This window comes from Cherax quadricarinatus, chromosome 39, assembly GCF_038502225.1.
Source record: "Cherax quadricarinatus isolate ZL_2023a chromosome 39, ASM3850222v1, whole genome shotgun sequence".
NCBI classification, from domain to species: domain Eukaryota; kingdom Metazoa; phylum Arthropoda; class Malacostraca; order Decapoda; family Parastacidae; genus Cherax; species Cherax quadricarinatus.
In genome coordinates this window covers 28,772,943-28,845,031 of record NC_091330.1, presented here as the reverse complement: position 1 = coordinate 28,845,031, position 72,089 = coordinate 28,772,943, and positions in this window count along the sequence as shown.

Sequence of the window (72,089 nt, the reverse complement as noted above, 5' to 3'; positions counted from 1 at the left end):
TTCATGAATTTGCATTTGGCGGGGTTAAATTCGAGAAGCCAGTTGCTGGACCAGGTGTCCAGTCTGTCCAGGTCTCTTTGAAATCCTGCCTGATCCTCATCTGATTTAATTCTCCTCATTAACTTCACATCATATGCAAACAGGGACACTTCTGAGTCTAACCCTTCCATCATGTCGTTCACATATATCAAAAATAGCACTGGTCCTAGGACCGACCCCTGTGGGACCCTGCTCGTCACAGGTGCCCACTGTGATACCTCATCACGTACCATGACTCGTTGTTGCCTACCTGTCAGGTATTCTCTGATCCATTGCAGTGCCCTTCCTGTTATATGCGCCTGATCCTCTACCTTCTGCACTAATCTCTTGTGAGGAACTGTGTCAAAGGCCTTCTTGCAGTCCAAGAAGATGCAATCAACCCACCCCTCTCTCTCGTGTCTTACTTCTGTTACTTTATCATAAAACTCCAGAAGGTTTGTGACACATGATTTGCCTTCCATGAATCCATGCTGGTTGACGTTCATACTCTTGTTCCGTTCTAGGTGCTCCACCACTCTCCTCCTGATAATCTTCTCCATAACTTTGCATACTATACACGTCAGTGACACAGGTCTATAGTTTAGTGCCTCCTTTCTGTCTCCTTTTTAAAAATGGAAACTACATTCGCAGTCTTCCATACCTCAGGTAGTTGCCCAGTTTCCAGGGATGTGTTGAAGATTGTGGTAAGTGGCACACACAACATATCCGCTCCCTCTCTAAGGGCCCACGGGGAGATGTCCAGTCCCATTGCCTTTGAGGTATTGATGTCCCTTAGCAACTTCTTCACCTCCTCTTCATTTGTATGTATGTCATCCAACACTTGTTGGTATATTCCTTGCTGGTGTCCCCCTCAGTTCTGTCCTCCCAGAGGCCTTCCTGTCTCCACTGTAAATACTTCCTTAAATCTCATGTTGAACTCCTCACATACCTCTTGATCGTTTCTTGCGAGTTCCTTACCTTCTTTCCTCAGCCTGATCACCTGGTCTTTAACTGTTGTCTTCTTCCTAATGTGGCTGTACAGCAGTTTCGGGTCAGAATTGACTTTCGATGTGTCGTTTTCGTACTGTCGCTGGGTCTCCCTCCTTATCTGTGCATACTCGTTTCTGACTCTTCGACTAATCTTATTTTCCTGGGTCCTTTGCCTCCTGCACATTTTCCATTCTCTGGTCCACTTAGTTTTTGCCTCCCTACACCTCCGGGTAAACCAAGGACTCGCTTTCGTCTTCCTATTTCTATTGCCCTTGGGAACAAACCTTTCCTCTACCTCCTTGCACTTTGTTGTTACATATCCCATCATCTCGTTTACTGATTTTAATACCAGTTCTCTGTCCCACTGAACCTCCTGCAGAAAGTTCCTCATGCCTGTGTAGTCCCCCCTTTTATAGTCTGGCTTTTCCCATTCAATTCCTGTTACCCTCTCCACTTGTAACTCTACTATATAATCAAAACTCAGAGCCACGTGATCGCTGGCTCCAAGGGGCCTATCGTGTCTGAACTGCTCAGGGTGAACACAAGATCCAGTCTTGCTGGCTCATCCTCCCCTCTCTCTCTGGTAGCGTCCCTGACATGTTGATGCATGAGGTGTGTGTTTACTCACCTAATTGTGGTTGCAGGGGTCGAGACTCAGCTCGTGTCCCCGCCTCTTCACCGACTGCTACTAGGTCCTCTCTCCCCTGCTCCATGAGCTTTATCATACCTCGTCTTAAAACTATGTATAGTTCCTGCCTCCACTACATCGCTTGCCAGACTATTCCACTTCCTAACTACTCTATGACTGAAGAAATACTTCCTAACATCCCTTTGACTCATCTGAGTCTTCAGCTTCCAATTGTAACCCCTTGTTTCTGTGTCCCATCTCTGGAACATCCACGCAGTATTTTGTATGTCGTTATCATGTCTCCCCTGACCCTCCTGTCCTCCAGTGTTGTCAGACCGATTTCCCTTAACCTTTCTTCATAGGACATTTTCCTTAGCTCTGGAACTAGCCTTGTTGCAAACCTTTGCACTTTCTCTAATTTCTTGACGTGTTTGACCAGGTGTGGGTTCCAAACTAGTGCTGCGTACTCCAGTATGGGCCTGACGTACACAGTGTATAAAGTCTTGAACGATTCCTTACTGAGATACCGGAACGCTATTCTCAGGTTTGCCAAGCGCCCATATGCTGCAGCAGTTATCTGGTTAATGTGTGCTTCTGGCGATGTACTCGGTATTATACTCACTCCTAGGTCTTTCTCCTTGAGTGAGGTTTGCAGCCTTTGGCCTCCTAGCCTATACTCTGTCTGCTGTCTTCTTTGCCCTCCTCCGATCTTCATGACTTTGCATTTGGCGGGGTTAAATTCTAGGAGTCAGTTTCTGGACCACACATCCAGCCTGTCCAGGTCTCTTTGTAGACCTGTCTGGTCCGCGTCTGATTTAATTCTCATTAACTTCACGTCATCTGCAAACAGAGACACTTCTGAGTCTATCCCTTCCGTCATGTCGTTCACATATACCAAGAATAGCACTGGTCCCAGGACTGACCCCTTTGGGACCCCGCTCGTCACTGGCGCCCACTGTGATACCTCACCATGGACCATGACTCGCTGTTGCCTCCCTGTTATGTATTCTGTGATCCATTGCAGTGCCCTTCCTGTTATACGTACCTGTTCCTCTAGCTTCTGTACTAATCTCTTGTGAGGAACTGTGTCAAAGGCCTTCTTGCAGTCCAAGAAAATGCAATCAACCCACCCCTCCCTCTCATTTCTTACTTCAGTTACCTTGTCGTAAAACTCTAGTAGGTTTGTGACACAGGATTTGTCTTCCATGAATCCGTGCTGACTGTCGTTTATAATCTTGTTCTGCTCCAGGTGCTCCACCACTCTCCTCCTGATAATCTGGTGGCCTGGTGGTTAACGCTCTCGCTTCACACGGCGAGGGCCTGGGTTCGATTCCCAGCCAGAGTAGAAACATTGGGCGTGTTTCTTTCCACCTGTTGTCTATGTTCACCCATCAGTAAAATGGGTACCTGGATGTTAGTCGACTGGTGTGGGTCGCATCCTGGGACACTGACCTAATTTGCCCGAGATGCTCAGCATAACAAGTGGCTTTCTATGTAGTAGTATGTCATTGTTGTCAGGTAGGACTGTATACCATGTACATGTACTTGTAGTAAATAAAGATTATTATTATTATTATTATTATTATTATTATTATTATTATTATTAAAAGACTTTGCATACTATACATGTCAGTGACACAGGTCTATAATTTAGTGCTTCATTTCTGTCTCCCTTCTTAAAGATGGGGACTACATTTGCCTTCTTCCATACTTCAGGTAGTTACCCAGTTTCAAGGGAAGTGTTGAAGATTTTGGTTAGTGGCACACGTAGTGTCCCTGCTCCCTCTCTAAGGACCCACGGAGAGATGTCCAGTCCCACCGCCTTTGAGGTATCAAGGTCACTTAGGAGCTTCTCCACCTCCTCCTCAGTTGTGTGTAATTCATCCAACACTTGTTGGTATATCACTTGTTGCTGTACCCCACTGTTTTGTCTTCCCATTGTCCCTTCAGCCTCCACTGTAAATACTTTCTGAAATCTCATGTTGAGCTCCTCACATACCTCCTGGTCGTTTCTTGTGAGCTCCCCACCTTCTTTCCTCAGCCTGATTACCTGGTCCTTGTCTGTTGTCTTCCTTCTGATGTGGCTGAAGAGTAGTTTCGGGTCAGACTTGACTTTCGATGCTATGTCATTTTCATACTGCCGCTGCGCCTCCCTTATCTGTGCATACTCGTTTCTGGCTCGTTGACTAATCACTTTATTCTCCTGAGTCCTTTGCCTTCTGTACTTTTTCCATTCTCTAGAGCACTTAGTTTTTGTCTCCCTGCACCTTCGGGTAAACCAAGGGCTCGTTCTGTCCTTCCCATTATTTCTGTTACCCTTGGGAACAAACCTTTCCTCTGCCTCCTTGCATTTTGTTGTTACAAAGTCCATCACTTCGTTTACTGATTTTCCTACCAACTCCTGTTCCCACTGAACCTCCTGCAGGAAGGTCCTCATTCCTGTGTAGTCCCCCCTTTTATAGTTTAGCTTTTCCCTTTCTACTCCTGATACCCTCTCCACTTTTAGCTCCACGATGTATTCAAAGCTCATAACTACGTGGTCACTAGCTCCAAGGAGCCTTTCATATGTGATGTGCTCAATGTCTGAGCTACTCAGGGTGAACACGAGGTCCAGTCTTGCTGGTTCATCCTCCCCTCTCTCTTTGGTAGTATCCCTAACATTTTGGTGCATGAGATTTGAAAGCACCACATCCATCATCTTGGCTCTCCATGTTTCGGGACCCCCATGTGGCTCCAGGTTTTCCCAATCAATCTCCCTGTGATTGAAGTCGCCCATGACCAGTAACTTCGCTCTACTTGAATGGGCCCTTCTTGCCACCTCAGCTAGAGTGTCCACCATTGCTCTGTTGCATTCATCATATTCCTCTCTTGGCCTCCTGCAGTTCTGTGGTGGGTTATACATCACTGCAATGACTACCTTGCGTTCCCCTGACTGAACTGTACCTACTATGTAATCCCTTTCTCCAATCTCGTCCATACCTTCCACTTCTTGATAACCCCACCGGTTTTTCATTAATGCAACCCCTCGTCCCCCCCTGCTCCTTCTATCCTTCCTCAGGATCTGATATCCGGGTGGGAAGATTGCATCTGCTATTATCCCAGTGAGTTTCGTGTGTGTGTGTGTGTGTGTGTGTGTGTGTGTGTGTGTGTGTGTGTGTGTGTGTGCGTGCGTGCGTGCATACTCACCTATTTGTGGCTGCAGGGAGTCGAGTCACAGGTCCTGGCCCCGCCTCTTCCCTGGTCGCTACTAAGTCCACTCTTTCCCTGCTCCATAAGTGGGGAGTGTGTGTGTGTGTGTGTGAGAGAGAGAGAGAGAGAGAGAGAGAGAGAGAGAGAGAGAGGAGAGAGAGAGAGAGAGAGAGAGAGAGAGAGAGAGAGAGAGAGAGAGAGAGAGAGGGAGAGATGGCAGTCAGCTACTGCTACTGAGATGGACAAGATTCCTAGGCAGCATTCTTATCCACTCAGCCACAAATGCCACATAGACTGGGCAGCCTGGTTCACAAGAAAAGTTTCTTTCCCAGCCCGGGCACGTCAGTCAGCCTCAAGCATGGATTCAAGCTATTTCAGTATCCTCCTGTATGACCTGACCTCACAAGCGATTTTCACTTCAACGCACCACGCAGAAACAAGCGGGTATACACACACACACACACACACACACACACACACACACACACACACACACACACATACACACACATACACACACACACATACACACATACATAATATATAAATATATATTATGTATGTGTACAGCTGTGTCAGCGTATCAGCGTGCCTCGTTGTGCTCCTAGGTTTTCTCGTGTTTACACGGTCGCTCTTACGTGCTAGAACTTTAATTTGTGCCATCAATCCTATACGATACATCCCTCTAGCGCCTGGAACCAATCTTGGGCGGAAAACATTATATACTGAGTCAAAAAAGGAGAACTAGTGTGCACTACCTAGCAGAGTTTACTGCCAGAGGGGAATCATAAGCCTGTGTTCCGTGTGCAAAATAATAATAATAGAACTTTTCTTTGTCAGAGGAAAGAAAGTCTCCCTGATAACATTGTGTATACATAGTGTATAGTGTATACTACAGTGGCTCCCTAGTATATAGATGATAAAGGCTAAAGTGTCATTTGAAAACAGGTGAATTTGTAAATGAAGTGATAAGCCTATAGAGTCAGGTGCCAGAAGTCGCCAGAAACTTACCACAGTGGTCAGCCTGCTGGCCTGCTAGTGTACTCGCATATAATCTAGTGATACCAGTGAATAGCAGAATACAGTGTTGTAGTAGCAACTAACCAGTATTTTAATGGTACTTAGTGGAGTGGAGTGACTTTCATTAGTTTCTTTTTCCTTGAAATACCAGACGTATACTGTGAATTTCATGTAACCTGTTGTTACCAGCGGTCGCAATATACATAACGAGAAGCAATTATTACTACAGAAAAAGCGTCCTTCCTCCAAAATTTCCACCAGTCAACTATAGTGATAATATAGCATTTATTGTGGTGGAGACGAAAAAAAACTAGAAAAGCTAGATACAGCGATTGATAAACAAGGGTTGAGGCTCGACCGTTCGTCATTGTAGGAGCTGCCAGAAATCACCGGTTCTTCAACACGCAAGTTATACTTTTGTATCAATCAAATCACATATTACTCGGGTAGATAATTTCAAGTAGATCCTTCATGTGTTAGCCCAAATCACCGACCAGTATGTTTTAAATAAGTGACCCACTGATCAGATCAGACTGATCCGAACCCTCGACTGGTCCGAACCCTTGATGGTCCGAACCCTCGACTGGTCCGAACCCTTGACTGGTCCGAACCCTTGACTGGTCCGAACCCTTGACTGGTCCGAACCCTTGACTGGTTACAAACAGATTCGTTGGACAATAAAGCAGACTGTAAACGGATGGGGTTGTAGGCGCCCTTATCAAACACAAACAATAAATATAAATCAGGAACGTACACGGTAAGCTGTCCAATATACAAGTACAGTTAGAAATAGAAATACAAATAGCTAGAGCTTCATTTAAGGAGGTTATTAATAGAGTATTTAAGAGGTTGCTAGTAGAATTACAGTAAATCAACCATTCAAATCATTATGAAGCTCTGTGTAGTCTGCAGTCAATCAAACAAACGGGCTTCCACATGGATAAATTGTCATTTTTGTGGAAATTGGTGTCACGCCCCTTATGCAGATATCCAAGAACTAGCTACAAGCAGTATTAAAACAGGGAGATAAATCTGTGGACTATAATCACAAGGGTATTAAAAGAGGATAACATCAAAGCTGCTTTCATAGAAAACCTGGAAGCTTTCTACAACAGATGGGAACATAAAAAGTCTGGGCTGAATGGTACTGCCCTTGATACTGGCCATGTAGTCAGAAACTGTAAGGCTACTAGAAATACCGCAGGAAATAGCAAACAAGAGGACTCCACTAGCAATAGTGAGGATATATTACCAAAAACAACTGGTGGGAGCTCCATTGTTGGTGCTAGGGAGGATAGAAGTAAGACAGGGAAACATGCACCAACAGGGAATACAGTCACAGAAACCCAAGGCAAACGGAAACCAAGCCTGTGCACATACTATGCACTCGGTATCTGCTGGCATGGGAAATCTGGAAAAACAGATGGGACGTGCAACTATGACCACCCTAGAAAATGCCATGCCCATATGACAACAGGAAAATGCAAACTCCCTTCCTGTAAGCTTTTTCACCCTGAACTGTGTACCTCTTCAGTACAGGAAAGACTGTGCTATAACTTAAATTGCCAGGCATACCATTTAAAGGGGACAAAAAGATACAAAACATCCAGGCCATGGGAAAACCTGGGTAGCCACAGCCACTCAAGAGGGAGAGGTTTTTTAGTGCCAGGAAGGAAAAAAAACTGGCAGGAAATGGCAGAAATCGTACACCAAATCCAGTCATTCCTGGAGTGGAACCACAGTCGATGGCCTCCACTACAAACCAACAGATACAGATACTAATGCCGAAAAAAAAATCCCCCCCCAGTACCAACAATACCACCAGTCCGATAACATTCTTCTTTGCAAATATACAGGGTCTAAAGGCAGCAACAAACAACAAAATACCTTTCATCCGTGGACTGCTTGCAGAGGCAAAGGCAATGTTCGCGGCTTTCACTGAGACCCACATAAAGGATCACTTGGACAACGAAATATGGATCCCAGGTTACAACCTATACAGATGTGACAGAGTGAACAGGCAAAAGGGGGGGGTTGGCCTGTACATTGCAGAGTCACTTGTTTGCACAGAACTGCTAAATGCCTCAAATGATGTAGTGGAAGTTTTAGCAGTAAAGGTCGAGAACCAAAACCTAGTCATTGTGGTAGTCTACAAGCCTCCGGATGCAACATCCCAGCAATTCCAGGAACAGCTGTTAAAAATTGACCAATGTCTGGAAAATCTTCCAGCTCCTGCACCCAACATCTTGCTCCTGGGGGATTTCAACTTAAGGCACCTAAAATGGAGGAATATAGCAAATAATATTGTTGCAGTAATAACACCAGGAGGCAGCTCTGATGAAAACTCACACTCACGCGAGCTTTCAAATCTCTGCACAAAATTCAATTTAAACCAGCAAATAATACAGCCTACTAGACTGGAGAATACACTAGACCTCATCTTCACGAACAATGATGATCTGATAAGAAATGTCACCATATCAAAAACAATATACTCAGATCACAACATAATTGAGGTTCAGACATGTATGCGTGGAGCCCCAGACCGACAAAACGAGATTAGTCACGAGGGAGCATTCACCAAATTCAACTTCAATAACAAAAACATAAAGTGGGACCAAGTAAACCAAGTCCTAACCGATATAAGCTGGGAAGATATACTAAGCAACACAGACCCCAACTTATGCCTAGAACAGATTAACTCGGTGGCACTCGATGTATGCACAAGGCTTATTCCTCTAAGAAAAAGGAGGAGTAGATGTAAAATAGAAAGAGACAGGCGCTCCCTTTACAGGCGACGGAAAAGAATAACAGAGCGGCTAAAAGAGGTCAATATATCTGAAATGCGTAGGGAGACACTGGTCAGAGAAATAGCAAGCATCGAACTTAAGCTAAAAGAATCCTTTAGGAGTCAGGAATCGCGGGAAAAACTAAAAGCCATAAATGAAATCGAAAGAAACCCAAAGTATTTCTTCTCCTATGCCAAATCAAAATCGAGAACAACGTCCAGTATTGGGCCCCTACTTAAACAAGATGGGTCCTACACAGATGACAGCAAGGAAATGAGTGAGCTACTCAAGTCCCAATATGACTCAGTTTTTAGCAAGCCGCTGACCAGACTGAGAGTCGAAGATCAAAATGAATTTTTTATGAGAGAGCCACAAAATTTGATTAACACAAGCCTATCCGATGTTATCCTGACGCCAAATGACTTCGAACAGGCGACAAATGACATGCCCATGCACTCTGTCCCAGGACCAGACTCATGGAACTCTGTGTTCATCAAGAACTGCAAGAAGCCCCTATCACGAGCCTTTTCCATCCAATGGAGAGGGAGCATGGACACGGGGGTCATCCCACAGTTACTAAAAACAACAGACATAGCCCCACTCCACAAAGAGGGCAGTAAAGCAACAGCAAAGAACTACAGACCAATAGCACTAACATCCCATATCATAAAAATCTTTGAAAGGGTCCTAAGAAGCAAGATCACCACCCATCTAGAAACCCATCAGTTACACAACCCAGGGCAACATGGGTTTAGAACAGGTCGTTCCTGTCTGTCTCAACTATTGGATCACTACGACAAGGTCCTAAATGCACCAGAAGACAAAAAGAATGCAGATGTAATATATACAGACTTTGCAAAAGCCTTCGACAAGTGTGACCATGGCGTAATAGCGCACAAAATGCGTGCTAAAGGAATAACAGGAAAAGTCGGTCGATGGATCTATAATTTCCTCACTAACAGAACACAGAGAGTAGTCGTCAACAGAGTAAAGTCCGAGGCAGCTACGGTGAAAAGCTCTGTTCCACAAGGCACAGTACTCGCTCCCATCTTGTTCCTCATCCTCATATCCGACATAGACAAGGATGTCAGCCACAGCACCGTGTCTTCCTTTGCAGATGACACCCGAATCTGCATGACAGTGTCTTCCATTCCAGACACTGCAAAGCTCCAGGCGGACATCAACCAAATCTTTCAGTGGGCTGCAGAAAACAATATGAAGTTCAACGATGAGAAATTTCAATTACTCAGATATGGTAAACATGAGGAAATTAAATCTTCATCAGAGTACAAAACAAATTCTGGCCACAAAATAGAGTGAAACACCAACGTCAAAGACCTGGGAGTGATCATGTCGGAGGATCTCACCTTCAAGGACCATAACATTGTATCAATCGCATCTGCTAGAAAAATGACAGGATGGATAATGAGAACCTTCAAAACTAGGGAGGCCAAGCCCATGATGACACTCTTCAGGTCACTTGTTCTATCTAGGCTGGAATATTGCTGCACACTAACAGCACCTTTCAAGGCAGGTGAAATTGCCGACCTAGAAAATGTACAGAGAACTTTCACGGCGCGCATAACGGAGATAAAACACCTCAATTACTGGGAGTGCTTGAGGTTCCTAAACCTGTATTCCCTGGAATGCAGGAGGGAGAGATACATGATTATATACACCTGGAAAATCCTAGAGGGACTAGTACCGAACTTGCACACGAAAATCACTCACTACGAAAGCAAAAGACTTGGCAGACGATGCACCATCCCCCCAATGAAAAGCAGGGGTGTCACTAGAACGTTAAGAGACCATACAATAAGTGTCAGGGGCCCGAGACTGTTCAACTGCCTCCCAGCACACATAAGGGGGATTGCCAACAGACCCCTGGCAGTCTTCAAGCTGGCACTGGACAAGCACCTAAAGTCAGTTCCTGATCAGCCGGGCTGTGGCTCGTACGTTGGTTTGCATGCAGCCAGCAGCAACAGCCTGGTTGATCAGACTCTGATCCACCAGGAGGCCTGGTCACAGACCGGGCCGCGGGGGCGTTGACCCCCGGAACTCTCTCCAGGTAATCTCCAGGTAAAGCATCTACTCGATAGTAGAGGTTTCAAGATTCTATACGATGCACATGTACGCTCATACCCTGAGTATGCTCCACTTTCTTGTTCTGCCAGCCCTCCATCTCATCTGCTACTTCTTGACAGAGTAAAGAACAGTGCAAAACAACTCATCTCTCGCTTGGGCCAGATAGATTTCGAAAAAACCATTGACAACATGCCCATGCACTCAGCCCCGGGCCCAGACTCATGGAACTCTGTTTTCATTAAGAACTGCAAGAAACCCCTCTCGTGTGCCCTAAGTACACTATGGAGGAGCAGCTTGGACATGGGTGAAATTCCACAGTCACTTAAAACAACGGATATAGCCCCACTCCATAAAGGTGGCAGCAAAGCATTAGCTAAGAACTATAAACCAATAGCTCTGATGTACCACATCATAAAAATCTTTGAAAGAGTGCTAAGAAGCAGGATTGCAAATCACCTGGATTCCCAAAATCTGCACAATCCAGGGCAACATGGGTTCAGGGCAGGTCGCTCCTGCCTCTCACAACTACTGGATCACTATGACATAGCCTTGGATGCACTGGAAGAAAATCAGAATGCAGATGTAATATACACAGACTTTGCAAATGCGATCATGGTGTAATAGCCCATAAAATACGTGCTAAATGAATAACTGGGAAAGTGGGGAGATGGATCTTCAACTTCCTAACAAATCGAACACAAAGAGTAGTGGTCAGCAGAGTTAAATCGGAGGCTGCCATATTGAAGAGCTCTGTTCCATAAGGCACAGTACTCGCCCCCATCTTATTCCTTATCCTCATATCAGACATAAACAGAGATATACATCACAGCACCGTATCATCCTTTGCGGATGATACTAGGATCTGCATGAGGCTGTCATCTGCTGAGGACGCGGTTAACCTCCAAGAAGATATAAACAAAGTTTTCCAGTGGGCAACGGTAAACAAAATGATGTTCAATGAGGACAAATTCCAACTACTCCGTTATGGAAAAGTGGAGGAGATAATAACTAGAGCAGAGTATACTACAGACTCTGGCCATACAATAGAGCAGAAAAATAATGTAAGGGACCTGGGAGTAGTAATGTCTGAGGATCTCACTTTCAAGGATCGCACGTGCAAAGAAAATGATAGGATGGATAATGAGAACGTTCAAAACGAGAGATGCCAAGCCAATGATGATCCTTTTCAAATCACTTGTTCTCTCTAGGCTGGAATACTGCTGTACATTAACATCTCCATTCAAAGCAGGTGAAATCGTAGATCTAGAGAGTGTACAGAGATCCTTTACTGCACGTGTAAGTTCTGTCAATCACCTTAACTACTGGGAACGCTTGGAAGCACTTGACTTGTACTCGTTGGAACGCAGGAGGGAGAGATATATCATAATTTACACTTGGAAAATCCTGGAAGGAATGGTCCCAAATCTGCACACAGAAATCACTCCCTACGAAAGTAAAAGACTGGGCAGGCGATGCAAAATGCCCCAATGAAAAGTAGGGGCGCCATTGGTACACTAAGGGAAAACACCATAAGTGTCCGGGGCCCAAGACTGTTCAACAGCCTCCCATCAAGCATTAGGGGAATTGCCAATAAACCCCTGGCTGCCTTCAAGAGAGAGCTGGACAGATACCTAAAGTCAGTGCTGGATCAGCCAGGCAGTGGCTCGTACGTTGGACTGCGTGCGGCCAGCAGTAACAGCCTAGTTGATCAGGCCCTGATCCATCGAGAGGCCTGGTCATGGACCGGGCCGCGGGGGCGTTGATCCCCGGAATAACCTCCAGGTAGCCTTGATAGATCTGTCATTTCAGCAAAGCCTTCAACGCCGGAAGGATATGAGTGGCCTTACTGTCCTGTACAAGGCCAATTCTGTCAAAGTACCACTCCAAGGACAGCGAGAAGTGAGCTTCTTCACAAGACACACAGCAAGCAGCAACATCACTCTAACTGTACCCTTCTCTAGAGCATCACTTCATCTGAGATCATTTATTCCTAGGATGACTCGAGTTTGGAACATGTTCGTACAGGATAATGATATCAACGAAATTAGGTCAGTTGATCAAATGAAATTGCTGGCCCACAGATGGCTCCAACTTCATCCTGTTCCATATTTGTATGAGCTGATGTAGGTATCAGCTCTTAGCTTGCAAATAGAGTTAGGAATCCTTAACCTAACCTTATAAAACCCTGTGTAAGAGAGAGAGAGATAGAGAGAGAGAGAGAGAACGGAAGGGTGGTAAAAGTCACAGCATTTTTAACCAGTTTCCTTACATTACATAGTCACTCTTCGATTTGCTTCCAGTGGTTCTTGATCTAAGTAATTAGAGCTACCCTTCCTTCCTTGGATCAAACTTAAGTGTCCCTTATTCCTCAGGTTCTGTATGGCCCTACGTGACTAGCACTTTCCCTTGTAGATACCTTTAATAAACGTACGTAACTATCGTTTCCAACGAATTATTGCACGAGAGTGAGCATCGTATGTGTTTATCTCGTCAGGTTTGCCCTCTTTGTTTATGTAACGTAATTATGGCATAGGAGCATTGGGTGTCAACATGGATGTCGGTTACATTACCTGGATGTCGACTAAGTTACTTGAATGTCCACTAAACCACGGAACGAGTGAGGTTTAAACCCATGGCGAGTTAGTCGTTAAACTCCAGGCCATAGCGTAAACCACTGGGCCAGCTAGCTTCAATAAGACTCATCCAACTAGGTATATTTATACACCATAGGGAGGTTAGCATGGGCCACCGCTGTGACCACAAATGCAAGTTTTTACAGATGAATTTCTCGCCAAGCTGGCGGTTAAACATATCTCCAGGCTGAGGGACTGACCACCTCATACTACTACTTCAAGGCTGATGGACTGATCCCATCATGTTTAACTCTACTGCTTCTGCTGTCTCCATATTCGCCACTGCGCTCACCTTAGTAACAGCCTAGTTGATTAGGCCCTGATCCACCGGGAGACTGATCGTGGACCGGGCCACGGGGGTGTTGATCCCCGGAATACCCTCCAGGTAGGTAGACCTCACCTAGCTATGGTTACAGGTGCCGATTCTCAATTCCTGGCCCCGCCTACTGCTGGCCGCTAGTTGCCTCACTCCAGGCTGCGTGAGACCTTTAATACCTATTCTTGAAGTTACCTGGATACCTGGAGGTTACCTGGAGGCTATTCCGGGGATCAACGCCCCCGCGGCCCGGTCCATGACCAGGCCTCCCGATGGATCAGGGCCTGATCAACTAGGCTGTTACTGCTGGCCGCACGCAGTCCGACGTACGAGCCACAGCCCGGCTGATCCGGCACTGACTTTAGGTATCTGTCCAGCTCTCTCTTGAAGGCAGCCAGGGGTTTATTGGCAATTCCCCTAATGCTTGATGGGAGGCTGTTGAACAGTTTTGGGCCCCGGACACTTATGGTGTTTTCTCTTAGTGTACCAATGGCGCCCCTACTTTTTATTGGCGGCATTTTGCATCGCCTGCCCAGTCTTTTACTTTCGTAGGGAGTGATTTCTGTGTGCAGATTTGGGACCATTCCTTCCAAGATTTTCCAAGTGTAGATTATGATATATCTCTCCCTCCTGCGTTCCAACGAGTACAAGTCAAGTGCTTCCAAGCGTTCCCAGTAGTTAAGGTGCTTGACAGAACTTATACGTGCAGTAAAGGATCTCTGTACACTCTCTAGATCTGCGATTTCACCTGCTTTGTATGGAGATGTTAATGTACAGCAGTATTCCAGCCTAGAGAGAACAAGTGATTTGAAAAGGATCATCATGGGCTTGGCATCTCTCGTTTTGAAAGTTCTCATTATCCATCCTATCATTTTCTTTGCACGTGCGATCGTGGCACTGTTGTGATCCTTGAAAGTGAGATCCTCAGACATTACTACTCCCAGGTCCCTTACATTATTTTTCCACTCTATTGTATGGCCGGAGTCAGTAGTATACTCTGTTCTAGTTATTATCTCCTCCAGTTTTCCATAAAGGAGTAGTTGGAATTTGTCCTCATTGAACATCATATTGTTTACCGTTGCCCACTGGAAAACTTTGTTTATATCTTCTTGGAGGTTAACCGCGTCCTCAGCAGATGACAGCCTCATGAAGATCCTAGTATCATCCGCAAAGGATGATATGGTGCTGTGGTGTATATCTCTGTTTATGTCTGATATGAGGATAAGGAATAAGATGGGGGCGAGTACTGTGCCTTGTGGAACAGAGCTCTTCACTATGGCAGCCTCCGATTTAACTCTGTTGACCACTACTCTTTGTGTTCGATTTGTTAGGAAGTTGAAGATCCATCTCCCCACTTTCCCAGTTATTCCTTTAGCACGTATTTTATGGGCTATTACGCCATGATCGCATTTGTCAAATGCTTTTGCAAAGTCTGTGTATATTACATCTGCATTCTGATTTTCTTCCAGTGCATCCAAGGCTATGTCATAGTGATCCAGTAGTTGTGAGAGGCAGGAGCGACCTGCCCTGAACCCATGTTGCCCTGGATTGTGCAGATTTTGGGAATCCAGGTGATTTGCAATCCTGCTTCTTAGCACTCTTTCAAAGATTTTTATGATGTGGGATGTCAGAGCTATTGGTCTATAGTTCTTAGCTAATGCTTTGCTGCCACCTTTATGGAGTGGGGCTATATCCGTTGTTTTAAGTGACTGTGGAATTTCACCCATGTCCAAGCTCCTCCTCCATAGTGTACTTAGGGCACACGAGAGGGGTTTCTTGCAGTTCTTAATGAAAACAGAGTTCCACGAGTCTGGGCCCGGGGCTGAGTGCATAGGCATGTTGTCAATGGCTTTTTCGAAATCTATCGGAGTTAGGGTAATGTCGGAAATCTGGCATACATTTATGGAGTTTTGAGGCTCATTCATGAAGAAATCATTTGGGTCGTCGATCCTCAGACCGATTAGTGGTTCACTAAACACAGAGTCGTACTGGGATTTCAATATTTCACTCATTTCCTTGTTGTCGTCTGTGTAAGTCCCATCCTGTCTGAGTAAGGGCCCGATACTAGTTGTGGTATTTGCCTTGTTTTTGGCATATGAAAAGAAATATTTTGTATTTCTTTCAATTTCACTAATAGCTTTAAGCTCCTCCTGCCTCTCCTGGTTCCTGTAAGAGTCATTTAGCTTAAGTTCGATAGTTTCCACTTCCCTGGTCAGCGCCTCCTTTCGTGTATCAGATATTCTAGCACTCCTGAGGAGCTCAGTGACTCTTCGTCGTCTTCTGTAGAGGGAGCGTCTTTTTCTCTCCAGTTTACTCCTGCTCTTCTTCTTTCTTAGGGGAATATGCCTAGAACATGCATGGAACATTTATGGATTCTTCTTGTACTTTTCGTTATTTATCTCTTTCCACTTCTTGACCGCTCTAAGACTAAAGAAGTATTTCCTAACATCACTTTAACTCATTCAGCTGTGCCCTCGTGTACCTGAGTCCTGCCTCTCAAACAAACTCTCCCTGTCCATCTTGACAGTATCTCTGTAACTTCTGTGCTTTCCATGTAATTCCTGCCTGCTCCTCTAGCTTTTGTGCCAATCTGTCTCTTGTGGGGTACAGAATTAAACGCCTTCTTGCAATCCAAAAACAGTCCACCCATCCCTCTCTCTCCTGACTAACTTTCGTTACCTTATCATAAATTTACAATCTCGAAAACCATTCTGGTTGTTGTTTATGAATCGACCCATTTCCAGGTGCCCCATTATTCCTCTCCATAACCTTACATAATATGCATGTTAGCGACAGCCTATAGTTCAATGGCACCTATCTGTTCCACTTTCTTAAATATTGGGTATTACATTCACAATTTTAATGACATCTGGCAGCTGCCCTGTTTTAATCGACTTGCTGAAGATCGTTGTTAATGGTTCACACAGTTTCTCTGCCTCTTCTCTCAGAACCCACATGGAGAAATATTGGCTGGTCCCATCACCTTCAGGGTATCTAGTTCGTTCAGCATTTTCTTCACCTCTCTTTTCGTTGTTTGTATTGTGCTCAGTACTCGATGGTGCATTCTCTCTTTGACTCTCTGACAATGTTCCAAATTCCACTGAACGTACCTCCTTAAATCTGTTGTTCAGTCTCTCAGAAACTTCCTGATCATTTCTAGTGAGTTTCCCTTCTTCCTTCTTCAGCCTTATTACCTTTTGTGTGAATCTCTGTGAAGGCCGCAAAGATCACTTTGAACTCCACGAGGAATCCACTGAGTTCTTGTGGCCTGGTGGCTATAGCTCTCGCTTCACACCGTGAGGGCCTGGGTTCGATTCCCAGCCAGGGGAGAAACATTGGGCGTTTTTCTTTACACCTGGTGTCGATGTTCCCCATCAGTAAAATGGGTACCTGGTTGTTAGTCGACTGGTGTGGGTCGCATCCTGGGTACACAATTGACCTAATTTGCCCTAAATGCTCTGCATAACAAGCGGCTTTATATATAGTAGTATGTCACTGATGTCAGCTAGGACTGTATACCTTGTACATGTACTTGTAGTAAATAAAGATATTATTATTATTATTATTATTATTATTATTATTATTATTATTATGAAATGTATTTTGTTGTTGGTAGATGGCTTGTTATTGTTTGTTGGGGGATTTTGTTGTCGGCATCAGTAGTTGTGGTCCTGGAGTGGGTCAACTGGCTGCCCTCGAGTCCAACAAGGCTCCGAGGTGGTAGAATATTTTTGTCATTTCTTTCTATTTTTTTCCGTTTCCTGGCGCTAAAAAATTTCTTGCTGTGGAAAGGTTGTAACTATTATGGTTAGGCTTGTGGGGTGTGTACCTCCTGGACCTTCTCACGTGGACTAATGCATGATACGTTTCGGGGTGGAAGAGTTTACAAGAGGCACAACGACGCATTCCTTTAGACAGGAGGTCGTGTCATTTTTTTGAGTGCTCCAAGTTGCAGGTCTCAATCGTTTTCTCAGATATTCCATGTCCCTAGATACCACAAACAGAATTTACACCGTTTTGCTTTCACCTGGCTAGAATTTGTGGGGGTGTGGCTGAGTTCTCAATTAGTGCAGTTTCTAGAACAGTCTTCAATGACGCACCTATTTTCTTGGGTAATCCTGGGTGGCTAACCCTCCAAAATCACCAGAATCACCACCAACAACTATTTCTAGAAGTGGACCAACACTGTCACCAGAAGCAGAATCTTGCTCTACTAAATCTGTAATGGTGGCCGAGTCTGTAATACAATCTGTATTAGGGTTTGTAGCTGGATCAGCACTAAGACTGGAGTGCTTGTTAGCAGGTGAAGTCATCACCACCTGAATGGACACCTGTCGTGTCCCTTTCCTCTCCCTTGACCTTGGCTTCTGCTATTTTTTTCTCATGAATTCCTTTTTAAAATCCCCACGGAACACTGTGGCATTTCCGCTAATCATTAGATAAAAAGGATTATATATTCATTATACGGATGACTCGCGCATCATACATAAATGCCTTAAAATGTGTGTTTCTGTTGCTGTAGTCCTTTATAGCTTGTCACACAATTGCTGTCTCGTCGTCCTTCCGATTAAGTTGCCACCGAGTCAGCCTGGGAGTTTTGGACAGCGAGTCAGTGTTGCTCCAACCGACAAGGAGGGAGGTTGTGTGTTTATGAGCTCTGCAGTTGCCACATGTGAACTTTTTATAAAGATCGCGCTTATGTCAGAACCCCGATTACAGTTGCTTTCATTTGAAATATCTAATAATTTTTACCCAAAGAGTGATACGTACAGTGCGGACATTCAAAATATTTTCTTTTTTCCAATAAAGTGACGTGTGTAATATTTTTTTTTTTAAGTGAAAAGATATGATCTTTGAGATTTCGACTGTACAACCCTTGTGGGTTTAGCGCTTAGCTTTGATCGTAATATTAATTGAGATTTCGAGAGAAGAGGTTGGCGAAGTGGGCAAGAACCCAGCTGGGACCTGTAGTGGGCAAGAACCTGGCTGGGACCTGTAGTGGGCAAGAACCTTGCTGCGACGTGTAGTGGGCAAGAACCTTGCTGGGACGTGTAGTGGGCAAGAACCTTGCTGGGACGTGTAGTGGGCAAGAACCTTGCTGGGATGTGTAGTGGGCAAGAACCTTGCTGGGACGTGTAGTGGGCAAGAACCTTGCTGGGACGTGTAGTGGGCAAGAACCTGGCTGGGACGTGTAGTGGGCAAGAACCTTGCTGCGACGTGTAGTGGGCAAGAACCTTGCTGGGACGTGTAGTGGGCAAGAACCTTGCTGGGACGTGTAGTGGGCAAGAACCTGGCTGGGACGTGTAGTGGGCAAGAACCTGGCTGGGACGTGTAGTGGGCAAGAACCTTGCTGGGACGTGTAGTGGGCAAGAAGCATGGGCAACAAGGCCTTCTCTCCCAGCCATGACAAGGCCTCCAAGACGAGAGGTGAGTACTAATGATTGTGTAACCAAAGCCTGTTGTTGGGTAGGGACTGAGGGCATGGGCAGGGCTCTGAGGACATGGATAGAGCTCTGAGGACATGGACAGAGCTGAAGACGGGGCACACGACCTCAGTGCTCATGCACTGAGGGCATGAGCCCTGGGTTCGAGCTGAGTTCTGAAAACCGTGTTCATACCGAGGGTATGGACACGGAACCCTAGACAGATTGTGGTTTTACTTAATTCGCGTGTAGACAATAGACGTTAACGCTAATGGAATAGTGATCTTAGCTATTAGCCAAAGTGACCTGGGTTGGATTTCCAGGCAGTGCCAGACATATGGGCGGATCTCAGCCCCGCTGATTCTGTACAGCTAGCAGTAAATGGGTACCTGGGTGAGACGTGGACGCAAATACAATTATAAGGAAGCCTTACTGGCGACATTTCGCCCAAATTGTGGTTATAGCTAGTCAAAACTTGATATAGCCTAGTGTAAAACATTATAGATAAAAGCCTCCTCGTAACCGTATTCTTTTATTTCTCTCACAATTACCTGACCAGGTACCTGGGTGCTAGTCAACTGCTCTGGGTCGCATTCTGGGAAAGAACATAAACATAAGAATGGAGGAACACTGCAGATGGCCTACTGGCGCATACAAGGCATGTCCTTGTCAAAACCACATCTTCCCAAAACAAAACTACCCAAAAATTTACTTTTGTACCCACGACACCAATCAAACCCAGCCCCTCCCACTCGTATATTTGTCCAGTCTCTTTTTAAGCTTCCCAGTGTCGTATGCTTTCGTTGAGCTCAGTTTTGGTCTCCATATTACAAAATGGATATAAATTCCTTAGAAAACATTCAGCGAAGAATGACGAAATTAATACGTAACATTAGAAATCTTCCGTATGAAGAAAGATTGAAGTCCCTTAGATTACATTGACTTGTAAGACGAAGAATGAGGAGAGACATGACTGAAGTGTATACGTGGAAGATGGGTATTAACAAGGGGATATAAATAAGGCCTTGAAGATATCTCTCAAGGTAGGTAGGTAAGAAAGAACAAGCAATAATGGATTCAAATTAGATAAGTTTAGATTTAGAAAGGATATAGGTAAGAACTGATTTAGAAATAGGGTAGTTGTTAGGTAAGACACATATGCAACAGTTAGATAGCTTTATTTCGAAACGTTTCGCCTACACAGTAGGCTTCTTCAGTCGAGTACAGAAAAGCTGATAGAAGTAGAAGAGACGTGAAGACGATGCACTGGAAGAAAATCAGAATGCAGATGTAATATACACAGACTTTGCAAAAGCATTTGACAAATGCGATCATGGCGTAATAGCCCATAAAATACGTGCTAAAGGAATAACTGGGAAAGTGGGGAGATGGATCTTCAACTTCTTAACAAATCGAACACAGAGTAGTGGTCAACAGAGTTAAATCGGAGGCTGCCATAGTGAAGAGCTCTGTTCCACAAGGCACAGTACTCGCCCCCATCTTATTCCTCATCCTCATATCAGACAGACAGAGATATACACCACAGCACCGTATCATCCTTTGCGGATAATACCAGGATCTGCATGAGGCTGTCATCTGCTGAGGACGCGGTTAACCTCCAAGAAGATATAAACAAAGTTTTCCAGTGGGCAACGGTAAACAAAATGATGTTCAATGAGGACAAATTCCAACTACTCCGTTATGGAAAACTGGAGGAGATAATAACTAGAACAGAGTATACTACAGACTCTGGCCATACAACAGAGCGGAAAAATAATGTAAGGGACTTGGGAGTAGTAATGTCTGAGGATCTCACTTTCAAGGATCACAACAGTGCCACGATTGCACGTGCAAAGAAAATGATAAGATGGATAATGAGAACGTTCAAAACGAGAGATGCCAAGCCAATGATGATCCTTTTCAAATCACTTGTTCTCTCTATACTGCTGTACATTAACATCTCCATTCAAAGCAGGTGAAATTGCACGTATAAGTTCTGTCAAGCACTTTAACTACTGGGAACGCTTGGAAGCACTTGACTTGTACTCGTTGGAACGCAGGAGGGAGAGATATATCATAATTTACACTTGGAAAATCCTGGAAGGAATGGTCCCAAATCTGCACACAGAAATCACTCCCTACGAAAGTAAAAGACTGGGCACGCGATGCAAAATGCCCCCAATAAAAAGTAGGGGTGCCATTGGTACACTAAGGGAAAACACCATAAGTGTCCGGGGCCCAAGACTGTTCAACAGCCTCCCATCAAGCATTAGGGGAATTGCCAATAAACCCCTGGCTGCCTTCAAAAGAGAGCTGGACAGATACCTAAAGTCAGTGCCGGATCAGCCGGGCTGTGGCTCGTACGTTGGACTGCGTGCGGCCAGCAGTAACAGCCTGGTTGATCAGGCCCTGATCCATCGGGAGGCCTGGTCATGGACCGGGCCGCGGGGGCGTTGATCCCCGGAATAACCTCCAGGTAACCCTTGAAGTTTTGAGGTCAGTCCCTCAGTCTGGAGAAGAGTATTGTTCCATAATCTGAAACAATATGGAGTTGAAGTGACAGGATAGAGCCTTATATACCGCCAGGAGGTGAGATGTAGGCCACTAGTAGAGGTAAGAATGTAGTCGTTGGGAGGTCACTTCGCTCTCAAGCAAGGAGGAGGCGGGATCACAGTGGAATCATTCACTAGTGTTAGTAGGTCTTCGTCCAAAGGTTGGACAAGTTGAAGAATGGGATCTTGATACAAAGAATTCTTCAACTCTTGTCCAACCTTTGGACGAAGACCTACTTACACTAGTGGATGGTTCCACTGTCACCCCTCCTCCTCCTGCTTCCACTCACCTGACTACAGTATATAAGCCACTTCTACGGCCCTATGCTGTACTTCTTACAAGAGTAATGAACTGAACACAACGATTCCAGGCTGAGGGACCGATTGCCTTAAATTCCTCCTCTCTTTATGCCTTCCTGCTTTGTACTGGACTGATGAAGCCACTGTGTGTCGAAACGTTTCTTCAATAAAGATTCCCATATGTTAAATATGGGAACAAATTAATGTTAAAACAACTGTTTTAACAATGTAAAACAGCTCTTAGTGTAAACCAGTAAGAGCTGTTTTTTACAAAGTAATGCTGTTGTTGTAAAAACAACAGCATTTACTATGTAAAAACAAACAGCTCTTGGAGTGTGCAAAAAATGCACACGGCTTTTGTGTAAAACAAAAACAAAATAGCCTGAGAATACTGAGTTGGTCCCTCTGAACCGCCATAACGTTGTGTCATACAGAACCAACTTCGGTCTCTTCCAGTCGTTAATTACTGGACGCTCGTGTAGGCAGAAATTTCTAAACGAAACGTTTAAATGCAAATTCGGTTGAGCACAGACGAGAGGGAAGTCTGGAACGTCAATTTAGAGCTCGCCTCGTTTAATGTTACCTGCTTAGAGCCCACCTCGTATAATGTTACGTGCTTAGAGCCCCCCTCGTTTAATGTTACTTGCTTAGAGCCCACCTCCTATTATGTTACCTGCTTAGAGCCCACCTCCTATAATGTTACCTGCTTAGAGCCCCCCTCGTTTAATGTTACTTGCTTAGAGCCCACCTCCTATTATGTTACCTGCTTAGAGCCCACCTCCTATAATGTTACGTGCTTAGAGCCCCCCTCGTTTAATGTTACTTGCTTAGAGCCCACCTCCTATAATGTTACGTGCTTAGAGCCCCCCTCGTTTAATGTTACTTGCTTAGAGCCCACCTCCTATAATGTTACCTGCTTAGAGCCCACCTCCTATAATGTTACCTGCTTAGAGCCCACCTCCTATAATGTTACCTGCTTAGAGCCCACCTCCTATAATGTTACCTGCTTAGAGCCCACCTCCTATAATGTTACCTGCTTAGAGCCCACCTCCTATAATGTTACCTGCTTAGAGCCCACCTCCTATAATGTTACCTGCTTAGAGCCCGCCTATAGTGTTACATGCTTAGAACCCACCTCATATAATGGATGTTACTTGCCTAGAGCCCTTCTCTTGTACTTAAGATATTATTTCTTTATATCTCACCTTTCACAATGTTAAGAGCTCATCTCTCACAACGTTAAGAGCTCATCTCTCACAACGTTAAGAGCTCATCTCTCACAATGTTTAGAGCTCATCTCTCACAATGTTTAGAGCTCATCTCTCACAATGTTAAGAGCTCATCTCTCACAATGTTAAGAGCTCATCTCTCACAATGTTAAGAGCTCATCTCTCACAATGTTAAGAGCTCATCTCTCACAATGTTAAGAGTTCATCTCTCACAATGTTAAGAGCTCATCTCTCACAATGTTAAGAGCTCATCTCTCACAATGTTAAGAGCTCATCTCTCACAATGTTAAGAGCTCATCTCTCACAATGTTAAGAGCTCATCTCTCACAATGTTAAGAGCTCATCTCTCACAATGTTAAGAGCTCATCTCTCACAATGTTAAGAGCTCATCTCTCACAATGTTAAGAGCTCATCTCTCACAATGTTAAGAGCTCATCTCTCACAATGTTAAGAGCTCATCTCTCACAATGTTAAGAGCTCATCTCTCACAATGTTAAGAGCTCATCTCTCACAATGTTAGGAGCTCATCTCTCACAATGTTTAGAGCTCATCTCTCACAATGTTTAGAGCTCATCTCTCACAATGTTTAGAGCTCACCTCTCACAATGTTTAGAGCTCATCTCTCACAATGTTTAGAGCTCATCTCTCACAATGTTAAGAGCTCATCTCTCACAGTGTTAAGAGCTCATCTCTCACAATGTTAAGAGCTCATCTTTTATACTAATGTTACTTGTCGAAGATATTTTGGTGCAGTGGGTAGTTGTAGTATCAAGGTTTCGCAATCACGGGCGAAACGTTGCTAATGTTTACATATAATGCCGGGTCCTGTTGTGTGTTCACAAGGCTGGTCTCCAGTGCGTTGTGCTTTTGTTTTTAACGTAAGTGTAAGTTAGGTACAGGTATGCTAAGTATAAGTTAGGTATAGGTATACATAAGTATAAGTTAGGTGCAGGTATAAGAGACTCCACGGGGCATTTGATGAACTGGAATGAGGCACAACTCGTTCTCACCGAACCAGACCTCAGACGCCGACGGTGCCTAGAAGCCTCACTAATCACCGTCACCGACACTATAGAACGCAACACTGGAAACTACAAAATTTCAAAAACATTGGCATACATGATACTTAAGCAGCACCAACCCAACAACACAGGAGTCACGTGATTTCATCGTCTACCCTCGCCTCGCATGGGCCAGTAGGCCTTCTACAGTGTTCCTCCATTCTTATGTTCTTATGACATTCCTCAGGTCACGTGCGTCACATCTCACTCTCCGCCTATATATATAATGTCTTTCTACCTCTGTATGTTAGAAGTGATCAAGGTTCCAGGACCGAAACGTTTTCTAATAAATATGTTATAGTGTTTGCTTACGTGTCTTTCTAAACCAAGTACAATTACCATACATATTAACATGTATGTAAATTGGGGTGAATAACATGTATGTAAATTACCCAGGATACAAATAACCCGCACATAGAAGAGAGGAGCTTACGACTACGTTTCGGTCCGACTTGGACCATTTACAAAGTGTGACTTTGTAAATGGTCCAAGTCGGACCGAAACGTCGTCGTAGGCTCCTCTCTTCCATGTGCGGGTTATTTGTGTATAGTTCCAGTCACGGTATTGTGCTGTTTTTTTTGTTACCCACGATACTTCAAACAAAAGTCAAAGTGTCTATTTTTTTTATCTATTTTGAGTGGATTGTGTATTTTTGTTATAGTTTTGGCAGGCGAGTGTAGTGTGTGTGTACATTTAACGTTTTTATTGTCAGAAACTCTTGATTGGTTCTGTAGGTTAAATTGCTTTTTGTTTCCTTCTGTTTGTCTTTTTTTCCTTTGATTTATTATTTTCTTTCTTTTCAGTTTTCTTTTGTTGATTCTTTTCTTGTTTTCGTTAACTTTTTCCTTTTCCTCATTTGTCTTCTTTCCTCATCATCTTTCCTTTCATTTTTCTTCCTTTCATTTTCATTTCCCTCCCTCCTTTCTGTCTTCCTTTCTCACTCCTCGTTTTTCATTCATTCATTCCTTGTTTCCATCCTTCAGTCTTCATGGTGAGTTATCTTGTTATCGGGGCATGAAGGTGTCATCATATAGTGTTATCTTGTTATCTGGGCATGAAGGTGTCATCATATAGTGTTATCTTGTTATCTGGGCATGAAGGTGTCATCATATAGTGTTATCTTGTTATCTGGGCATGAAGGTGTCATCATATAGTGTGTTATCTTGTTATCTGGGCATGAAGGTGTCATCATATAGTGTGTTATCTTGTTATCTGGGCATGAAGGTGTCATCATATAGTGTGTTATCTTGTTATCTGGGCATGAAGGTGTCATCATATAGTGTGTTATCTTGTTATCTGGGCATGAAGGTGTCATATAGTGTGTTATCTTGTTATCTGGGCATGAAGGTGTCATATAGTGTGTTATCTTGTTATCTGGGCATGAAGGTGTCATCATATAGTGTGTTATCTTGTTATCTGGGCATGAAGGTGTCATATAGTGTGTTATCTTGTTATCTGGGCATGAAGGTGTCATCATACAGTGTGTTATCTTGTTATCTGGGCATGAAGGTGTCATCATATAGTGTGTTATCTTGTTATCTGGGCATGAAGGTGTCATATAGTGTGTTATCTTGTTATCTGGGCATGAAGGTGTCATATAGTGTGTTATCTTGTTATCTGGGCATGAAGGTGTCATCATATAGTGTGTTAATGATCAGTAAGGTTACCTGGAGGTTATTCCGGAGATCAACGCCCCCGCGGCCCGGTCCATGACCAGGCCTCCCGATGGATCAGGGCCTGATCAACTAGGCTGTTACTGCTGGCCGCACGCAGTCCAACGTACGAGCCACAGCCCGGCTGATCCGGCACTGACTTTAGGTGTCTGTCCAGCTCTCTCTTGAAGGCAGCCAGGGGATTATTGGTAATTCCCCTAATGCTTGATGGGAGGCTGTTGAACAGTTTTGGGCCCCGGACACTTATGGTGTTTTCCCTTAGTGTACCAATGGCGCCCCTACTTTTTATTGGGGGCATTTTGCATCGCCTGCCCAGTCTTTTACTTTCGTAGGGAGTGATTTCTGTGTGCAGATTTGGGACCATTCCTTCCAAGATTTTCCAAGTGTAGATTATGATATATCTCTCCCTCCTGCGTTCCAACGAGTACAAGTCAAGTGCTTCCAAGCGTTCCCAGTAGTTAAGGTGCTTGACAGAACTTATACGTGCAGTAAAGGATCTCTGTACACTCTCTAGATCTGCGATTTCACCTGCTTTGAATGGAGATGTTATTGTACAGCAGTATTCCAGCCTAGAGAGAAAAAGTGATTTGAAAATGATCATCATGGGCTTGGCATCTCTCGTTTTGAAAGTTCTCATTATCCATCCTATCATTTTCTTTGCACGTGCGATCGTGGCACTGTTGTGATCCTTGAAAGTGAGATCCTCAGACATTACTACTCCCACGTCCCTTACATTAGTTTTCCGCTCTATTGTATGGCCGGAGTCAGTAGTATACTCTGTTCTAGTTATTATCTCCTCCAGTTTTCCATAACGGAGTAGTTGGAATTTGTCCTCATTGAACATCATATTGTTTACTGTTGCCCACTGGAAAACTTTGTTTATATCTTCTTGGAGATTAACCGCGTCCTCAGCAGATGACAGCCTCATGCAGATCCTAGTATCATCCGCAAAGGATGATACGGTGCTGTGGTGTATATCTCTGTTTATGTCTGATATGAGGATAAGGAATAAGATGGGGGCGAGTACTGTGCCTTGTGAAACAGAGCTCTTCACTATGGCAGCCTCCGATTTAACTCTGTTGACCACTACTCTTTGTGTTGGATTTGTTAGGAAGTTGAAGATCCATCTCCCCACTTTCCCAGTTATTCCTTTAGCACGTATTTTATGGGCTATTACACCATGATCGCATTTGTCAAATGCTTTTGCAAAGTCTGTGTATATTACATCTGCATTCTGATTTTCTTCCAGTGCATCCAAGGCCATGTCATAGTGATCCAGTAGTTGTGAGAGGCAGGAGCGACCTGCCCTGAACCCATGTTGCCCTGGATTGTGCAGATTTTGGGAATCCAGGTGATTTGCAATCCTGCTTCTTAGCACTCTTTCAAAGATTTTTATGATGCGGGACGTCAGAGCCATTGGTCTATAGTTCTTAGCTAATGCTTTGCTGCCACCTTTATGGAGTGGGGCTATATCCGTTGTTTTAAGTGACTGGAATTTCACCCATGTCCAAGCTCCTCCATAGTGTACTTAGGGCACGCGAGAGGGCTTTCTTGCAGTTCTTAATGAAAACAGAGTTCCACGAGTCTGGGCCCGGGGCTGAGTGCATAGGCATGTTGTCAATGGCTTTTTCGAAATCTATCGGAGTTAGGGTAATGTCGGAAATCTGGCATACATTTGTGGAGTTTTGAGGCTCATTCATGAAGAAATCATTTGGGTCGTCGATCCTCAGACCGATTAGTGGTTCACTGAACACAGAGTCGTACTGGGATTTCAATATTTCACTCATTTCCTTGTTGTCATCTGTGTAAGTCCCATCCTGTCTGAGTAAGGGCCCGATACTAGATGTGGTATTTGCCTTGTTTTTGGCATATGAAAAGAAATATTTTGAATTTCTTTCAATTTCACTAATAGCTTTAAGCTCCTCCTGCCTCTCCTGGTTCCTGTAAGAGTCATTTAGCTTAAGTTCGATAGTTTCCAGTTCCCTGGTCAGCGCCTCCTTTCGTGTATCAGATATTCTAGCACTCCTGAGGAGCTCAGTGACTCTTTGTCGTCTTCTGTAGAGGGAGCGTCTTTTTCTCTCCAGTTTACTCCTGCTCTTCTTCTTTCTTAGGGGAATATGCCTAGAACATGCTTCGGTGGTGGTACCACATTAGCCATAACTCATTAATTAATCACAACACAACAACATTTTCGTGTATTTTAACATAAACATCCAGCCATTTACGAATTATATATATATATATATATATATATATATATATATATATATATATATATATATATATATATATATATATATATATATATATATATATATATATATATCCTATAGTAAGTTACAGCAACTTGTAGTATCATTTGTTATTCATTATTATAGTATTATCGACATTATTAGAATTATACCTATTAGCTCTGGACACTAAAATAAAAAAAAATTTCTTGTCCCCACGATAGCCTGTCTGGCAGTTTATTGGTTCCACTAATAGAATGTTTTCCCATGACTTGCAGGTGTTGCCTTCTATAACGAATGCTTTCTGTTGTCGTTGAAAATTGATGCAATATATCAAAATTATTCAGCCGTAACGATTCATCTTTTATTTAGTGTTGTGCATACACAGTCACCGACTTGGCAGACGGCACAGAATACCTCCAGTGAAAATCATGTTGAGCGATGAGTACACTGAGAGAACTCAGTAAGTGTTAAGGGACAACGACTCTTCAACATCCTTTATGCATAAGGTTTGCCGACGAACCCATAACTGTCTTTGAGTGCAATAGATTCCTTAAAACATTTCCAGATTAACTGGGCTGTGGACTGCAGGTGGTAGGCACCAACAGTTTGATCTATCAGGCCAGCAACCAGGTCTGGTATGAGGCCGGGCCCAGAAGAGACACCAGGTAACCTGGTAAACCGGCGCTGTATCTTAGACAGGTGGGACCTATACTTTAGTCTGGGACCCAAGAGATGTGCCTAGATATCTTCACTTACCGATTTCTGAACAGTTTGTGTTACGTGCTGTTTCCTTACACTTTTAAGAGACTTGATTTGATCACAGAACAGTATAGTTAATAATTTTATTTAGGTACAGGTACACATAAGTATGGTATGAACACATAAGTAGAATTGTCGTATATGCTTTGGCATATTATTACAGGTCCTTGATTATGTAAAAAATTATGAAAGCACTTGGAATTTCTCGATTTTTTTCACGGTGATTGTTTCGCCTATTGCGACATCACCTGTTTTATATATGTATAAATTACCCAGGATACCCCCTTCCCCCCCAAAAAAAACCGGACTGTGTGACTTATTTCCATTGGGATCCTTGTATTTCCATCATTGTAAACTCGAGTAAACTCGTTGTAACTAGTATTCGTATTGCTGTACTAAAATATGGAATATTTTCTGTAAAATACATTGTATTAATATAGCGATACCTGACTGTAACAACTGCCAGAGACAAGAGTTGACCTGAAGGCGTATTAGCTCGATGGGCAGTGATGTTCTACTGCCTTTATACTGGTACGTTCCCCCACAGCACACCCAGATACTGCCTTCATGGCGGTATGTTCCCCCACAGCACACCCAGATACTGCCTTCATGGCGGTATGTTCCCCCACAGCACACCCAGATACTGCCTTCATGGCGGTATGTTCACCGACAGCGCGCACAAATACTGTCTTCACGGAGTTATGTTCACCCTCAGCACTCCCTGATACTGTCTTTACAGACACACAGGACACACAAATACTGTCTTCATAGAGATATGTTCACCCACAGGAAGACACCCATATCCGGTCTTAATGGCGGTATGTTTCTCCACAGGACATACAAATACTGTCTTCACGGTGGTACGTTCATCCACAGGACACGAATACTGTCTTCAAGGCGGTATGTTCACCACAGGATGAGTGACACTGCCAATTACTATCTTGCTGGCCCTATGTTTACTCACTATTTTTAAGGCAATATGATCACAGGATGAGTGGCACTGCCCAGTGCTATCTTTATTGGGTTATGTTTACTCACGGGATGAGTAACTGCTCCATAAATTCATCTCTGGGCTAAATCTTTGGATCCCAGAGGTTGGTGCTTTCACACGAGTCAAACTTAAGTAGCTAGTGAGTGGGTGTTGGTTGGTGTAATACGTTATGCAAGCCCCAAGCTAGTGATTGTGAAGTATGATCCCATTAGTTGTGTGTGTTTAGTTATTACTTTTAGCGAGTTTGTTAGCTTTATGCGAGTCATTAAGGTTTTAATTCATGTACTCCGATATAAAGAACACTTTTATTCCGAAAATAAGGAATACAGCAGACTCAGTGTATATTCACGGAGATACACATCTCTCTAGTGGATGTTTCAGTATATATACACTTACCCTGGGGCAGTGTCTGTGTTCTCGTACGTACACTGGCACATGACTCACGAAATCGAAATGGCACGATTGCAAACAAACCATACCCCGGCCGGGATTGAACCCGCGGTCAGAGAGTCTCAAAACTCTCGAATCTTATTGTGGCTAGCTGGTCTAGTGGCTAACGCGACGGTCTGGAGTTTTGAGACTCTCTGACCGCGGGTTCAATCCCGGCCGGGGTATGGTTTACACTGGCACACTCAAGCCTATTTCTACATGTAGAATATTGGCGTTAAGTGGGCATTGTAAGGTGATACTCATTGCTTCGTTCTGTCATTTTTCAACCTCTCTAGGCTTCCTATCTGACACAAGAGCAAGTAGTGCTGCAGTATAATCAGTCTGTGATCTAATGTAAGCAAATTACATCATTTTCACAGTTTTAACATTAGCACCATACCTGGGATGAAAACCTGCCACAGCTGTAAGTCCTATTAGCCCTTTTTTTGTATTGTCGACAAAGTCTTGTTATAACAAATCCAAGTAGCTGGACCTACCTGTATTCAGTTACATATTCTAGTCGAGATCGGTCATGCTACTGGATCATGCGAACTGCGCCTGTCAAGGGGGACGCCTTTTTATATTCGTTTTGTCAGCCGAGGTGATCAACCCCAGGTCCTGACACGAGTCTAGTACATGATTAAGGATGTTCTGGGTGTTGGAGAATTTATTAGTGAATACCTGGAGGTAGTTCATGGATCAACACCCTCGGGGCCCAGTCCTTGGCCAGACCTCCCGGTGGATTAGGGACTGATCAACCACGCTTTTACTGCTGGCCGCACGTAATCCAACGTACGAACGACAGCAAAGCTAATCATGCAATGATTGCATTGGCTAGGCAAAGAATTTGATATTCGAAGCCTCAGAGAGCGTGTCACTGAAAGAAATATCCACATTGTCATAATATGCTCAGGCAAACCTATCCAAATCCATCCAAACTTTCTTCAGCATTGGTGAGTACTTCTCCAGATGGATCATAAAAACTGGAACTGACCTCAGAATGAACAAGATAATGATCTATGGCAAGTAAGGTATTACGAACACAGGTATTGTATGGCCTGTGTACCTGGTCGTAATGGAATTAAAGTGGAGCAAACAAAACTCAACAATAGTATATGACTTGTATTTTCCTTCGCCAAATTTTAACAAGCTTGTATTTGCAAGTATGTACACTATGTACAGTGGTGGAATAATTAGTGTACAACACTGTGAAACAAGATAACAAAAGCCAGAGAATGCACCGTGATCGACCAGCAGCCCAGACAAGTCTGTCAATTTGCTTGGCACAAGTGAACTACATTGCTTCAGCTTTGGCGGGCTTGTCTGTGATTGGCCAGTGAAAAAAGGTACTGATTTAACGACGGGTTCCCTATTGATCATTAACCCTTAGCACCTGGTTCGCTGGTCAGGAGGCAGCCTATATGGGAGTGTAACATACTCGTCGCATGCAACATAAAGCAACAGCGACACTTCCCCACTCCATGGGAAATTATCCCATTCCAAAACACTATCCCTCCCTTTTCCCCCATGAAAACTTCTTAATCACAAGAAGAACTTCGCCTTGAAGCCAAACAAGATGCCTTAAGTTGTACTGATACCTTAGTTACACAGCACTCTCACAAATTATGTCAATTGTGGCATGTTTGGAGTCCGAGTACACCTGTGGTGTTCATTTACAAGATAGAACCGAGAGGAGGAAGGTGATCTGAGGTTCTCAGTAGTTTGAAAACATTGAAAGAACTTAAAATGAACTTCACTGATAAAAGACTGAGGGAAAGGAAAACCAGTCAGTCTACCTATCATCATCTGTCATGCAAGAGTAGCCACATGTCTGTGCTGCACCCAACTAAGGCAGCATTCTTGGATGTCACTACTGCATGGCTCCGGCTGGGCTACCAGTATCTCTGGGAGGTTGCATCACCAGCTGATGTAGACATAGTCAGAGGAACTGTTGTGACACCCTTGTGTCATGTGCTGGAATGCGATAAAATTAATGAATTCAGAGACAACTCACACATGTTCAAGAAATGTCAAAAGTATTTTATCAACAGTAGCATATTACCAACCATTCTGGAGAAATACTCTGACTTTACGTATTACCCATTAAAGTTGTTAAAATTCAACCATACCTTGCTAAAATGTAAGGTAATATAAAAAATCGAAACCACATATAAGCTACAGTGTAATATTTGTGTAACTGAATTCATGTCTTCCTAAATAATTCGTTACTACTGTAACCAGATATAAATATATAAAGTGCTCACTAACACTATAGTGCTTACTATTAAATACTTTTGGGCAAAGTTCCTGGACCCATTATGTGCCACTGTAATCTTTTGGCTACCACCCACACGATGTGGATATATTGTTTAATTAAGATATTAAAATAACCTCTTTGTGTATGCACAGAGAGAGAGAGAGAGAGAGATAGAGAGAGAGACTGGAGCTCTATTCAGTGTATATCCCCACTGAGAAATACACACCCTCGGGGCTGTGCTGCTGCATGGAGATAACTTGTGTAGTGTGTTGTGGGTGTGACCTGCGGGTCGTGTTACTGCTTTGTTCGTGGCTCTTGTTGGGTTCCCTTTGTATGGGTGTGCACCCACATACTTGTGCTCACGTGGGTAAAGCTCCAGCTCTTGGGCTTTACCTCTTAACCACCGATCAATTGGTGAACTTCTACAGTCCCCTGGGCTTTTATTACTCTCCCAGATACCTTGTATTGCAACACTTGCACTCCAAACTGGACGGAAATTTTCGCGTTCATCAGTTACAATGTGTTGAGTTCTTCCCTGTCTAAACCTCGGAATAACAAATATTAATTTGTTATTCTAGATAGCATAGTTTAGATTTATTTATATAAATTAACCTAATTTATAGGTACTGTATTGCTAGCAGACAATTGTAAATTCCCGTTCGGCAGTTATGGCCGTTTCAATATAATAATAATAATAATAATAATAATAATCATAATAATAATAATAATAATAATAATAATAATTTATTTCCATACGTACGTGATTCGGTTTATACAGACCTAGTTGATATCAATACAGAGACCCTTGTTATGCTGAGAATTTTGGGCAAATTAGGTTAATTTTGTCCCAGGATGCAACCCACACCAGTTGACTAACACTCAGGTATCTCTTTACTGATAGGTGAACAGGATAGCAGGTGTCTTAAGGAAACACGCCGCAAGGTTCTCACCCGAATCGGGGATCGAACCACGGACCTCAGTGTGTGAGATGAGTGCGCTACCAACTGAGCTACGGAACACCTAACTTGTTTCGCTTCAACACAGCCGAGTTATTACCACTGGAGAATTATCAGCCATCTGGAAAACTTAGACATTACACGAGAAATATAATTTAAACAGATATGAAGAGACAAGTGTCCCAACAAATGTTACGGAATAAATGATGCAATAACTGTGCAATAACTGTGCAATAACCAGCCAGAGCATGAGGGAGCAGACCTTACTGATGTTCCGTAGTTCGTGTGCTAGCGCACTTAACTCACACATTGACGTCTCTGGTTCGATCAACGGTACGGGTGGAAACATTAGGAAGGGGCATTACCAGTAGACCCCTGGTTGCCTTCAAGATGGAGCTGGACAGATCCCTAAAGTCAGTGCCGGATCAGCCGGCTTGTGGTTCGTACGTTGGACTACGTGCGTCCAGCAGTAACAGCCTCGTTGATCAGGCCTTGATCCACCAGGAGGCCTCGTTATGGACCGGGCCGCAGGGGCGTTGACCCCCGGAATACCCTTCAGGTAGACTCCATGTTCACCACTTGGTAAAATAGTTACCTGGGTATTAGTCGACTGGTGTGGGTCGCATCCTGGGGACAAAATTAACCAAATTTGCTGGAAATGCTCTACATAACAAGGGTCTTTCTGTACAGTAATGTCACTGACGTCAGCTAGGACTGTATACCTTGTACATGTATTTGTAGAAATTATTATTCATTATTATACACTAAATCTAGATTGAGCCTAGATTTAAGTAGGTAGATGGTGGCAGTCGAAGGAGGGAGGTAAAGGTATCCCCGGGCCGTGTGACAAGCTCTTTCCTCTCTCCCCCACCCACCCTCCTTCCCTCCCTCATCGCGTAATAGCCCACAAAATACGTGCTAAAGGAATAACTGGGAAAGTGGGGTGATGGATCTTCAACTTCCTAACAGATCGAACACAAAGAATAGTAGTCAACAGAGTTAAATCGGAGGCTGCCATAGTGAAGCGCTCTGTTCCACAAGGCACAGTACTCGCCCCCATCTTATTCCTCATCCTCATATCAGACATAGACAGAGATATACACCACAGCACCGTATCATCCTTTGCGGATGATACTAGGATCTGCATGAGGCTGTCATCTGCTGAGGACGCGGTTAACCTCCAAGAAGATATAAGCAAAGTTTTCCACTGGGCAACGGTAAACAATATGATGTTCAATGAGGACAAATTCCAACTACTCCGTTATGGAAAACTGGAGGAGATAATAACTAGAGCAGAGTATACTACAGACTCTGGCCATACAATAGAGCGGAAAAAATAATGTAAGGGACCTGGGAGTAGTAATGTCTGAGGATCTCACTTTCAAGGATCACAACAGTGCCACGATCGCACGTGTAAAGAAAATGATGGGATGGATAATGAGTACGTTCAAAACGAGAGATGCCAAGCCAATGATGATCCTTTTCAAATCACTTGTTCTCTCTAGGCTGGAATTCTGCTGTACATTAACATCTCCATTCAAAGCAGGTGAAATCGCAGATCTAGAGAGTGTACAGAGATCCTTTACTGCACGTATAAGTTCTGTCAAGCACCTTAACTACTGGGAACGCTTGGAAGCACTTGACTTGTACTCGTTGGAACGCAGGAGGGAGAGATATATCATAATCTACACTTGGAAAATCCTGGAAGGAATGGTCCCAAATCTGCACACACAAATCACTCCCTACGAAAGTAAAAGACTGGGCAGGCAATGCAAAGTGCCCCCAATTAAAAGTAGACGCCCCATTGGTACACTAAGGGAAAACACCATAAGTGTCCGGGGCTCAAGACTGTTCAACAGCCTCCTATCAAGCATTAGGGGAATTGCCAATAAACCCCTGGCTGCCTTCAAGAGAGAGGTGGACAGATACCTAAAGTCAGTGCCGGATCAGCCGGGCTGTGGCTCGTACGTTGGACTGCGTGCGGGGAGCAGTAACAGCCTAGTTGATCAGGCCCTGATCCATCGGGAGGCCTGGTCATGGACCGGGCCGCGGGGGCGTTGATCCCCGGAATAACCTCCAGGTAACCTCCCTCACCCACCCTCCTTCCCTCCCTCTCTCCCTCACCCACCCTCCTTCCCTCCCTCTCTCCCTCACCCACCCTCCTTCCCTCCCTCTCTCCCTCACCCCCCCTCCTTCCCCCCCTCTCTCCCTCACCCACCCTCCTTCCATCTCTCCCTCACCCACCCTCCTTCCCTCCCTCTCCCTCACCCACCCTCCTTCTCTCCCTCTTTCTGGATCAGCCGGGCTGTGGCTCGTACGTTGGACTGCGTGCGGCCAGCAGTAACAGCCTAGTTGATCAGGCCCTGATCCATCGGGAGGCCTGGTCATGGACCGGGCCGCGGGGGCGTTGATCCCCGGAATAACCTCCAGGTAAACTCCAGGTAACCCTCCTTCCCTCCCTCTCTCCCTCACCCACCCTCCTTCCCTCCCTCTCTCCCTCACCCACAATCCTTCCCTCCCTCTCTCCCTCACCCACAATCCTTCCCTCCCTCTCTCCCTCACCCACTCTCCTTCCCTCCCTCTCTCCCTCACCCACTCTCCTTCCCTCCCTCTCTCCCTCACCCACTCTCCTTCCCTCCCTCTCTCCCTCACCCACCCTCCTTCCCTCCGTCTCTCCCCTGCATCATGCCTTCCTTCCCCGCCACTCCCTCTCTCCCTGTGCCACTCCCACTCCTCGCCTCTCTCTCTCTCTCTCCCACTCTTCGCCTCTCCCTCTCTCTCCCATTCGTCTCCCCTCTCTCCCACTCGCCGCCTCCCCCTCTCTCCCACTCCCCCTCCCACCTCTCTCTCTCTCCCCCTCCTCCCCCTCCTTCCCGCCTCCCCCTCACCACTCCCCCTCCCCCTCACCACTCCCCTCACCACTCCCCCTCCCCGCCTCCCCCTCACCACTCCCCCCTCCCCGCTAATCACTACTTCGTGTTCTCGTGTCTCGCACGATTAATATCAAACCTTTCGTTGATTCATTTGACTTTCGAGTCATGTTAACGCCGAGGACACTAATTGTCTGGGCAGTTAACAAGCTTCAGCTCCTGGGCTCCGCCTTTCGACCTTTAATTGACTATGGTAATAACTAACCGTGTGGACAGTGACCCTCACGAGGGCTAACACATGTAAGATATACAACTTAAATAATGATCTGCCTGTATACGAGAACACGGCTTAAATGTAGCATTTTAAAATTCCTCATAATAATAATCCCCGGTACGGCTGGAAAACATTAGGGACGTGTTTCTATAAGACACCTGCTGTCCATGTTCACCCATTAGTATAAAATGGGCACCTGGGTGTTAGTGGACTGGTGTGGGTCGCATCCTGGGACAAACTGACCTAATTTGCCCGAAATGCTCTGCATAACAAGCGGCTTTCTATATAGTAGTATGTCATTGATGTCAGCCATGGACTGTATACCTTGTACATGTACTTGTAGAAATAAAGATATTTCTACAAGTACATGTACAAGGTATACAGACCTAGCTGACATCAATGACATACTACTATATAGAAAGCCGCTTGTTATGCAGAGCATTTCGGGCAAATTAGGTCAGTTTGTCCCAGGATGCGACCCACACCAGTCCACTAACACCCAGGTGCCCATTTTATACTAATGGGTGAACATGGACAGCAGGTGTCTTATGGAAACACGTCCCTAATGTTTTTTTCCAGCCGTACCGGGGATCGAACCACGGACCTCAGTGTGTGTGAGCTGAGTGCACTACAAACACTAGGACATGGAAAGCGTTTCAGTCCTGTGACCTTGATCACTTCTAACACAGAGGTTAAAGTAACAGTATATATAGGCGGAGAGTGAGGTGTCTGACACAGTGACCTACCTGGAGGGTATTCCGGGGATCAACGCCCCTGCGACCCGGTCCACGACCAGGCCTCCGGGTGGATCAAAGCCTAATTAACGAGGCTGTTACTGCTGGCCGCACGCAATCCAACGTACGAACCACAGCCCGGCTGATCCGGCACCGACTTTAAGTATCTGTCCAGCTCCCTCTGGAAGACAACCAGGGGTCTATTGTTAATGCCCCTTATTGCTGGTGGGAGACTGTTGAACAGCCCTGGGCCCCGGACACTTGTTGCGTTTTCTTTCAGTGTACCAGTGACGCCCGTACTTAGAAGTAATCAAGGTCCCAGGTCCGAAACGTTTTCTGATATGTCATAGTATTTACTCCTGTATCTTTTTAAACTAGTTTATCGGTATCAATTACCAAGGATTATACCAGTCATCCTCCTCCTCCTCTGCCAGACCTGGTCTGACACCGAGACCCCAGGAACCATCACTCGCGAAATCGACTACAGGTTATTCCACATGAACTAGCTAGCGACAGTTTAATAATCTGGAAAATCTTCAATTTCTAGCTTCAAATATTTTGTTGCTGGACGATTTCAGTTTAAGACATTTCAAATGAAAGACTAGCGAATGTTGTTATAGCAGTACATTGTTATTGTAGTGTGCAGATATGGGACTAGTCTCTCCAGTATCTGTTATAGGTATATTATATACAACATATCTCTCGCCTTTCCATAGAGTAAACGTCTAGTTCCTTGAGTGTTTTCAGTAGTTTAAACGCTTTGTTCTGTGTGGATGATTTACTTGGTTTTTCCCCAGTTTTGTTATCTCATCTTCTCTGAACGACGCTATCATGTGATTTGAATAGTGATATCATTGGTATTACGCATTTCTCTTGTTTTGCATATCAATATTATTACCCACTATAGGCGTGGTAGACGGTGCAGGATAACTCCAGTGAGAAGCAGGGAAATGGTGAGTACACAGAGAGAACTCAGTAAATGTTAAGAGATCACAACTCTTCAGCGCCTTCCTTCATGCATAAGATGGATCACCAACAAACCACTGGCTGTCTTGGATTGCTGTGCGGGCGGGCACAAACAGCTTGATTGATCAGGCTAGCAACCAGGAGGCCTGGTCTGGTACTGGGCCTCGGGGGCAGTGACCTCCAGAAACAACTCTAGATAAACCTTGTCATTTTCTTTCCCCTCTCAGCATTTGTTTTTATTGTGGTCTTTAAAAGATAGTCAGCTGACATTATTGTACCTAGAGACTTTACTTGTCTGTTCTAAACCTTTACACTGCCTTAACAACATACTGGAGTGAGAGAAATGGGATGAAGAGCAAAATTACCCAGTGAAAAGCAGGGGTGCGGTGGGCACAGTAAGAGAACATTGTATCAACATCCATTACTCAAGACTATTCAACATCTTACCTTAAGATATTAGAGGCACTGCTGAGACAAGTTTTTCAAGGGGAAACTGGACAAGTATCATCACCAGGTGCCAGATCAACCAGGCTGTGATGGATATATAGACCACTGGCCATCAGCAGTAACAGCCTGGTTGACCAGGCAAGCACTAGACTAGCCGACCTGGAGGGTATTCCGGGGATCAACGCCCCGCGGCCAGGTCCATGACCAGGCTTCCCGGCCTAGTCCAGGTCGGGCTCCCAGAGTAGAAAAATTCTTGAAAGTCAAAAATTCTATGGAGCATTTTGACTGTATATTCGTCTTTTTCTCAAACAAAAGAACCAGACGATAAGAGTAACTAGTCTGTGGAGAGAATAACTGCATGTCATGTTTGAAGCCATGTGGTGTAACTGAATGTGTTTTGATGTTGGCTTAAGTAACACTGGTATTTAGTTATCAAGAAACATCTTCAGATACACTAAATGTAAAAGTTTTAGGCCTGGTCTCAAACCGAGCCAGGGGGGAGATGACCCCCGAAACCCTCTCCAGGTAAACTCCAGGTATCGGTGATATTCAAAAAACCCGCGCATAGGGGAGAGAAGCTTGCGACGGCGTTTCGGTCCGACTTGGACCATTCACAAAGTCCAAGTCGGTCCAAGTCGGACCGAAGCGTCGTCGTGGGCTTCTCTCTTTTGTGTGCGGGTTTTTTGTGTATCGTTCCAGTCACGGTATTGTGCCTTTTTTGTTTATTTGTCGGTGATATTCTTTACTTTTTTATTTACAATATACACACATTTAGTTTTTCAAATAAACATTTTGATGAGATATTAGAATGATGCTGGATATTTTAATTAAGTGTATTAATATTTGTGTTTTGTTTTATTCATGTTAGTTCCGTTTTTATTATTTTATCTAAGATGTTTTTGTGTGAGTTGTATTTTTCTTTATTAAGGGCGCTGAGTGTGTGACAAGAGTGTGGTGGAAAGTTGTGTGTTGAAGGTTGGTTAAGGTTGTGTGGTGGAAAGTTGTGTGTGTTGAAGGTTGGTTAAGGTTGTGTGGTGGAAAGTTGTGCGTGTTGAAGGTTGGTTAAGGTTGTGTGGTGGAAAGTTGTGTGTGTTGAAGGTTGGTTAAGGTTGTGTGGTGGAAAGTTGTGTGTGTTGAAGGTTGGTTAAGGTGTAGACAGCCTGTACTGTCTGCACAGACAGCCCATGCTGTCTGCCAGCTTAGTTCATATTTCGCGCTATGCTGGTGCTGCCACCTAGGCCTTGCCACTTCAGTATGCCCAGACTTGCCTCGCTCTCACTCACACAGCGGCCTGGCATCAACACACAAGTACTCCCAGCTCTCGTGGGCATGGCCCTGCCCGGGCCATGGGCACAAACACACAAGCCTGTGTAACCTACCTACGACTTAATAAACAAAGAAGCCTCCGAAGACATATCATTTAACTACCCGCTACCTGCTATCAAACAAGCGCCGTAATAAATGGTGACAGCGGTGCTCCGCAGCAGTTGTGTTTGCCTGGAGAGAAGGAGGAAGAGGTATGAAGTCATCTTCACTTCATCACCCTACACAAGAAGCATCCGTCTCTCAACGAGTTATCCTGATGTCGTGTCTGCACTTTTGAGCATCCAGACACAGGTACTAGCAGGATCCAGCCGAAATTTGCCGAATTTCTTCGAGAATTGTACGTGGCGTCCCAGTGACTCCACGCTACAGTGTCCCACGCTGTTTCTCAAGTCACGTGTTCAGCGTCACTTGTATGTTGCTTTTGTTGTTCAGCTCAGCACAGCTGTTTCAGCAAGCCAGAGGTGAGTTTTGTGGTGATTTCTGCGTCCAGTGTGAGCTTCTCCACGTGTTTGTGGGTGGAGGAGGAGGAGGAATGGCCAGATGCCCGCCCTGCCATACACTCACGCACGCTCCTCGCCACCACACTACCATACACTCACCACTGCCCACTCCCTCTGCTGTTTTTCGTATGAATTCATTGCCAGTGCTGTGTATCCGAGTGCCCGAGGCCACTCGAAGCTACGTGGATTACGACGTCACGTGGGTGTGGGCGATGTCACGTAGACCTACAAAGCCACGTGAGTTACCAGATGTCCCAGGCCTCATGCTGTGGTCTGCTGCCCGCATCACATCGACGCCACCCACGATGCTGCCCGACTTCATGACGTCACGATGTCTGTTGACGTCACCTCACGATGTCTGCCTGACGTCACCTCGAGATGTCTGCTGACGTCACCCACGATGCTGCCCGACTTCATGACGTCACGATGTCTGCTGACGTCACCTCACGATGTCTGCCTGATGTCACCTCGAGATGTCTGTTGACGTCACTGCTGCTGACGTCACCTTGCGACATCACGCCTGACATCACATGATGTCACATCGAGTGTTCTAGTAATTATTTCAGTATTGTCGAGAAGATTGAGAGAAGATATATGTCGTGTGTTAATTAATTCCTCTCAGTCAGTGTTCTCACATTTTAGTATGTCTTAGTCAGTTTTATGCGCAGAAAAGCATCATTTGCTAGTTAAGCCATGTTGTACCGTATGTACAGCGGTGTGTTTGTAAGTTTCCCGTGTGTCCAGTGAGGTCTGTGGTCAGACCCTTGAGTTGTACCACTAAGTCACCCTTGTGACCAGTGTGTTTGACAGCTATCAGACAGCCCGAGTGACCGAGCCCTCTTGTACAGAAAGCTTTTATGCTCGTCGCTCGTGATGTTCTGTAGAATCGTACCTGCTACGATTCCCATTGAGATTTGTTTCACTTCGCCTCCAGACCTTCAGAGTGCAGTTATATGTAGAGAAACAAGTCTGGGGACGCTTAGACTAACCTCTGCTATAACTCCAACTGTCGAGAGATGATACTCGTCAAGCCGCAGCCAGGCCTGTCGGCAGGCGCTGTGTCAGCCTCGTGTCACAAGCTTCAGTGAGCAGCCTGCACAAAGATGTCACTTTGACTGCTAGCTCTCTCACTGCAGTCTGGTGTATGATGTTACGACTCCCAGATGTTTCGCCCAGTCGTCTCTGCCACGACTCGCTCCACGCTCGCCGGCAGTGACAGCCCAGCGACAGTACCAGTCGAGAAGTGTCCTCCTGAGTCGCTTGCCAGAAGTCCTGCCCAGTTGCCGAGTTTTGTCGACGCCTCACTCGAGGGCACCAGCATGTCGTGCCCCAGGTTGAGTGAAAACCTGCAGCGACTCCTACGATGACTGCTTCACAGTTCCAGAGACCGTACCCTGTTACGTCACAGCTCAGCCGCAGCGATGTCACCCGTGTTGCAGTATCTGTCCAGACGCAGGAAGGCGTGCAGTGATACACTTCGATGCTCACTGCCTTTGACCACGATGTTTAGCACACCCCACATGTTTTTTTCTTCCCTCCCTGTAGGAAGTTTTTTTTTCCATGTCCATATGTATATATGTTTTTATTTTGTGTTCTGTGCCCTGTTCCTACGAGAGAGAGACCGAGTTTCTTTTACTACCAGTATTGTCGCGTCGGGACGACGCACGGTAGGTGGCCGAGCGTATGTAGACAGCCTGTACTGTCTGCACAGACAGCCCATGCTGTCTGCCAGCTTAGTTCATATTTCGCGCTATGCTGGTGCTGCCACCTAGGCCTTGCCACTTCAGTATGCCCAGACTTGCCTCGCTCTCACTCACACAGCGGCCTGGCATCAACACACAAGTACTCCCAGCTCTCGTGGGCATGGCCCTGCCCGGGCCATGGGCACAAATACACAAGCCTGTGTAACCCACCACTACTTAACAATAAAGTAAGAAGCCTCCGAAGAATTATATCATTCACAACCCGCTACAGCTACTAAACAAGCCCATTATAAAGGTTGTGTGGTGGAAAGTTGTGTGTGTTGAAGGTTGGTTAAGGTTGTGTGGTGGAAAGTTGTGTGAGAGTGTTGAGGGACCCAGCTTGTACAGGTGTGAAGTAATGGTCAGATGTGGCAGAGGTGATGATGTACATGCAAGTGTTGCACCAACATTAATCTTGCGTAACTCTACTCTAAGATGCTCGTTAAAAATACTGAGAAGTATTATAATCTGTTAAGGTATTTTTATGATGGTTTATATCAAGTTATAATAGCGGCTTGCAGAGATCTCTCGCTGGTGCTGTGTTCCAAGTCCGTCGCTTTACATCCATATGACTTATGTTCATGTTCTTATTTGCAGTGAAATAGGCTGGGTTATTCAATTTTCCTTATGAAGGTTAGTGATTTTCTTGAGATTTAATAATTAGTTGAGCCTTGGCCTATTAATGATTTTCCTCTCTGGATTCAGTATATCACTAGAAAAATGCAACTCTTGACCACGTATATTTAAAACTGCGTGGTGGGCCCTTTGATATACCTTTGATGTGTTTCGAGAGTTTTTCTGCTCCTAGAGCCTGGTGGGCACTACAGACTAGTACTAAGCTATATATGTTTTATCGCTTCTCTCGAGACTGAGGACACCCCCCCAACCTTCCCCACAACTCCAACAAACACACACACACACACACACACACACACACACTCGCAAATACAACAGGCCTAGTGTCTAATCGACATGTGCCTAGGACAAAATGGTAACTAACACACACACACACACACACACACACTCGCAAATACAACAGGCCTAGTGTCTAATCGACATGTGCCTAGGACAAAATGGTAACTAACACACTCGCAAATACAACAGGCCTAGTGTCTAATCGACATGTGCCTAGGACAAAATGGTAACTAACACAAACACACACACACACGTGGCTACCTGTCCCATCTTAATGTGGTATGTTTTTTATGTCTTTGGAGCACGTCTTAACTGAAAAGAGAGAGGTTACCTGGAGGTTATTCCGGGGATCAACGCCCCCGCGGCCCGGTCCATGACCAGGCCTCCCGATGGATCAGGGCCTGATCAACTAGGCTGTTACTGCTGGCCGCACGCAGTCCAACGTACGAACCACAGCCCGGCTGATCCGGCACTGACTTTAGGTATCTGTCCAGCTCTCTCTTGAAGGCAGCCAGGGGCTTATTGGCAATTCCCCTAATGCTTGATGGGAGGCTGTTGAACAGTTTTTGGCCCTGGACACTTATGGTGTTTTCCCTTAGTGTACCAATGGCGCCCCTACTTTTTATTGGGGGCATTTTGCATTGTCTGTCCAGTCTTTTACTTTCGTAGGGAGTGATTTCTGTGTGCAGATTTGGGACCATTCCTTCCAAGATTTTCCAAGTGTAGATTATGATATATCTCTCCCTCCTGCGTTCCAACGAGTACAAGTCAAGTGCTTCCAAGCGTTCCCAGTAGTTAAGGTGCTTGACAGAACTTATACGTGCAGTAAAGGATCCCTGTACACTAGATCTGCGATTTCACCTGCTTTGAATGGAGATGTTAATGTACAGCAGTATTCCAGCCTAGAGAGAACAAGTGATTTGAAAAGGATCATCATGGGCTTGGCATCTCTCGTTTTGAAAGTTCTCATTATCCATCCTATCATTTTCTTTGCACGTGCGATCGTGGCACTGTTGTGATCCTTGAAAGTGAGATCCTCAGACATTACTACTCCCAGGTCCCTTACATTATTTTTTTGCTCTATTGTATGGCCAGAGTCAGTAGTATACTCTGTTCTAGTTATTATCTCCTCCAGTTTTCCATAACGGAGTAGTTGGAATTTGTCCTCATTGAACATCGTTTTGTTTACCGTTGCCCACTGGAAAACTTTGTTTATATCTTCTTGGAGGTTAACCGCGTCCTCAGCAGATGACAGCCTCATGCAGATCCTAGTATCATCCGCAAAGGATGATACAGTGCTGTGATGTATATCTCTGTTTATGTCTGTTATGAAGATAAGGAATAAGATGGTGGCGAGTACTGTGCCTTGTGGAACAGAGCTCTTCACTATGGCAGCCTCCGATTTAACTCTGTTGACCACTAATCTTTGTGTTCGATTTGTTAGGAAGTTGAAGATCCATCTCCCCACTTTCCCAGTTATTCCTTTAGCACGTATTTTATGGGCTGTTACACCATGATCGCATTTGTCAAATGCTTTTGCAAAGTCTGTGTATATTACATCTGCATTCTGATTTTCTTCCAGTGCATCCAAGGCCATGCCATAGTGATCCAGTAGTTGTGAGAGGCATGAGCGACCTGCCCTGATCCCATGTTGCCCTGGATTGTGCAGATTTTGGGAATCTAGGTGATTTGCAATCCTGCTTCTTAGCACTCTTTCAAAGATTTTTATGATGTGGGACGTCAGAGCTATTGGTCTATAGTTCTTAGCTAATGCTTTGCTGCCACCTTTATGGAGTGGGGCTATATCCATTGTTTTAAGTGACTGTGGAATTTCACCCATGTCCAAGCTCCTCCTCCTCCATAGAGTACTTAGGGCACACGAGAGGGGTTTCTTGCAGTTCTTAATGAAAATAGAGTTCCATGAGTCTGGGCCCGGGGCTGAGTGCATAGGCATGTTGTCAATGGCTTTTTCGAAATCTATCGGAGTTAGGGTAATGTCGGAAATCTGGCATACATTTATGGAGCTTTGAGGCTCATTCATGAAGAAATCATTTGGGTCGTCGATCCTCAGACTGATTAGTGGTTCACTAAACACAGAGTCGTACTGGGATTTCAATATTTCACTCATTTCCTTGGTATAAACCTTGGTAATAAATACCGACAAGTTGGTTTAGAAAGACACGTAAGCAAACACTATGACATATTTATTAGAAAACGTTTTGGTCCTGGGACCTTGATCACTTCTCAAGGTCCCAGGACCGAAACGTTTTCTAATAAATATGTCATAGTGTTTGCTTACGTGTCTTTCTAAACCACTCATTTCCTTGTTGTCATCTGTGTAAGTCCCATCCTGTCTGAGTAAGGGCCCAATACTAGATGTGGTATTTGCCTTGTTTTTGGCATATGAAAAGAAATATTTTGAATTTCTTTCAATTTCACTAATAGCTTTAAGCTCCTCCTGCCTCTCCTGGTTCCTGTAAGAGTCATTTAACTTAAGTTCAATAGTTTCCCCTTCCCTGGTCAGCGCCTCCTTATGTGTATCAGATATTCTAGCACTCCTGTGGAGCTCAGTGACTCTCTGTCGTCTTCTGTAGAGGGAGCGTCTTTCTCTGTCCAGTTTACTCCTGCTCTTCTTCTTTCTTAGGGGAGTATGCCTAGAACATGCTTCGGCTGCCAGGAAGTTGATCCTTTCAAGGCACTGGTTTGGATCCATGTCATTTAAGACATCTTCCCAACATGTTTCGTTTAGGACATGGTTTACCTGGTCCCAATTGATGTTCTTGTTGTTGAAGTTGTATTTTGTGAAGACACCTTCACAGGTACATGCATTCTGCTGATCAGGACCCCTATGCATGTACGTCTGGACTTCGATTAGGTTGTGATCGGAATTAGTTGTTTTTGATATTCTTATGTCTCTTATCAGGTCCTCATTATTTGTGAAGATAAGGTCAAGTGTGTTTTCTAGTCTTGTTGGCTCCACTATCTGCTGGCTTAAGGTGTGTTTTTCACAGAGACTTAGTAGCTCATGTGTGACCTTTCATCTGCGCTACCTCCGGGGATTGTTTCAGCTATAACATTATTTGCTACATTCTTCCATTTTGTATGCCTTAGGTTGAAATCACCAAGCAGTAAGATGTTTGGAGATGGAGCTGGAAGGTTTTCCAAACAGTAATCAATTTTCAGTAGCTGTTCCTTGAACTGTTGTGAGGTTGCATCTGGTGGCTTGTATACAACCACAATGACTATTTTTTGGTTCTCGATCTTTATTGATAGAACTTCAACTACCTCATTTGTGGTGTTCAGCAACTCCGTGCAGATAAGGGACTCTTTGACATACAGGCCAACCTCCCCTTGTTGCCTGTTTTTTCTGTCGCATCTAAAAAGGTTGTAACCACTTATCCATATTTCACTGTCAGTGATCTTTTGTGTGAGTCTCTGTGAAGGCTGCAAACATTGCATTAGACTCCTCTAGAAGTCCACTGATAAAAGGTATTTTGTTGTTGGTGGATGGCTTAAGGCCCTGTATATTAGCAAATATGAACGAGGTTGTATTCTGTGTTTGTTGGGGGGATTTTGTTATTGTCATCAGTAGTTGTAATTCTGGAGGGCCATGGGTGACCACAAGAGAGAGAGAGAGTGAGTGAGTTTGCATGTATGTGTGTGTACTCACCTAACTCACGAAATCGTAATAACACAATTGCAACCAAACCATACCACGGGTGGGATTTGAACCCGCAGAGTCTCAAAACTCCAGACCATCGCATTAGCCACTGGACCAGCTAGCCACAATAAGGTTCGTCCAACTAGGTATATTTCTACACCATAGGAAGGTTAGCATAGGCACCACTGTGACCACAAATGCAAGTTTTTACAGACGAATCTCCCGCTTGCATTTGTGGTCACAGTGGTGCCTACGCTAACCTTCCTATGGTGTAGAAATATACCTAGTTGGACGAATCTTATTGTGGCTAGCTGGTCCAGTGGCTAACGCGACGGTCTGGAATTTTGAGGCTCTGACCGCGGGTTCAAATCCTGCCCATGGTATGGTTTGTACTCACCTAATTGTGGTTGCAGGGGTCGAGACTCAGCTCCTGGCCCCGCCTCTTCACTGACCACTACTAGGTCCTCTCTCCCCCTGCTCCATGAGCTTTATCATACCTCATCTTAAAACTATGTATAGTTCCTGCCTCCACTACATCGCTTGCCAGACTATTCAACTTCCTAACTACTCTATGACTGAATAATTACTTCCTAACATCCCTTTGACTCATCTGAGTCTTCAGCTTCCAATTGTGACCCCTTGTTTCTGTGTCCCATCTCTGGAACATCCTGTCTCTGTCCACCTTGTCTATTCCATGCAGTATTTTGTATGTCGTTATCATGTCTTCCCTGGCCCTCCAGTCCTCCGGTGTTGTCAGACCGATTTCCCTTAACCTTTCTTCATAGGACATTCCCCTTAGCTCTGGAACTAGCCTTGTTGCAAACCTTTGCACTTTCTCTAATTTTTTGACGTGTTTGACCAGATGTGGGTTCCAAACTGGTGCTGCGTATTCCAGTATGGGCCTGACGTACACAGTGTATAAGGTCTTGAACGATTCCTTACTGAGGTACCGGAATGCTATTCTCAGGTTTGCCAAGCGCCCATATGCCGCAGCAGTTATCTGGTTAATGTGTGCTTCTGGCGATGTACTCCGTATTATACTCACTCCTAGGTCTTTCTCCTTGAGTGAGGTTTGCAGCCTTTGGCCTCCTAGCCTATACTCTGTCTGCGGTCTTCTTTGCCCTCCTCCGATCTTCATGACTTTGCATTTGGCGGGGTTAAATTCTGGGAGCCAGTTTCGGGACCATACATCCAGCCTGTCTAGGTCTCTTTGTAGACCTGTCTGGTCCGCATCTGATTTAATTATCCTCATTAATCACATCATCTGCAAACAGGGACACTTCTGAGCCTATCCCTTCCGTCATGTGTGTGTGTGTGTGTGTGTGTGTGTGTGTGTGTGTGTGTGTGTGTGTGTGTCTGCCTGTCTGTCTGTCTGTCTCGTGCCGAATAGGTAAAACTTGCGATTTTGGCTTAAATAGCAACACTCTTCTTGTCGATTAAGACAAGCGAAAACTTGTGTATGCAATAATTTCGCAAAAATCATTCTGAACCCAACTAAAAAATATATTTCATTGTATTTGTTTATTATTAAATTATTGTAAACTTATCTAAAATATATTTAGTTGGATTAGGCTAAATTAAATTGCGATTGTTATAATAAGGTTAGGTAAGCTTTCTGATGTTCTTTTGGTACAAAATTTTTAATTTTTACGTTAACATAAATGAACAAAATATATATCTTTAAACGTATAAGAGAAATTTTTAGAAAGGACTTAATTTTAAATGAGTTCTTGCTAATTGATCAATTTTATTTATTCGGCACGACATTTATATATGCATACATATATGATACTGGTCGGGAACTCAAACCTTGGTCCTTGTATATACCAGGGCCAACGCTGTAACCCTTCACCAAAGAGGTTACAATAGGATGATTTTACACGCAGCACAAATGTGACTGGTTGCATCATGGGCACCAACTGTGATTCTACTGTCCAACCCACAGTCCCAGAAGCTTTCGTGGTACATTTACTCTCGTACCCCTCAAAACCAGATAGTCCATGAGCCAAAGATAAGTTAAATTGGAGTTAAATCGGAGGCTGCCATAGTGAAGAGCTCTGTTTCACAAGGCACAGTACTCGCCCCCATCTTATTCCTTATCCTCTTATCAGACTTAGAGATATACATCACAGCACCATATCATCCTTTGCGGATGATACTAGGATCTGCATGAGACTGTCATCTGCTGAGGACGCGGTTAACCTCCAAGAAGATATAAACAAAGTTTTCCAGTGGGCAACGGTAAACAATATGATGTTCAATGAGGACAAATTGCAACTACTCCGTTATGGAAAACGGGAGGAGATAATAACTAGAACAGAGTATACTACAGACTCTGGCCATACAATAGAGCGGAAAAAATAATGTAAGGGACCTGGGAGTAGTAATGTCTGAGGATCTCACTTTCAAGGATCACAACAGTGCCACGATCGCACGTGCAAAGAAAATGATAGGATGGATAATGAGAACGTTCAAAACGAGAGATGCCAAGCCAATGATGATCCTTTTCAAATCACTTGTTTTCTCTAGTTTGGAATACTGCTGTACACTAATATCTCCATTCAAAGCAGGTGAAATTGCAGATCTAGAGAGTGTACAGCGATCCTTTACTGCACGATAAGTTCTGTCAAGCACCTTAACTAATGGGAACGCTTGGAAGCACTTGACTTGTACTCGTTGGAACGCAGGAGGGAGAGATGTATCATAATCTACACTTGAAAAATCCTGGAAGGAATGGTCCCAAATCTGCACACAGAAATCACTCCCTACGAAAGTAAAAGACTGGGCAGGCGATGCAAAATACCCCCAATTAAAAGTAGGGGCGCCATTGGTTCACTAAGGGAAAACGCTGTAAGTGTCCAGGGCCCAAGACTGTTCAACAGCCTCCCATCAAGCATTAGGGGAATTGCCAATAAACCCCTGACTGTCTTCAAGAGAGAGCTGGACAGATGCCTAAAGTCAGTGCCGGATCAACCGGGCTGTGGCTCGTTCGTTGGACTGCGTGCGGCCAGCAGTAACAGCCTAGTTGATCAGGCCCTGATCCATCGGGAGGCCTGGTCATGGACCGGGCCGCGGGGGCGTTGGTCCCCGGAATAACCTCCAGGTCCAGGTAAGTCGTAATGAACGTATGTCAATGAATAAACATTTGTCGGGGACTCGAGCGTCCCACGAAGTGTCTCATACTAGCTAGACAAACAGCAGATGTTGCAAGTATTTGTATCTTGTATCTTGGGAAAGAACCAAAGGCCCTCAACAGAAATGCCTTTCTTGGGTTATCCCAGGCTAATACTCGTGACAGTCTCCTTCAAGCACATTATTATTATTATAATCAAGGGGAAGCGCTAAACCCGGAGGATTATACAGCGCCTGGGTGGGGGGATGTGGAAGGCATTCAGGCTTAATTCGGGGAACTGGAGCACAGATCCAATTCCCTAAATCAAGAGCCCCTCACCAACATCAAGGAACCTTCCTTGAGGGGTCCTTCAAGCACAGGTAGTAATATGAGGGAAGTGGAGGTGTGTTGGCGGAAGTCCGTCGGTCACTCGTCACGCAAGATACAACGATCACAAGACGTCACAAATTTACTTCCTGGAAAATGGCAGTGAAAATTCGTACCTTCTTATTTCCCAGGATGTTATCGCCAGGCCAAGACGTTGGTTACAACCTCCTTGGAGAAGAAAATTGTCATAGCCATCCCAAGAACTGATTCTGCAAACTATTGCTTGATACTTGCTGCAGGCAGTGAAGACTCGGTAGCTCCACCCTGATGGTCTAACCAACCCTCATTTTGTTAAATTCATTTTCGTAATTGGCGCCTAGTGTTAATTTCTTAGCTCTTCCTATAAACCTACTTACTCTGTTATCTTTCAAATTATTTAAGGTTATATATACCCATAAAAAGGTAATGTAACATCAGTAAGCAAATTAAAAAGAAGCGGCCTTGATACTTTGTAGCAACAAGGTGGTCGAGCATAGCCATGACTCACGAAATTGTAATGAACCCGCGGTCAGTGGCTAACGCGACGGTCTGGAGTTTTGAGACTCTCTGACCGCGGGTTCAAATCCCGCCCGTGGTATGGTTTTTTTTTCATAGCCAGGAAACTGTTCAAGTCTGCAAGAAGTGGGAGAACTGTTTGGCCAGTGAGTAACTAAATTACCAGCATGTCACTGTATCTTCCGCCTTGACGTTTGCGGTATTAATTTCAAGGCCTTTTTTTTTTTTTAGTGAATCTTGGTTCGCCCCTCTGACCGGATGTGACGGCGAGTTGCTAATTGCTGACCACCAGAGGTTATGTGACGGGGGGTGGGATGAGCCGAGAGACAGGGAGGGGCAGGTTGGGACGAGCAGGGAGTGTCACCGGGTGGGGAGGGGAAAGAGAATACCACAGGGTATGGGACAGTGGAGTCTGGGTATCTCCCCTGCCCTACTAGACGTCTTCTTGGAATTCTTACTTGACATGAGATATGTCGTTTCCTTTCTTTTCCATTTGTGTTTACTCTCTCTCCTGTCTGGTGTTATATGTCCCGGGAATACATAACCACCAAACTCGACGCACAGTTGTAAATGTAATTTTTGCCTCGAGGGGAGAGTTTACTGGTCAGCGTCACTCAATTAAGTTAGCTTTTTGTTCACGAGAAACGGAAAAAAAAAATTGACGTGGGTCTGTATGATAAAATATATAACACACATACTCATGCACTTCTGGTAAATTATGCAGATTTAATACCCAAATAACCCACACCTGGAGTCTACCTGGAGGTTATTCCGGGGATCAATGCCCCCGCGGCCCGGTCCACGACCAGGCCTCCCAGTGGATCAGGGCCTGATCAACTAGGCTGTTACTGCTGGCCGCACGCAGTCCAACGTACGAACCACAGCCCGGCTGATCCGGCACTGACTTTAGGTATCTGTCCAGCTCCCCGTTGAAGGCAGCCAGGGGTTTATTGGTAATTCCCCTTATGCTTGGTGAGAGGCTGTTGAACAGTCTTGGGCCCCGGACACTTATGGTGTTTTCTCTTAGTGTACCAATGGCGCCCCTACTTTTAATTGGGGGTATTTTGCATCGCCTGCCCAGTCTTTTACTTTCGTAGGGAGTGATTTCTGTGTGCAGATTTGGGACCATTCCTTCCAGGATTTTCCAAGTGTAGATTATGATATATCTCTCCCTCCTGATATATATGATATATCTCTCCCTCCAACGAGTACAAGTCAAGTGCTTCCAAGCGTTCCCAGTAGTTAAGGTGCTTGACAGAACTTATACGTTACGACGACCTGCCGGTCCGACTTGGACCATTTACAAGTCACATTATGTACGGGTTATTTGTGTATTGTTCCTGTCACGGCATTGTGCCTTTGTGGTATGTATGCATATTTAACCTGGGATAATGAAACGAGGTGTAAGGTAAATATCATGCCATAAGATCCAGCAGTATGACTTTAAAGATCCACTGATTCATCGACGTACAACTGGTACTGACTCATCGTCACAGTCGACGATACATCTGACCTCATATTAAGTTCACTCATTTTTACAGCTATCCCACTTTCCTGCCACACAAGACTCCTCAAGCACAAGACTCCTCAAGCACAAGACTCCTCAAGCACAAGACTCCTCAAGCACAAGACTCCTCAAGCACAAGACTCCTCAAGCACAAGACTCCTCAAGCACAAGACTCCTCAAGCACAAGACTCCTCAAGCACAAGACTCCTCAAGCACAAGACTCCTCAAGCACAAGACTCCTCAAGCACAAGACTCCTCAAGCACAAGACTCCTTAACGTTCTTCCTCCACTCACTCGCTTCATTGTTTAATTTGTAAACATCTAGATCTTAAGTAGGAACTCCAATAAAAATAAGTCACTGTTGAACTTGACTGGATTATCTGTTGTTATCCTGAGTTAAATCTACATAATATAATGTGTGTTACTAGTGGGTGTGTTTTCAAGACCATTTTTTTTTTTTTGTATATTACGAATGTAAAACTTACGCAGATTTACGTTTCCTTGCCAGGCTCCGAGAGTAGTAAGACTCTCGAAACTCATCAAGGGTAATGGGTTAAATATTGGGATGATATTCACTGTCTTCGAGATCTCTGGCAGCTGCTCCATACTCACTGACTTGTAGATCTTAGCGAGTGTGGTTCAGACAGTGCCGCTGCTCCCTCTCTCAGAATCCCTTAGCTTACTCTTCCTCCGTTCTGTGAATGGTGTCTAGTACCTGTTGGGGTTGAGAGACTTCTCCTGGCCCCGAGTAATCACCTATTTGTGGTTCCACTTGTCGATTCACAGCTGGCCCGTGTACTCACCTATTTGTGATTGCATGGGTCCAGTCATAGCACCAGGCCCCGCCTGATCCCCGTGTGTGTGGGGTGAGAGACAGAGAGAGTGACTCCCACAGTCACCTAGTACTTGACGACTCACTGAGGAAGGTTCTTGGCCCCGGCAGCCATCAGCCAATCTTCAAATACCAGGGAAATGACAGAGCTTTTTTCCGACGTGTGAAATGTTTAGCCGTTTCCCAACCACGGCTAACGCGCCACCCCGTCCGTCTCTCTCCTGTCTCACGTTACATAGAATTACAACAGGTTGGTAAAGCAAGATTTACCATGTTTTATCTTATATATTTTTTCCCGTTCTAACCCAACCCATCCTAACTTAGACATGAGCTGGACACAGTTATCAGCAGGATGGGGTTGAGTTAGCGATCCTCAGCACAATTTACACCTGTTTTATTTCTTCATGACTTCCAGTGATATTCTTCAGTTATAATTTCTCTCCTCATTCCGCGCTTTTCAAGACGTAAGGTTCCTTATATAGTTTATTAATTTTCTCTTCCCCCTCTGTATGTTCTGTAATACATTTGTATTCATTATGTAGTATGGAGATCAATATTGACCTGTTTAATCTAAATGAGGCATTACTGACGATATATAGAGCTGTACAATAACCAGTGGACCCCTGTTGTTTGTTCTTCTTGATATAAATCCAAGAAATAAATGTATTACGGACGTTTAGGCACTGGTGTCTTGGCTTCACATTGTTGCTTATCGTTACTCCCAAGTTCTTTTTTACATTCAGAGTGTTCAAGTTCTGTGTTATTCAGTTTACAAGTGGAAGGTTTATTTGCTTTCAATTAAAAATAAAAAAATAGGGAATAAGGAAAGCGAAGAGAGATTATGAGGTTAAAGTTGCAAGAGAATCGAAGACTAACCCAAAAGGATTCTTTCAGGTATACAGAAGTAAGATCAGTAGTTACTCGGGTCAGCTCACGGACAGTGATAAGGAAATGTGTAGAATTTTTAACACTTCCTCTCAGCTTTTACACAGGAAGATACTAGCAATGTTACAGAAATAAATTATGTAGAACAGGATGATAATGAACTATGAACGATTAGGGTCACAAGTTATATGGTCCTTAGACAAACAGATAAATTAAAACCTAACAAATCCCCAGGCCCTGATGACCTGTGTGCAAGTGTTCTAAAGGAGGAGCCTAGCAAACCTTTGGTTAATCTTTTCAACATATCACTAGAAACTGGCATAGTGCCTAAGTGGAAAATGGCAAATGTATTATTTATTTTCAAAACAGGTAAAAGGTCCTTAGCTTCGAACTATTAGACTAATAAGCCTTATCCACAGTGGGAAAATTTATGGAATCAATAATTGCCCAGGCACTTCGTAGCCATCTTGAAAAGCATAAATTGATCAAAGAATCTCAGCATGGTTTTACAAAAGGGTGTTCCTGCCTTACGAATTTATTAACTTTTTTCACTAAGGCACTATACTGGAGTGAGAGATATGGGAGGAAGTGTAAAATAAACCCAGTGAGGAGCAGGGGTGCGGTGGGGACAATAAGGGAACACTGTATCAACATCCGTGGCCCCAGACTATTCAACATCTTACCAGAAGATATCAGAAACACTGATGGAACAAGTGTAGAAGCCTCCAAGAGGAAACTGGACAAGTATCCTCACCAGGTGCCAGATCAACCAGGCTGTGATGGATATATGGGGCAGCAGGCCTCCAGTAGCAACAGCCTGGTTAATCAGGCAAGCACCAGGCGAGCTTGGCCCATGGCCGGGTTCAGAGAGTAGATTAACTCTCGAAACTCCTTAAAGGTATATCAAAGGTAAGGTATTTGAGGAGGTAGATGATGGTAATGAATATGATTGTGTATATGGACTTCAGTAAGAAACTAATGAAGAAAATTAAGGCACACGGAATAGGAGAAAAATTTTCCTGGATAGAGGCATGGTTGACAAATAGGCAGCAGAGAGTTTGCATAAATGGGGAGAAATCAGAGTGGGGAAGCGTCACTAGCGGTGTTCCACAGGGGTCAGTGCTGGGCCCCTTGTTGTTCACAATCTACATAAACGACATAGATGAGGGAATAAATAGCGATAGAAGCAAGTTTGCCGATGACACCAAAATAGGATGATGAATTCATTCTGACGAGAATATCAAAGCACTCCAGGAAGATTTGAGCAGATTGATGCAGTGGTCGGTCGCAGAAGTGGCAGATGCAGTTTAATATAGACAAATACAAAGTTCTAAACATTGGACAGGAAAATAACCATGCCACATATAAACTAAATAATGTAGATCTTAATAGTACTGATTGCGAAAAGGATTTGGGAGTTCTGGTTAGCAGTAATCTAAAACCAAGACAACAGTGCATAAGTGTTCGCAATAAAGCTAACAGAATCCTTGGCTTCATATCAAGAAGCGTAAATAATAAGAGTCCTCGGGTTGTTCTTCAACTCCATATATCCTTGGTTAGACCTCATTTAGATTATGCTGCACAGTTTTGGTCACCGTATTACAGAATGGATATAAATACACTGGAAAACGTACAAAGGAGGATGACAAAGTTGATCCCATGTATCAGAAATCTTCCTCATAGGATAGACTGAGGGCCCTGAATCTGCACTCTCTAGAAAGGCGTAGAATTGGGTGGGATATGATTAAGGCGTATACATGGAAAACAGAAATGAATAAAGGGGATGTAAATAGCGTGCTAAAAATATCTAGCCAAGACAGGACTCGCAGCAATGGTTTTAAGCTGGTAAAATTAAGATTCAGGAAGGATATAGAAAAGCACTGGTTTGGTAATAGAGTTGTGGATGAGTGGAACAAACTCCCGAGTACCGTCATAGAAGCTAAAACGTTATGTAGTCTTAAAAATAGGTTAAATAAATACATGAATAAGTGTGGGTGGGTTACCTGGAGGTTATTCCGGGGATCAACGCCCCCGCGGCCCGGTCCATGACCAGGCCTCCCGATGGATCAGGGCCTGATCAATTAGGCTGTTACTGCTGGCCGCACGCAGTCCAACGTACGAGCCACAGCCCGGCTGATCCGGCACTGACTTTAGGTATCTGTCCAGCTCTCTCTTGAAGGCAGCCAGGGGTTTATTGGCAATTCCCCTAATGCTTGATGGGAGGCTGTTGAACAGTTTTGGGCCCCGGACACTTATGGGTGTGAGTTGGATTTGACTAGCTTGTGCTACTAAGTCTGATGCCGTGCTCCTTCCTTAAGTGAATGTGACCTGACCTAACTAGGTTGGGTCATTGGCTTAAGCCGGTAGGAGACTTGAACTTGCCTCACATGGGCCAGTAGGCCTGCTGCAGTGTTCCTTCTTTCTTATGTTTTTTTTTTTATGATTACGACTGTGCACTCTTCCATACTGTACTTCATCATCCACTTTTCCGATCACATTATTAGCCTGACTAAATAATCCTGAAGTTGTGATTTCTTCCTCTGGTGACCTATTTTTGTATCAGCGAATTTACTCATATCGCTTTTTATTCCACCATTTACCTGGAGGTTATTCCGGGGATCAACGCCCCCGCGGCCCGGTCCACGACCAGGCCTCCCGATGGATCAGGGCCTGATCAACTAGGCTGTTACTGCTGGCCGCACGCAGTCCGACATACGAGCCACAGCCCGGCTGATCCGGCACTGACTTTAGGTATCTGTCCAGCTCTCTCTTGAAGGCAGCCAGGGGTTTATTGGCAATTCCCCTAATGCTTGATGGGAGGCTGTTGAACAGTTTTGGGCCCCGGACACTTATGGTGTTTTCTCTTAGTGTGCCAGTGGCGCCCCTACTTTTTATTGGCGGCATTTTGCATCGCCTGCCCAGTCTTTTACTTTCGTAGGGAGTGGTTTCTGTGTGCAGATTTGGGACCATTCCTTCCAAGATTTTCCAAGTGTAGATTATGATATATCTCTCCCTCCTGCGTTCCAACGAGTACAAGTCAAGTGCTTTCAAGCGTTCCCAGTAGTTAAGGTGCTTGACAGAACTTATACGTGCAGTAAAGGATCTCTGTACACTCTCTAGATCTGCGATTTCACCTGCTTTGTATGGAGATGTTAATGTACAGCAGTATTCCAGCCTAGAGAGAACAAGTGATTTGAAAAGGATCATCATGGGCTTGGCATCTCTCGTTTTGAAAGTTCTCATTATCCATCCTATCATTTTCTTTGCACGTGCGATCGTGGCACTGTTGTGATCCTTGAAAGTGAGATCCTCAGACATTACTACTCCCAGGTCCCTTATATTATTTTTCCGCTCTATTGTATGGCCGGAGTCAGTAGTATACTCTGTTCTAGTTATTATCTCCTCCAGTTTTCCATAACGGAGTAGTTGGAATTTGTCCTCATTGAACATCATATTGTTTACCGTTGCCCACTGGAAAACTTTGTTTATATCTTCTTGGAGGTTAACAACATTCGCTGGATGGAAATCTCTTAAGCAATCGCTGTTACTGAATCCATTGTTTATTTAACACTTGATATCCTTATCGCCTCTTCTGAAGCCTCCCAGCTAACGTTAACAGCGTTCACTAAGTTATGTATGCGATATAGTTAGTGTGATGTTATTTCACGAAAGTAACTAGCATTCGTTTGCATAATTCACCTCGTATAGGATTCGTTAGCCATTTGGATCTAACCTGTATCCAGTAATAAAAAGATCACGAAGAAATGTTTAACATAAGTGGCTACCACAGGTGCTGAAGGTGGTCGGTTGGTGCAGGAACCCGACACCAGTGGTGTAGGTTCACCAGAGAGGGAGGCTGGTGTTTACGGTTTTATGGTCCAGTTTACGAAGTTCTTTCCTTGGTGGGTTTATTTGCCGTCCCTTTGGAGGTTTATGAACGGTCAGTCTGTGTCTCTCTCTCTCTCTCTCTCTCTCTCTCTCTCTCTCTCTCTCTCTCTCTCTCTCTCTCTCTCTCTCTCTCTCCGTCTCTCTCTCTCCGTCTCTCTCTCCGTCTCTCTCTCTCTCTCCTGTGGAATGACCTGTGTTCTGGTTCCTTCTCCATTTAATATTTAAAGCACAAGATAGTGGTTTCTTGTAATTCTTGATGACTATGGAGTTCACTAGTGGTGGACCTTGGGCAGGGTGCAGGGACATGCAATCATTAGGGGATGAAAAACTCATTTGGGTCACAATTCTTTATAATAATTAATGGCCAACTGAACACAGAGTCCTATTGCGAGTTCGGTAGGTTAGCAGGAGTCGCTTCCAGGGGCCACCGCCCCCGCGGCCCTATACTAGACTAGTTCTCGTGGTTTCTGGCTTGATCAACAAGGCTCTACAACTATCACAGTCTGCATAATATCCTCTATACTTCAGGAGAGAAATGCGAATATTAGTTACGATGTTCTTACTCTGCCATATTAGTGGCATTGTTCTGGCCTTTATTCTAATCAGTTAATCATTGTACCTTTACTTATACCTTCGAGGAGTTTCGAGAGTTTTTCTACTTTCAAAGTCCGGCCTTGGGCCAGGCTCTTCTGGTACTTGCCTTGTCAGTCAGGCTGTTTTGTGTAAGAACATCGCCTCCACGATCCGATATTAGACTAACTCTCAATTTGAACTGTAAATTTTACAGGAATAAGAACTGTTAAGACATGAATAAGAAAATAAAGGTGTATAACCTCCAGGTATTAAAGGTAAGAAATTTAAAGGTTCACCTGCCAAGATAAAAATGTTGCTGAAGGTTAACACCGTCATTCTCTTTATCTTGTTTAAGTGACGTACTGAACTAGTGTATTTAACGTCTAGTGAATCAGTTCATTCGTTCCTCCTTCCCTCACTACTGTGCTACCTCTCTCGCTCTTCTTCCACCCCCCTCCCTCCCTCCCTTTCTCACTACCTTCCCTCCTCCTCCCTTCCTCACTCCCTTCTTCCATCCTCATCCCTCCCGCATTCCCTTTTTTCATCCTCTTCTTTCCCGCGCTCTCTAATTTCCTCCGTCCGTCCTTCCGTTCCTCCCTCCCTTCTCCTCTCCTTCAGGTCACGGGAGGGTCTAAGATATTTGAGAGGTTGGTCGATCACGTCCTGGGGCGGTGCTTATGTTGTCACTGGGGCAGGGGGACGGGGGACAGGGGGTGATGGACACGTAATTAACGTCGCTTTCCTTCAGCCTCAGCCACCAGCGGTCACTTGACAGCCATCCGAAAGCCCCTTGACAGCCATCTGCAGTCCCCTTGACTGCCATCTGCAGCCACTTGTCAGCCATCTGAGTACAATGCATGGCTGAAGATAGCCGTCTACAGCCACTTAACTTACAGCTGCTTGACAGCTGTGGCTTGCGTGGAGTACCTAACAATTTATTTGGAGTTAATCACACATACATGGCTTGCATTCCCTCTATACCAGCCAAACTGGCAAGTCAGAATAGCTGCAGAGGGGCCCCAGCTATTCCGATACACGGTCAGGTATATATTTCAACCAGCTGGATGAAAGCTTGGTTCTGCAGTGTTTTAAAATCTGAGGTTGGAGCGTTGAAGGAGGAGGTCCTGCTTCTCCAGGAAATTAGGCACAGGTGGTAGTGTTGGACAACTCGATCGAAGGAGCCATTGCTGGCTTGTCTAGGATTTTAAACTGTTAGAAGATAGAGGTATGGATGTGTGTGGAAAACAGTCAAGTTGCAGCAATAGGGCTGAAAACAGTAATTGTTTAAAAGACAGTATTCATCATAAAGTTACAAATATAGACAATGGAACTGGTCAGCAAACAAAGGGAGACAGCAGGGGGCGGCGAGAGACTCTCTCTCTTAAGGTTTACTGTACTAATAGTAGGAGTGCAAGAAATAAGATAGATGAACTAAAATTAATTGCAAGTGCAGGAAGCATAGATATTACCATAAGAGTCCAGGTTCAACCTGAAAGATAGAGAAATGACTTCTGAATGTCACATACAAGGCTATAAATTATTCCACACACATAGGGTCAACAGGAAGGGTGGTGGAGTGGCGATGTATGTCAGATATAATTTAACATGTTGTGTTAGACAAGATATAAAATTAGAAGCGTCAGCCACTGAATCTGAGTGGATACAACTTCTCGAGAGACGTGAAAAACTAATCTTGGGCGTGATTTGCAGGGCCCCAAACCTTGATAGCGAGTGCAGTAAACATGTATGGGACGAAATTCGTAAAGCATTTACTTAGGAAAATGTTGTGCTAATGGGAGATTTTAACTTGAGACAAATTGACTGGAGCAATTTGACAGGAAACCGAGAGTCAAGGGACTTTCTTGATACGATTCAGGATTGTTTTTTAAAACAGTTTGTGACAGAACCAATTAGAGGAAATAACCTGCTTGACTTGGTTCTTGCCAGCAAGGAATTACTAATTAATAATATTGAGGTTAATGATGAACTTGGGAAAAATGATCACAAACCACTCAGTTTTAATGTATCATGGAATTACCCTAATAATCAAGTCTCTGTCCCTGACTTCCGCTTGGCTGATTTCATAGGACTGAGAAATTACCTGGGTGGGCTGAACTGGAATGATCTGACTATGGGTCAGGTAGGTGGTGATGGTTGCTGATATGACGTTTTCCAGAGCATAGTTCTAGTTGCTCAGACAACTTATGTTCTGAATAGGGAAATCAGATCAGCAATATTCCAGAAATAATAAATTATGTAGAACAGGATGATAAACTATGCACGATTAGGGTCACAAGTGACATGGTCCTTAGGCAAATAGATAAATTAAAACCTAACAAATCCCCAGGCCCTGATAAACTGTATGCAAGGGTTCTAAAGGAATGTAAAGAGGAGCGTAGCAAACCTTTGGCTAATCTTTTCAACATATCACTACAAACTGGCATAGTGCCAAGTAAGTGGAAAACGGCAAATGTGATACCTATTTGCAAAGTAGCTTCGAAATATAGACTAAATAAGCCTTATCTCCATAGTGGGAAAATTTATGGAATCAATAATTGCCGAGGCAATTCGTAGCCATCTTGAAAGGCATTAATTGATTAATGAATCTCAGCATGGTTTTGCGAAAGGGGCATTCCTGCCTTACGAATTTATTAATTTTTTTCACAAAAGGTATTTAAGGAGGTAGATCTTGGTAATGAATATGATATTGTTGAAGATTGAGACACTTATGCAGCATATGGGAATCTTTATTGAAGAAACGTTTCGCCACACAGTGGTTTCATCAGTCCAATACAAACTAGAAATGGGTAAGGCGAGGAGGAGTTTGAGGTAATCAGTCCCTCAGTCTGGAATCAATGTGTTCAGTCCATCACTCATGTAGAAAGTACAGCATATGGTCAGAGAAGTGGCTTATATATTGCAGTCAGGTGAGTGGAAGCAGGAGGAAGTGGATTACAGTGGAACCATCCACTAGTGTAAGTAGGTCTTCGTCCAGAGGTTGGAGAAGTATTGAAGAATTCCTTGTATCAGGATCCCATGATGTTGCAGTGTCTGACAGATGTGATAAATGGTTTTGAAAACCGACAAGTTGAAGATTGAGATATTTATGCAACATATGGAAATATTTATTAAGGAAACGTCTCGCCACACAGTGGCGAACAACAGGTGTAGTTGAGTGCAAACACTGATGCAACATCATGCAGGAGGATGACTCACAAAGCATCATGCAACACACGTCATGCTCTTCGTAAATCTAATTCATATGTATGAAATGTATAATGAACCTGTTCCATGAACACGTAAGATGGTTAATAAATCTTACAGGTTACCTTTTTCAATATGTATAAACAAATCTACACTTTCCTGTGTGCCGGAACGTAGTTAGAAGTTGACTTAACACAGGAACGAAGGTAGACATTGACTTAACACAGGAACGAAGGTAGACGTTGACATAATTATCGCAAACTATACTGAATCATAATCAGCATATAACATATAAACGGTTCCAGGGACTGGATCTTAAAGTTACGGTGGTAACGAACTATTTACCTGTTTATATCTGGTCACAATCGTAAGGAATTATTTATGCAGATATTAACTTAGACACACACACACACACACACACACACACACACACACACACACACACACACACACACACCCACTCCCTCTGCTGTTTTTCGTATGAATTCATTGCCAGTGCTGTGTATCCGAGTGCCCGAGGCCACTCGAAGCTACGTGGATTACGACGTCACGTGGGTGTGGGCGATGTCACGTAGACCTACAAAGCCACGTGAGTTACCAGATGTCCCAGGCCTCATGCTGTGGTCTGCTGCCCGCATCACATCGACGCCACCCACGATGCTGCCCGACTTCATGACGTCACGATGTCTGTTGACGTCACCTCACGATGTCTGCCTGACGTCACCTCGAGATGTCTGCTGACGTCACCCACGATGCTGCCCGACTTCATGACGTCACGATGTCTGCTGACGTCACCTCACGATGTCTGCCTGATGTCACCTCGAGATGTCTGTTGACGTCACTGCTGCTGACGTCACCTTGCGACATCACGCCTGACATCACATGATGTCACATCGAGTGTTCTAGTAATTATTTCAGTATTGTCGAGAAGATTGAGAGAAGATATATGTCGTGTGTTAATTAATTCCTCTCAGTCAGTGTTCTCACATTTTAGTATGTCTTAGTCAGTTTTATGCGCAGAAAAGCATCATTTGCTAGTTAAGCCATGTTGTACCGTATGTACAGCGGTGTGTTTGTAAGTTTCCCGTGTGTCCAGTGAGGTCTGTGGTCAGACCCTTGAGTTGTACCACTAAGTCACCCTTGTGACCAGTGTGTTTGACAGCTATCAGACAGCCCGAGTGACCGAGCCCTCTTGTACAGAAAGCTTTTATGCTCGTCGCTCGTGATGTTCTGTAGAATCGTACCTGCTACGATTCCCATTGAGATTTGTTTCACTTCGCCTCCAGACCTTCAGAGTGCAGTTATATGTAGAGAAACAAGTCTGGGGACGCTTAGACTAACCTCTGCTATAACTCCAACTGTCGAGAGATGATACTCGTCAAGCCGCAGCCAGGCCTGTCGGCAGGCGCTGTGTCAGCCTCGTGTCACAAGCTTCAGTGAGCAGCCTGCACAAAGATGTCACTTTGACTGCTAGCTCTCTCACTGCAGTCTGGTGTATGATGTTACGACTCCCAGATGTTTCGCCCAGTCGTCTCTGCCACGACTCGCTCCACGCTCGCCGGCAGTGACAGCCCAGCGACAGTACCAGTCGAGAAGTGTCCTCCTGAGTCGCTTGCCAGAAGTCCTGCCCAGTTGCCGAGTTTTGTCGACGCCTCACTCGAGGGCACCAGCATGTCGTGCCCCAGGTTGAGTGAAAACCTGCAGCGACTCCTACGATGACTGCTTCACAGTTCCAGAGACCGTACCCTGTTACGTCACAGCTCAGCCGCAGCGATGTCACCCGTGTTGCAGTATCTGTCCAGACGCAGGAAGGCGTGCAGTGATACACTTCGATGCTCACTGCCTTTGACCACGATGTTTAGCACACCCCACATGTTTTTTTTCTTCCCTCCCTGTAGGAAGTTTTTTTTTCCATGTCCATATGTATATATGTTTTTATTTTGTGTTCTGTGCCCTGTTCCTACGAGAGAGAGACCGAGTTTCTTTTACTACCAGTATTGTCGCGTCGGGACGACGCACGGTAGGTGGCCGAGCGTATGTAGACAGCCTGTACTGTCTGCACAGACAGCCCATGCTGTCTGCCAGCTTAGTTCATATTTCGCGCTATGCTGGTGCTGCCACCTAGGCCTTGCCACTTCAGTATGCCCAGACTTGCCTCGCTCTCACTCACACAGCGGCCTGGCATCAACACACAAGTACTCCCAGCTCTCGTGGGCATGGCCCTGCCCGGGCCATGGGCACAAATACACAAGCCTGTGTAACCCACCACTACTTAACAATAAAGTAAGAAGCCTCCGAAGAATTATATCATTCACAACCCGCTACAGCTACTAAACAAGCCCATTATAAAGGTTGTGTGGTGGAAAGTTGTGTGTGTTGAAGGTTGGTTAAGGTTGTGTGGTGGAAAGTTGTGTGAGAGTGTTGAGGGACCCAGCTTGTACAGGTGTGAAGTAATGGTCAGATGTGGCAGAGGTGATGATGTACATGCAAGTGTTGCACCAACATTAATCTTGCGTAACTCTACTCTAAGATGCTCGTTAAAAATACTGAGAAGTATTATAATCTGTTAAGGTATTTTTATGATGGTTTATATCAAGTTATAATAGCGGCTTGCAGAGATCTCTCGCTGGTGCTGTGTTCCAAGTCCGTCGCTTTACATCCATATGACTTATGTTCATGTTCTTATTTGCAGTGAAATAGGCTGGGTTATTCAATTTTCCTTATGAAGGTTAGTGATTTTCTTGAGATTTAATAATTAGTTGAGCCTTGGCCTATTAATGATTTTTTTTCTGGATTCAGTATATCACTAGAAAAATGCAACTCTTGACCACGTATATTTAAAACTGCGTGGTGGGCCCTTTGATATACCTTTGATGTGTTTCGAGAGTTTTTCTGCTCCTAGAGCCTGGTGGGCACTACAGACTAGTACTAAGCTATATATGTTTTATCGCTTCTCTCGAGACTGAGGACACCCCCCCAACCTTCCCCACAACTCCAACAAACACACACACACACACACACACACACACACACTCGCAAATACAACAGGCCTAGTGTCTAATCGACATGTGCCTAGGACAAAATGGTAACTAACTAACACACACACACACACACACACACACACATACACATACACACACATACAAACATACACACACACACATACAAACACACACACACACACACACACACACACACACACACACACCACGTGAAACAGATTAATTTGTGTTGCTGGTAGCGGGGAGTAAATGATAAGCGTCTTCGGAGGCTTCTTTATTTGTAATGTAGTGGTGGATACACAGGCTTGTGTGTTGTGCCCATGGCCCGGGCAGGGCCATGCCCACGAGAAGAGAGAGCTAGTAGGCCTTGTCTTCCTGCTAGGCCGCTGTGTGAGTGAGTGTGTGGGGGACCAGCATCCCACTGACCTGGAGCAGGCCTAGAGGGCAGCACCTGAGTGCGCGAAATATGAACTAAGCTGGCAGACAGCAAGGCTGCCTGTGCAGACAGTACAGGCTGTCTACATGCGCTCGGCCACCTACCTTGCGTCGTCCCGATGCAACAATACTGGTGGTAAAAGAAACTCGGTCTCTCTCTCGTAGGAACAGGGCACAGAACACAAAATAAAAAACATATATACATATGGACATGGAAAAAAAATTTCCTACAGGGAGGGAAGAAAAAAACATGTGGGGTGTGCTAAACATCGTGGTCATAGGAAGTGAACGTCGAAGGGCATCACTGCACGCCTTCCTGCATCTGGACAGATACTGCAACACAGGAGACATAGCTGCGGCTGAGCTGTGACGTAACAGGGTATGGGCTCCTCTAGAACGGTGAAGCAGTCATCCTAGGAGTCACTGCAGGTTTCACTCAACCTGGGGCACGACATGCTGGTGCCCTCGAGTGAGGCATCGACAAAACTCGGCAACTGGGCAGGACTTCTGGCAAGTGACTCAGGAGGACACTTCTCGACTGGTACTGTCGCTGGGCTGTCACTGCTGGCGAGCGTGGAGCGAGTCGTGGCAGAGATGACTGGGCGAAACATCTGGGAGTCGTAACATCATACACCAGACTGCAGTGAGAGAGCTAGCAGTCAAAGTGACATCTTTGTGCAGGCTGCTCACTGAAGTTTGTGACACGAGGCTGACACAGCGCCTGCCTACAGGGCTAACTGCCACTTGACGAGTGTCATTCTCTCGGCAGTTGGAGTTATAGCAGAGGTTAGTCTAAGCGTCCCCAGACTTGTTTCTCTACATATAACTGCACTCTGAAGGTCTGGAGGTGAAGTGAAACAAATCTCGATGGGAATCATAGCAAGTACAATTCTGCAGAACATCTATGAGCAACGAGCATAAGAGCTTTCTGTACAAGAGGCTCGGGGCTCAGTCTGACTAATATCAGCTGTCAAATGCACTGGTCACACCGGGTGACTAACACAATGGTGCTACACAAGGGTCTGACTCAAGACCACTGGACACGCAGAAAACTTTATACACACCCGCAGTACATGCAGTACAACATGGCTTAACTAGCACATGATGCTTTCTGTGCACAAAACTGACACTAAGCCATACACTAACATGTGAGAACACTGACTGAGAGGAATTAATTAACACACGACATATATCTTCTCTCAGTCTTCTCGACAATACTGAAATAATTACAGGAAACACTCAATGTGACATGTGATGTCAGGCGTGATGTCGTAAGGTGACGTCAGCAGCATTGTGACATCAGCAGACATCTTGAGGTGACGTCAGGCAGACATCGTGACATGAAGTCGGGCAGCATCGTCGGTGATGTCAATGTGATGCAGGAAGCAGACCACAGCATGAGGCCTGGGACATCTGGCTTGGTAACCCATGTGGCTTGTAGATCCAAGTGACATCGTCCACACCCCATGTGGCGTCATGATGCCACGTGGTGTCGTGATCTACATGGCATGCTGATCCATGTGGCTTGCAGATCCACGTGGCTTGCAGATCCACGTGGCTTGCAGATCCACGTGGCTTGCTGACCCATGTGGCATGCTGATCCACATGGCTTCGAGTGGCCTTGCGCACTTGGATACACAGCAGAGGGAGTGATGGCGTGGTGGTGTATGGTAGTGTGGTGGCGAGGAGCATGGGTGAGTGTATGGCGAGGGAGGATCTGGCCACTTCCTCCTCTCAAACCCACAACACGGCGAAATACTCACACTGGATGCAGAAATCACCACAAAACTCACCTCTGGCTTGCTGAAACAGCTGTTCTGAGCTGAACAACAACAGCAGAACATACAAGTGATGCTGAACACGTGACATGAGAAACAGCACGAGATGCTGTGGCGTGGGGTCACTGGGATGCCACTCACAATTCTCGAAGAAATTCAGCAAATTTTGGCTAGATCCTGCTTCTACTTGTGTCTGGATGCTCAAACGTGCAAACACGACATCAGGATTACTCGTTGAGGGATGGATGCTTCTTGTATAGGGTGATAAAGTGAAGATGACTTCATACCTCTTCTTTCCTCTCTCCAGGCAAACACAATTGCTGCGACCACCGCTTCCCACCAATGTTTAATGAGATTATTTGGTAATGCTGGTAGCAGGGAGTAAACAATACGTCTTCGGAGGCTTCTTTGTTTATTGAAAAGTCGTGGTGGGTGCCCAGGCTTGCGTGTTGTGCCCATGGCCCGGGCAGGGCCATGCCTAAGAGAGGAGAGAGCTAGTAGGCCTTGTGTCTTCTTGCTAGGCCGCTGTGTGAGCGAGTGTGTGGGCCCAGCATCCCACTGACCTGGAGCAGGCCCAGAGGGCAGCACCTGAGTGTGCAAAATATGAACTAAGCTGGCAGACAGCATAGGCTGTCTGTGCAGACAGTACAGGCTGTTGTGATGTAGTTCAGCTGGGCTTGTGAGGTCTCTGGGGAGACCTAATTTAACCAATTATATGGTCACACCTTGCCTTGGCAAACGTCTGTAGCCACGCCCACGTCTGAGGTCTTTTGTTCTTGATGGCGTCAGACCTAGGCGTCAAGTTGTACACGTGGTTGTGGAGGGTGCTTGGACCACCATAAAAGCCCAAGGAACAGCTGAGTAGGAGATTCGAGCGGAGCTGCTGCTGGGGTGCAGAGCTCCTGAGCAGAGACTTCGAGCGGAGCTGCTGCTGGGGCGCAGGGCTTGGGAGAAGGCTGCTGAAGTCTCTGGAGGAGACTGTTGGAGGCATTGGGCAGAGTACTGGCTTGGCGCAGTACTCGTGCTGTGTAGGTCTTGGGACCTGTGGCTTAGTTCCTGTGATGAACTGTCCTCTGAACTATATTGTAAGTTATATTCTGTTTCGCCAAGCTAATTGTATTCCCCGTCTCACTGCTTATGTGTACCACCCCATTTATCTAAACCCCAATGATGTACTCCTGTTCCCAAATATATTGTACAAGGACTTAATAATAAACTGTGTTTGAGTAGAATAGGAATATTCACTGGCCCCATTATTTTCTCCATTTATTTATGTTTAGTTAAGTAGTGAGAGTGTGGAGTGGTGGGTAATGAGAGGTGAAGTTGTCACCAGTGACCTCACATTACCTACCTACCTACCTACCTACCGCTCACCGCTCCTGTCACATTACCTACCTCCACACTCCTCTTACCCCCATATCCCCCTAATCATAACCTCCCTACATGACACTGTCTACACATATGAAAGACCCCTTGGGGCCAGCAATCATGTGGTTTTAAGCTTTGAATGCACAGTAGAGCTACAAGTGGAGGGAGAAGCAGGAAGGCCTGGATGAATGAAGCCAAACTACAAGAAAGGAGACTACACGGGAATGAGGAACTTCCTGAACGGGGTTCAGTGGGACAGAGAACTGGCAGGGAAGCCAGTTAATGAGATGGAATATGTAGCAACAATATGCAAGGAGGCTGAGAAGAGGTTTGTACCCAAGGGTAACAGGAATAATGAAAAAGCCAGGATGAGCCCATGGTTCACCCAAAGGTGCAGGGAGGCAAAAACCAAGTGTGCTAGGGAATGGAAGAAATATAGAAGGCAAAGGACCCAGGAGAATAAGGAGAGCAGTCATAGAGCCAGAAAGGAATATGCACAGATGAGAAGGGAGGCCCAAAGACAGTATGAAAACGACATAGCAGCGAAAGTCAAATCTGACCCGAAACTGTTATACAGCCACATCAGGAGGAAAATAACAGTCAAGGACCAGGTAATCAGGCTAAGGAAGGAAGGAGGAGAGACAAGAAATGACCGTGAAGTATGTGAGGAATTCAACAAGAGGTTCAAAGAAGTGTTCACAGAGGAGACAGAAGGGGCTCCAGAAAGACGGAGAGGTGGGGCACATCAAGTGCTGCACACAGTGCACACAACCGAGGAAGAAGTGAAGAGGCTTCTGAGTGAGCTAGATACCTCAAAGGCAATGGGGCCAGATAACATCTCTCCATGGGTCCTGAGAGAGGGAGCAGAGGCACTGTGTGTACCCCTAACAACAATATTCAATACATCTAACGAAACAGGGAGATTGCCTGAGGCATAGAAGACAGCAAATGTAGTCCCAATCTTTAAAAAAGGAGACAGACATGATGCACTAAACTACAGACCAGTGTCACTGACATGTATAGTATGCAAAATCATGGAGAAGATTATCAGGAGAAGAGTGGTGGAACGCCTAGAAAGGAATGATCTCATCAACAGCAGCCAACATGGTTTCAGGGATGGGAAATCCTGTGTCACAAACCTACTGGAGTTCTATGACATGGTGACAGCAGTAAGACAAGAGAGAGAGGGGTGGGTGGATTGCATATTCTTGGACTGCAAGAAGGAGTTTGACACAGTTCCACACAAGAGATTGGTGCAAAAACTGGAGGACCAAGCAGGGATAACAGGGAAGGCACTACAATGGATCAGGGAATACTTGTCAGGAAGACAACAGCGAGTCATGGTACGTGGCGAGGTGTCAGAGTGGGCACCTTTGACCAGCGGGGTCCCACAGGGGTTAGTCCTAGGACCAGTGCTGTTTCTGGTATTTGTGAACGACATGACGGAAGGAATAGACTCTGAGGTGTCCCTGTTTCCAGATGACGTGAAGTTGATGAGAAGAATTCACTCGATCGAAGACCAGGCAGAGCTACGAAGGGATCTGGACAGGCTGCAGACCTGGTCCAGCAATTGGCTCCTGTAATTCAATCCCACCAAGTGCAAAGTCATGAAGATTGGGGAAGGGCAAAGAAGACCGCAGATGGAGTACAGTCTAGGGGGCTAGAGACTACAAACCTCACTCAAGGAAAAAGATCTGAAGCGCATATCAACCAAATAACGGCTGCAGCATATGGGAGCCTAGCAAACCTCAGAGCAGCATTCCGACATCTTTAATAAGGAATAGTTCAGGACGCTGTACACCGTGTACGTTAGGCCCCTATTGGAGTATGCGGCACCAGTTTGGAACCCACACCTAGCCAAGCACGTAAAGAAACTAGAGAAAGTGCAAAGGTTTGCAACAAGACTAGTCCCAGAACTAAGATGTATATCTTACGAGGAGAGGTTAAGGGAAATCAACCTGACGACACTGGAGGACAGGAGAGATAGGGGGGAGGTTACCTGGAGGTTATTCCGGGGATCATGATAACGACATACAAAATACTGAGAGAAATTGACAAGGTGGACAAAGACAGGATGTACCAGAGATTGGACACAGCAACAAGGGGACACAGTTGGAAGTTGAAGACACAGATGAATCACAGGGATGTTAGGAAGTATTTCTTCAGCCACAGAGTAGTCAGTAAGTGGAATAGTTTGGGAAGCGATGTAGTGGAGGCAGGATCCATACATAGCTTTAAGCAGAGGTATGATAAAGCTTACGGTTCAGGGAGAGTGACCTAGTAGCAATCTGAAGAGGCGGGGCGAGGAGCTTGGACTCGACCCCTGCAACCTCAACTAGGTGAGTACACGCACAGGGGAATGCCCTACGAAGAAAGGTTAAGGGAAATCGGCCTGATAACACTGGAGGACAGGAGGGTTAAGGGAAACATGATAACGACATACAAAATACTGAGGAATTGGCAAGGTGGACAGAGATGGGACACAGCAACAAGAGGTCACAATTTGAAGTTGAAGTTGATTCAGATGAGTCAGAGAGATGTTAGGAAGTACTTCTTTAGTCATAAGGTTGCCAGGAAGTTGAATAGTCTGGCATGTGATGTAGTGGAGGCAGGAACCATACATAGTTTTAAGAAGAGGTATAATAAAGCTCATAGAGCAGGGAGAGAGAGGACCTAGTAGCGACCAGTGAAAAGGCGACCCCTACAACCACATATAGGTGAGTACACACACACACACACACACACACACACACACACACACACACACACACACACACACACACACACACACACACACACACACACACACACACACACACACAAAGTGGTAATTCTTTACTTACAGTGATCAAAGTCTAGGTGTTTTTCCATAATGATTTGTAATGTACCACTGTAGATAAAATACTTTGACTGAAACAATATGATGTTCAATGAAGACAAATTTGCAACTACTCCGTTATAGAAAACTGGAGGAAATAATAACTAGAAATGAGTATACTACTAACTCTGATCATGCAAAAGAGCGGAAAAATAATGTGAGGGACCTGGGAGTAGTAATGTCTGAGGATCTCACTTTCAAGGATCACAACAGTGCCACGATCGCACGTGCAAAGAAAATGATAGGATGGATAATGAGAACGTTCAAAACAAGAGATGCCAAGCCACTGATGATCCTTTTAAAATCACTTGTTCTCTCTAGGCTGGAATACTGCTGTACAATAATATTTCCGTTCAAAGCAGGTGAAAGTGCGAATCTAGAGAGTGTACAGAGAACCTTTACTGCACGTATAAGTTATATCAAACACCTCAACTACTGGGAACGCTTGGAAGCACTTGACTTGTACTCACTGGAACGCAGGCGATACAAATATATCATAATATACACTGGAAAATCCTAGAAGGAATGGTCCCGAATCTGCACACAGAAATCACCCCCTACCGAAGTAAAAGATTGGGCAGGCGGTGCAAAATACCCCCAATGAAAAGCATGGGCGCCAGTGGTACAGTAAGAGAAAATACCATAAGTGTCCGGGGCCCAAGACTGTTCAGCAGCCTCCCACCAAGCATAAGGGGAATTGCCAATAGGCCCCTAACTGCCTTCAAGAGGGAGCTAGACAGATACTTAGTCGGTGCCGGATCAGCCGGGCTGTGGTGCG